This window comes from Haematobia irritans, chromosome 4, assembly GCF_050003625.1.
Source record: "Haematobia irritans isolate KBUSLIRL chromosome 4, ASM5000362v1, whole genome shotgun sequence".
Taxonomy (NCBI): domain Eukaryota; kingdom Metazoa; phylum Arthropoda; class Insecta; order Diptera; family Muscidae; genus Haematobia; species Haematobia irritans.
Genome location: NC_134400.1, coordinates 35,357,980 through 35,430,068, shown reverse-complemented (window position 1 = coordinate 35,430,068; position 72,089 = coordinate 35,357,980). Strand labels below are relative to the sequence as shown.

Here is a 72,089-nt window from a genome sequence, read left to right as displayed (position 1 = left end):
ATTTTCATCATTTTCAAAATTTTATTTCTATAGAAAATTTTGTCAAAATTTTATTTCTAGAGAAAATTTTGTTCAAATTTTATTCGGTTCATAATCATGGTTGCCACTCGAGCCACAAATAATCTACCAAGATTTTATTTCTATACAAAATTTTATCAAAAGTTTATTTCTATAGAAAATTTTGTTAAAATTTTATTTCTGTAGAAAATTTTGTCAAAATTTTATGTCTACTTTGTCAAACTGAATTATATACGTATTGGATCGATCTTTTTTGATTTAATATATACCACGTATGGACTTACATACAATTTAGAAGAAGGTGTTATGAGGTTTTAAAATACCTTGCCATCGGTAAGCGTTACCGCAACTCACGTAATTCGATTGTGGATCGCAGTGTTTAGAAGAAGTTTCTACGCAATCCATGATGGAGGGTACATAAGCTTCGGCCTGGTCGAACTTACGGCCGTATATACTTGTTTTTTTATGTTTTTAGTTGGAATCGTGTTGTTATGATATACGGAGAGATTGTTAAAAAATATTTAGTGAAATAATATAATAAATAACAAATAAAATATTTGTTATTTTAAATTAGTGAGAAATTTGTTTTTGTTTTTTCAAAATTATTGAACATAAATAACAAACAATAAGTCTAGCAATGTTCGTAGTGGTTTAAAAAGAAAGAAAACACCAACAGAATAACAACCCCTTCATTCGTCTTCATTTGGGAATCTTCAATTATCAGCTAACATTCATACAGTGACGCTAACCTTTTGTGAAAAAATTGGTTTATGTTTTTTTTTTGTATTTGTAGGTATTGAAATTGTAAAAGGAGGACAAAATCGTTATGCAGCATCTTATTAAAGGTGAAAGGAACAAGAAGAAGAAGAGCATTACGTTTCACAGTTGGTAACATTACATGGAAATTGGAAATAGTGGAATAATAAACTAATATTTCGATTCGGTTGAATCTTTAAGAATATATTTAATATATTAATAAAACATGTATTTTCTTGAAGAAAAAATTGCCTATATAAATAAATAAAACTGTATTTAAAAACGAAGGGAAGCAGTTCTAAGTAAAAGGTTTACCACAAATATGTAAGATTTGTCCAAATGAATGAAAAAAGTTCAATAAAATCATTCCATATATGAATTCAATTCAGTTAATTTTTTTCATTCTGTAGTATAGTGGTACATAAATAAAGGAAAATGCTAACTAATATATGGAATGCCTTCTACCTAATTTCTGCAAAAATCACATCGTTCAAACAAATAACAAGTATATACAGCCGTAAGTTCGGCCAGGCCGAAGCTTATGTACCCTCCATCATGGATTGCGTAGAAACTTCTTCTAAACACTGCCACCCACAATCGAATTACTTAAGTTACGGTAACGCTTGCCGATGGCAAGGTATCTTAAAACCTCCTAACACCATCTTCTAAATTGTATGTAAGTCCATACGTGTTATATATTAAATCAAAAAAGATCGATCCAATACGTATATAATTCAGTTTGACAAAGTAGACATAAAATTTTGACAAAATTTTCTACAGAAATAAAATTTTCACAAAATTTTCTATAGAAATAAAATTTTCACAAAATTTTCTATAGAAACAAAACTTTTCACAAAATTTTCTTTAGAAAGAAAATTTTGACAAAAATGTCTACAGAAATAAAATTTGAACAAAATTTTCTATAGAAATAAACTTTTGACAAAATTTTCTATGGAAATAAAATCTTGGTAGATTATTTTTGGCTCGAGTGGCAACCATGATTATAAACCGAATAAAATTTGAACAAAATTTTCTATAGAAATAAAATTTTGACAATGATGGAAATTTTATTATGAATAAAATGTTAACAAAATTTTCTCTAGAAATAAAATTTTGACAAATTTGCCAAATCTGGAGATCGGTTTATATGGGGGCTATATATAATTATGGACCAATGTGGACCAATTTTTGCATGATTGTTAAAGACCATATACCAACACCATGTATGGAATATCGGATGAAATATGCTTCTCTTAGAGGCTCCACAAGCCAAATCTGGGGATCGGTTTATATGGGGGCTATATATAATTATGAACCGATATGGACCAATTTTTGCATGGTTATTAGAGACCATATACCAACACCATGTACCAAATTTCAGCCGGATCGGATGAAATATGCTTCTCTTAGAGGCTCCAAAAACCAAATCTGGGGATCGGTTTATATGGGGGCTATATATAATTATGGACCGATGTCGACCAATTTTTGCATGATTGTTAGAGACCATATACTAACACCATGTACCAAATTTCAGCCGGATCGGATGAAATTTGCTTCTCTTAGAGGCTCCACAAGCCAAATCTGGGGATCGGTTTATATGGGGGCTATATATAATTATGGACCGATATGGACCAATTTTTGCATGGTTATTAGAGATCATATACCAACACCATGTACCAAATTTCAGCCGGTTCGGATGAAATATGCTTCTGTTAGAGGCTCCACAAGCCAAATCTGAGGGTCCCTTTATATGGGGGCTATACGTAAAAGTAGACCGATATGGCCTATTTTCAATACCATCCGACCTACATCGATAACAACAACTTGTGCCAAGTTTCTAGTCGATAGCTTGTTTCGTTCGGAAGTTAGCGTGATTTCAACAGACGGACGGACGGACGGACGGACATGCTTAGATCGACTCAGAATTTCACCACGACCCAAAATATATATACTTTATGGGGTGTTAGAGCAATATTTCGATGTGTTACAAACGGAATGACAAAGTTAATATACCCCCATCCTATGATGGGGGTATATGGGGGTATACTATGTCAGTAATGCTGGTGGCGAATTCCGTCCATCTGGCAAGCCTAGCCCAAGCTAATTATACCCTGCGCCACACTGTGGAACAGGGTATTATAAGTTAGTGCATATGTTTGCAACACCCAGAAGGAGACGAGATAGACACATGGTATCTTTGGCAAAAATGCTCAGGGTGGGCTCCTGAGTCGATATAGCCATGACCGTCTGTCCGTGAACACATTTTTGTAATCAAAATCTAGGTCGCAGTTTTAGTCCAATCGACTTCAAATTTGGTACAAGTATGTGTTTTGGCTCAAAATATAACCCTATTGATTTTGGAAGAAATCGGTTCAGATTTAGATATAGCTCCCATATATATATTTCGCCCGATATGGCCTTATATGGCCTCAGAAGCCAGAGTTTTACCCTAATTTGTTTGAAATTTTGCACTAGGAGTACAATTAGTAGTGTAGTCAAATGTGCCAAATTTTATTAAAATCGGTTCAGATTTAGATATATCTTTCGCCCGATTTACACTCATATGACCACAATGGCCAATCTTTTACTCCGATTTAATTGAAATTTTGCACAGGGAGTAGAATTAGCATTGTAGCTATGCGTGCCAAATTTGGTTGAAATCGGTTCAGATTCACCCAACACATTTGACGGATGTGATATGGTATCAAAAATTTATATCTACAAAGTGGTGCAGGGTATAATATAGTCGGCCCCGCCCGACTTTAGACTTTCCTTACTTGTTTTTCAATATGTTACGCATGTTATGCTAAGTTTACGAGCACGAAGGAAACTTATTGTCGCGTGAATTTCCATACAATAAGGCCTTCAGTTTTCGGATCATTTTTGGTGTTGTCACCATGTTTTTCTTGTACTTTTTGGACGCGATGACACCCTGGCAGTATAATGGTAATGGTAAGAGAAATAAAAATGTATGTATTAAAAGCTGGAGGGCTCTAACGATAACGATAAATTAATCATACTATCACGCTTGCATTCCACTACGAATAACATTATTTCGGCAGTTGGTTGGAATAAATATGACGTACACTGTATTCTTGGTCGTTGCGAAATTTTTAGTCGATCTGGCGAAACAACATATCAACTGGAAACTGGTAATAGTTATTATTGTAGGTCGGAAGGTATTGCAAAGGGGCCATATCAGATCTCCTTTAGGCAAAGGTCCCATATAAAACGAAACCCAAATTTTATTTCTATAGCCTCTTATAGAAGCAAATTTCATCCAGATTCCGGTTTAAATTTGGTTTATATGGGGGCCATAATTATATGTAGCCCCACATAAATCGATCCCCAGATTTGACTTCGAAACCACCTGGAAGAGCAAATTCCATACGATCCGGTAAAAATAGCTGTAACATATACCATATATAACATAAATCGATCAAGAACCAATGTGGTTTATATAGGTGTTTAATCTGTCTCTTTTACTAGCATAGACTTCAGAAGAAGATAATGTTGAGACGTGCTAAGATAGCCTATCATCAGGTACTGTTACCAGAACCCAAGTAATTCCATGATGAATTACAGTCTGCAGTAGATTCAGTAGTAACATAGTACACAATCCATTATTAAGAGTACATAAGATTCAGCTCCGCTGAACTTACGGCCATATATAATTGTTTTTAATAACACCTGGTTGCTAACATGACACAAAGAATCGTTTATTTATAACAATTAAATACATTTAAGAGTCGTTTCATTGCTAAATGATGACAAATGGACAATTTCGCAGAACCTCCTCCCAACAATTAAATATAAAATGCCAGAGTCCATTGATTTTTTAACACAAATGAAAGACCTACAACAAAAGAACAGTCCTGTGAAGGTATATCATAGCTAATAAATGACATTTGTTCAACACTTAAGAACAATTAAGTTTCAATATAAGTTAAACAATAAAATAACAAGAACAATAAATTTACTCATAAGCAAATCCACCATTCTTTAAAAACAGAATCCCTTTCCCTTTGACATAGAGAAAAACGATCAAAATTCAATTTCAACATTTAACCACTTGACAAAGGACTTTTAAAAATTATAGAAATTATACCAAATATGAAACGACTATTGTCCTCTTTATGATCCTTTTAGCCAGGCCTGAACATATGTGTATTGAATGGCTAAAAAGTGACAATGACTTTCTATGACTGACTCGTTCACATTGTCCATTGTGAATGAGGTATGTAGGGCCATTGTCTCATCAAGATCACGGCACTCCATTGTCGAGTGTAGCGAATAGTTTCATTTTTGTAGTTTCTATGGTTAATGGTATTTTTGTTGCTTAATGGTTGCTGTTAAATGCCTTTTGAATTTTCAACTTGAAGGACTGGAATTCTATTCAAAATTCGAAATTTTATGGATTTGCTATAACAATTTCACAGCGTGCCTAAGTTGGAATGGGTCTTCTAATGTCATTTAGATTCACTTAGACATGAAATTCTATTTCAATGGAAGGAATAATCTTAAATGTCATGTTTTTTATGATATTTTAAAAATTCGTTGTTTTCGATATTTGAGTGAAATTAAAAGACCGCCCATGACAAAATAGACCAATATTGTTAAGCATGTACTATAGCCTAAGCGTGCAACTCGTTGAAGCTGCTTTGCACCTTAAATAATTTTTTTTTTCACACTGACAAAAAAAATTGTCATGAGCCAAAGATTTCATTTCATTAAAATACGAATGCGAATTTTGCTGAGACTAGCGCCATATGAATTTCATGATGGTTGTATTTTTGCTAAAATTTACTCATTTTGGGATATTGTAAACTATTTTGTGGGAAATACGAATTTAGTAAAATTTTTTGGTGATCGGTTTATATGTGGATCAATTTTTAATGGTTATTATAGGACATATTTGATAATATTTGCTCTTCACAGGAGGCTGAAGAAATCAAATCTGCACTCAAATAAAAGTTTACTTGGATCCAAAGATGTTGACCTTCGTTCAAGGATTTTGGTGTAGACCAAGGACTTTTTCAAATGAATACATTTTTTAGGATACATATCTCATTTATCGAAATTTAATTATCTTTTTCCGTTCACGTACCAATAATGCCAGTTTAAAAAATAGTTCCTTAAAAAAAAAAAAAAACTTTAAACCAAACAAACAAACTCCTCGACATAAATCCTAGCCTATATTTGTTTTTTTATCTTAAAACTAAATGTTCAATATATATATATATATTTTTTTTTTGTTAGTTCAAATACAAGCAACTGCAGCGGAAGGACGCAAAATTCGTGTCCTAAATTCATAAAAAATTAACGACAACATTATAAACTTTCTTTTAATTAAAATTTTATTATTATACCCTAAACCACATAGTGGTCAGGGTATAATAAGTTTGATCGGCCAAAAAATGTGCCTACCAGAAATATTGATTTTAGACCCCATAAAATATATACCGATTGACTCACCTCCTGAGTCGATCTAGCGCTTGGTGTCCGTCTGTCCGTCCGTCCGTCCGTCCGTCTGTCCATGTATTTGTTGTTCACAGGATTCCGGTCGCAATTATTAACCGATTTTGATGAAATTTGGTACAGGGAGTTTTTTGGGAACAAGGACGAACGCTATTGGAATTTGGAAGAAATCGAATCAAATTTAGATATAGCTCCCATATATATGTATCGCCCGATTTCGACAAATGGGGTCACGTTGCGTTTGTTTTCAAACGGATCGTCACCAAATTTGGCAAAAAGTAATCTTTTTCATTGTTCTTCAAGTCTGCAAAATTTCATCTAAATCGGTTCAGATTTAGATATAGCTCCCATATATATGTATCGCCCGATTTTCCCAAATTTGGCCATAAAAACCTTATTTATTAAGCGATCTTACTCAAACTTGGCTTACTCTAATCTTTTATGGTACTGACAATATGTGCCAAAAATAATCGAAATCGGTTCAGATTTAGATATAGCTCCCATATATATGTATCGCCCGATTTTATTTATCAACCGATAGTGCTCAAAGTGGGCTAAATATAATCTTCTATACCTCTAACTGTATGTGCGCAATTCCATCGAAATCGGTTCAGATTTAGATATAGCTCCCATATATATGTATCGTCCGATTTGGTCAAATTTGGCCGTAAAACCCTTATTTATCAACCGATCGCACTCAAAGTTGGCTAAATGCACTATTCTATAGCTCTAACTGTATGCGCAAAATTCCATCGAAATCGGTTCAGATTTAGATATAGCTCCCATATATATGTATCGCCCGATTTTGCAAATTTGGCCGTAAAACCCTTATTTATCAACCGATCGTAACCAAGGTTGGCTAAATATAATCTTCTATAGCACTAACTGTATGTGCAAAATTTCATCGAAATCGGTTCATAGCTCCCATAGCTCCCATATATATGTATTGCCCGATTTTGAAAAATTTGCCCCTAATAACCTTATTTTTGACCATAGGGGCCTCATTTATTAACTGATCGTATTCAAATTTTACACAAAGTGACCTTCTGTGGTATCAATCATACCTGCAAAATATTATACAAATTGGTTCAGATTTAGATATAGGTCCCATATATATGCATCGCTCGATTTTGTATTATTTGGCCATAATACTCTTATTTATTAACTTATGTCATTCAAATTTCAAATTTTGATGTACTAGCTGATCGTATTTAGACTTACATGTAGCTCTTACATAAATCTATTGCCCTATTTGAAGAAATTTGGATTTATTACCCATAACTAATTGACCGATTTCCTCTTTTTTAATAATGGACTCAATATTAGTGGCATACTAACTCTTTTGGTGCAAAATAAACTATAGCTCCTAATATTAGACAATTCTGCTCAGATTGTGACAAGACACCCATTAACATGTACCCCTCTTTATGTTCTCCAAAACCTATACCAATGCTTATATTTACTAATTCAGTAGGGGTGGTTTAGAGTATAATATAGTCGGCCCCGCCCGACTTTCTACTTTACTCACTTGTTTCAAAAAAATTTGTACTTAATATTATGTAAATTGCGTATCCTTCAATTAAGGTGCATATTAGGTCAATATTTTTTACAGTATGAGTATCGGTTAAATGAGCCGATATGGACCACTTGTACTACCATCCAACATACATCAATAACAGTTAGAGAAACTAGTGTGGTTTAAAAAGACGGACGGACGGACGAACACCACGAGGTCGACTTATACCTTCACAACAACTAAGAATATATGCTCTATGGGGTCTGAAAGCAATATTTCGATGCTTTAGTTGTGGGATGACAAAGCTAGTATAGTCACCATCATATGGTGGGGGATATAAAAAAAATTAATTAAAAACAAGTATATAAGGCCGTAAGTTCGGCCAGGCCGAATATTATGTACCCTCCACCATGGATTGCATAGAAACTTGTACTAAAGGCTGTCATCCACAATCGAATTACTAGGGTTGGGGTAGCAGGTATCTTAAAACTTCTTAACACCGTCTTCTCAATTGTAAGTTAGTCCATACGGGGTATATATTAAACAAAAAAGGCCGATTAAATACGTATATAATTCAGTTTGAAGAAAAAAATTCTATAGAAATAAAATTTTGACAAAATTTTCTGTAAAAATAAAATTTTGACAAAATTTTCTATAGAAATAAAATTTTGACAAATTTTTCTATAGTAATAAAATTTTGACAAAATTTTCTATAGTTATAAAATGTTGGTAGCTTATTTTTCGGGATCGGCTATATATAACTATGATCCTCCAAAAGCTCCGGAAGTCAAATCTGGGGATCGGTTTATATGGGAGCTATATATAATTATGGACCGATGTGGACCAATTTTTGCATGGTTGTTAGAGTATATACCATTTACCACATTGCAGCCGGATTGGATGAAATTTGTTTCTCTGGGGATCGCTTTATATGGGAGCTATATATAATTGTGGACCGATGTGCACCAATTTTTGCATGTTTTTAGAGACCATATACTAAAACCACGTATCAAATTTTAACCGGATCGGATGAATTTTGCTCCTCCAAAAGGCTCCGCAAACCAAATCTGAGCGTCGGTTTATATGGAAGCTATAAGTAAAAGTGGTCCGATTGCAATACCATCCGACCTACATCGACAACAACTACTTGTGCCAAATTTCAAGCCGATTTTGTACGTGTCGTTAGTATATGGTCTTTAACAACCATGCAAAAATTGGTCCACATCGGTCCATAATTATATATAGCCCCCATATAAACCGATCCCCCGATTTGGCTTGCGGAGCCTCTAAGAGAAGCAAAGTTCATCCGATCCTGCTGAAATTGGGTACATGGTCTCTAACAACCACGCAAAAATTGGTCCACATCGATCCATAATTATATATAGCCCCCATATAAACCGATCCCCAGATTTGATTTGCGGAGCCTCTAAGAGAAGCAAATTTCATCCGATCCGATTGAAATTTGGTACATGGTGTCAGCATATGATCTCTAACAACCATGCAAAAATTGGTCCACATTGGTCCATAAATATATACAGCCCCCATATAAACCCATCACCAGATTTGACCTCCGAAGCCTCTTAGGTTAGGTTAGGTTATGTGGCAGCCCGATGTATCAGGCTCACTTAGACTATTCAGTCCATTGTGATACCACAGTGGTGAACTTCTCTCTTATCACTGAGTGCTGCCCGATTCCATGTTAACCTCAATGACAAGGGAACTCCTTTTTATAGCCGAGTCCGAACGGCGTTCCACATTCCAGTGAAACCACTTAGAGAAGCTTTGAAACCCTCAGAAATGTCACCAGCATAACTGAGGTGGGATAATCCACCGCTGAAAAACTTTTTGGTGTTCGGTCGTAGCAGGAAGCGAACCCACGACCTTGTGTATGCAAGGCGGGCATGCTAACCATTGCACCACGGTGGCTCCCCCCGAAGCCTCTTGGAAGAATCATCTGATTCAGTTGAAATTTGGAACGTGGTATTAATATATGGCCTCAAACACCCATGTAAAAATTGGTCCAAATCGGTCCATAATTATATATAGCCCCCATATAAACCAATCCCCAGATTTGACCTCCGGAGCCCCTTGGAAGAGCAAAATTCATCCGTTTCGGTTGAAATTTGGTACGTGATGTTAGTATATGGTATCCAACAACCATGCAGGAATTGATTCATATCAGTCCATAATCATATATAGCCCCCATATAAACCGATCCCGAGATTTGGTTTTGGAGCCTCTTGGAGGAGCAAATTTCATCCGAGTCAGTTGAAATTTGGTACATTGTGCTAGTATATGGCCGTTAACAACTATGCCTAACTAGGTCCATATCGGTCTATAGTTATATATATTCAATATTTCAGTTTTTTTAAACGATTTTTTAATTCAAGAATGCATTTCTTTGCATTAAGGAAATTTTGCCTTATTTCAAAAACATACGACTTTAATACAGGGATGCAAAATTCCAAGATTTGTTTACTAAATATAATGATGAAAATTTGAAACTTTCTTTAAAATAAAAGATTTGAAACTTTCTTCAAAATAAAATTTCATTATTTTAAAGAAATTTGTCCTTAATATTGTGTAAATTGCGCATTCTAAAATTTTCGTTTTGTAATTTTTCATATCACGTAAAATTTTTTTTCAGTGTATGTTCCATTGAAAATCAATTTGCAAGTGAATGCGAATAACATAAGACCTCCAGCCAAATCTCCAATACGATGTAAAAATCTTAAGATAAATCCATATACAATATTGAATAGAATTCAAAGCCCTTAAGCAACAATCAGAGTTCCAAAAAAAAAAATTGGATGACAAAAACAAAAATGAGAGAAAAATTCAAAAGCGTTAAGGAACAAAAAGACCATTAACCATAGAAATTAGAAAAACGAAATTACTCGATATACTCGACACTGGAGTGAAATGATCCAAGAGACAATGGACTTAAATTCCTCTTTATGGCAAATGTGAACGAGTCAGAGACATAAAAGTCATGGTCTATATTGTCATTCATACGTACATATGTTCTAGCCTGGCTAAAAGGATCATAAAAGGGACAATAATCAATTCATATTTGTATATTTTTTTTTAAATTTCTATGTCCTTTGTCAAGTGGTTAAATGTTCAAATTGATTTTTGATCGTTTTTCTGTTTATCAGAAAAAAAATATTTTCGGGTTTTGCGTCAATGATACGAGATTTTAAAGTCTTTTTGTTTCTTTTCTTTCTTGTTTCATACTCTCATATTGAAACTTAATTGTCCTTAAGTGTTGAACAAATGTCATTTATTGGCCATTGAATTGGCCTTTTGAAAAATGTTCCTTTGTGTTTTAAGTCTCAATGGTGTTGTGTTGTTTATTTGCCAATGGTATAGAGCATGTTTATCGTAGCTGTTCATTTGTCACCATTTGGCTGTGAAATTACTCTTAAATGTCCTTTAATTGTAACAATTAACCGAGGCATTATTCCATGTTAGCCTACAGATGTTTTTTATTTAATTAATGGAATTTTTACAATTCAAAGAAATCAAAACTGTAACCTCAATAGAAAAAAATTACGAAAATTCTACTAAAGACTGCCATCTACAATCGAATTACTTGGTTTGTGGTAACAGTTTCTGATGACAAGGTATATTAACTGCCTGTTCGTGGAGATTTCTTTCGCCTCGTGACGAACGATCTGTCAAAAATCACATATTGATATCTCGAAAATCAGAGTCTGTGGAATCGTGTGTTCGATAGGTAATCATAAATAATGAGTTCATGACAAATTTAAGGATTTTCCAGCAACTATATCTAAAGTTATTTTAGTTTTAATCTAGACGATTAGTCTCGAGTCAATTTTGTGTTTCATGAACAGGCAGTAAAACTTCTTAACATTGTTTTCCATGTTGTAAGTTAGTCCATATCGACACTATGTTAGATAAAAGGGAAGTTTAAATGCCTATATAAGTCACTTTCCTTCCTTTTCATTCCATAAAATTTTGAAAAAAAATTTCTATAGAAATAAAATTTTGACAAAGTTTTCTACAGAAATAAAAATTTTGCCAAAACTTTCTACAGAAATAAAATTTTGGCAAAATTTTCTATGGAAATAAAATTTTGACAAAATTTTCTACTAAAAATTTGACAAATTTTTCTATAGAAATAAAATTTTGACAAAATTTTCTATAGAAATAAAATTTTAACAAATTTCTCTATAGAACTAAAATTTGGCTAAATTTTCTATAAAAATAAAATGTTGACAAAGTTTTCTACAGAAATAAAATTTTGCCAAAATTATCTACAGAAATAAAATTTTGTCAAATTTTCTATAGAAATAAAATTTTGACAAAATTTTCTATAGAAAAAAAATTTTTAAAAATTTTTCTATAGAACTAAAATTTGGCAAAATTTTCTTAGAAATAAAATGTTGGCAAAATTTTCTATAGAAATAAAATTTTGACAAGTTTTTCTATAGAAATATAATTTTGACCAAGTTTTCTACAGAAATAAAATTTTGTCAAAATTTTCTATAGAAATAAAATTTTGACAAAATTTCCTATAGAAATACAATTTTTATAAATTTTTCTATAGAACTAAAACTTGGCAAAATTTTCTTAGAAACAACATGTTGGCAAAATTTTCTATAGAAATAAAACTTTGACAAATTTTTTTTATAGAAATAACATTTTTCTTTAAAACTAAAATTTTGACAAAATTTTCTGTAGAAATAAACTTTTGACAAAATTTTCTATAGCAATAAAATTTTGACAAAATTTTCGGCAGAAATAAAGTTTTGACAAAAATTTCTATAGAAATAAAATTTTGACAAAATTTTCTATACAAATAAAATTTTGACAAAATTTTCTATAGAAAAAAAAATTGTACAAATTTTTCTAAATAACTAAAATTTGGCAAAATTTTCTTAGAAATAAAATATTGGCAAAATATTTTATAGAAATAAAACTTTGCCAAATTTTTTTTATAGAAATAACATTTTTCTTTAAAACTAAAATTTTGACAAAATTTTCTGTAGAAATAAACTTTTGACAAAATTTTCTATAGCAATAAAATTTTGACAAAATTTTCTGCAGAAATAAAGTTTTGACAAAATTTTCTATAGAAATAAAATTTTGACAAAATTTTCAATAGAAATAAAATTTTCGCAAAATTTTCTGTAGAAATAAACTTTTGACAAAATTTTCTATATCAATAAAATGTTGGCAAAATTTTCTGCAGAAATAAAATTTGACAAAATTTTCTATATAAATAAAATTTTGACAAAATTTTCTATAGAAATAAAATGTTTACAAATTTTTCTATAGAACTAAAAGTGGGCAAAATTTTCTTAGAAATAAAATGTTGGCAAAATTTTCTATAGAAATAAAATTTTGACAAATTTTTTATGGAAATAATATTTTTCTTTATAAATAAAATTTTGACAAAATTTTCTGTAGAAATAAACTTTTGACAAAATTTTCTATAGCAATAAAATTTTGACAAAATTTTCTGCAGAAATAAAGTTTTGACAAAATTTTCTATAGAAATAAAATTTTGACAAAATTTTCTATAGAAATAAAATTTTCGCAAAATTTTCTATATCAATAAAATGTTGACAAAATTTTCTGCAGAAATAAAATTTGACAAAATTTTCTATAGAAATAAAATTTTGACAAAATTTTCTATAGAAATAAAATTTTTACAAATTTTTCTATAGAACTAAAAGTGGGCAAAATTTTCTTAGAAATGAAATGTTGGCAAAATTTTCTATAGAAATAAAATTTTGACAAAATTTTTTATAGAAATAATATTTTTCTTTATAAATAAAATTTTGACAAAATATTCTGTAGAAATAAACTTTTGACAAAATTTTTGACAAATGTTGCCAAAATTTTCTATAGTAATAAAATTTTGACAAAATTTTCTATAGATATAAAATGTTTACAAATTTTTCTATAGAACTAAAATTTGGCAAAATTTTCTATAAAAATAAAATGTTGACAAATAAAATTTTGACAAGTTTATCTATAGAAATAAAATTGAGGCAAAGTTTTGTACAGAAAAAATGTTTTGCCAAAATTTCCTACAGAAATAAAATTTTGGCAAAATTTTCTATAGAAATAAAATTTTTACAAATTTTTCTATTGAACATAAATTTGGCAAAATTTTCTTAGAAACAAAATGTTGACAAAATTTTATATAGAAATAAAATTTTTGCAAAATTTTCTATAGAAATAAAATTTTGACAAAAATTTTTATAGAAATAATATTTTTTTATAAATAAAATTTTGAAACAATTATCCATAGAATAAAATTTTGACAAGTTTTTCTATAGAAATAAAATTTTGACAAAGTTTTGTACAGAAATAAAATTTTGCCAAAATGTTCTACAGAAATAAAATTTTGCCAAAATTTTCTATAGAATTAAAATTTTGACAAAATTTTCTATAGATATAAAATTTTGACAAAATTTTCTAAGAAAAATACTTTTACAAATGTTTCTATAGAACTTAAATTTGGCAAAATTTTCTTAGAAACAAAATGTTGACAAAATTTTCTATAGAAATAAAATTATGACAAAATTTTTTATAGAAATAATATTTTTCTTTATAAATAAAATTTTGACAAAATTTTCTTTAGAAATAAAATTATGACAAAATTTCCTGTAGATATAAAATGTTGACAAAAGTTTTCTGTGGAAATAAAATTATGACAAAATTTTTTATAGAAATAAAATTTTGACAAAATTTGTTAATAAAAATTAAAGGTTGACAAAATTTTCTAAAGAATTAAAATTTTGACAAATTTTTCTATAGAAATAAATTTTGAAAAAGTTTTCCGTAGAAATAAAATTTGACATAATTCTCTATAGAAATAATATTTACTATAGAAATAAATCTTTGACAAAATAATGTTTTCCAAATTTTGGTAGATTATTTTTGGCTCGAGTGGCAACCGTGGTGTGAACCCTGGAAAATGGAAATGATACTCTTCACCAAAAGAACAAAAATGATCGTTCGATACAAAGCTCTTGAATTCAAGGGACGGAGTTGAATTTCTGGAAATCAACAAGATACTGGGAATTCTCTGGGACTCCAAACTGAAGTGGATGGACAATGCCACTGCGTCATTGAGGACCACAGCCACTGTTGCTGTGGCGGTGCTTATGGGAGTATGCCCGCTCTATGGGAGCCGCCGTGGTGCAATGGTTAGCATGCCCGCCTTGCATACACAAGGTCGTGTGTTCGATTCCTGCTTCGACCGACCACCAAAAAGTTTTCCAGCGGTGGATTATCCCACCTCAGTAATGCTGGTGACATTTCTGAGGGTTTCAAAGCTTCTCTAAGTGGTTTCACTGCAATGTGGAACGCTGTTCGCACTGGGCTATAAAAAGGAGGTCCCTTGTCATTGAGCTTAATATGGAATCGGGCAGCACTCAGTGATAAGAGAGAAGTTCACCAATGTGGTATCACAATGGACTGAATTGTCTAAGTGAGCCTGATACATCGGGCTGCCACCTAACCTAACCATGCCCGCTCGATTTGCCCAAAAAAAAAACAGTATATGGGACGCTCATGAGATTTAAGCTTGGATACACTGGAGACAATATACACTGTTTGCAGACATACTGAACTTCTTGCCGAGCGTCTGGTTAGGTTATCTGCATATACCGATATACATTATACCAAGTATGGAAGAGCAAAGGGAAGGAGGATACCTTTTGGAACTCTGAATATGTATAAAGACGGATCTTAAATGCTCAAAGCAACCAGTAGCGGCCTTCATTGCACAGAACTAGGAATACGGAATAGCGATTGCAGTTTCACTCAGGTGGAAATTCCTGCGATCACAAAAGCTACTGAGTCACTGATGATGAGGCCGTTATTCAGGAGCAAGATCAGCTTATTCATCGACAGTCAAGCCGCTATAAAAACCCCTGGACAATGCAAACATTTTTGGTCTAAGGTAGTAAGCCACTGTCATCGAAAACTTAGGGTTCTCACTAACTCTGTGCTGGGTAGATGCGCATTGTGGAATAATGGGAAATGAAGAAGCAGGGGGCTAATCATGGCTTTCGATATCGAGAACTTTTGATCGAAATCAAAATTTTTCGGATCACGGGAGTCGATATCGAGTTTTTTGGATCGACAATTTTTTCGATTGGTAAATTGCAATCGTAAAACATGTTTCACTTGTTTTTACATTGTTTTCGCCATATAGGAATAGTAAAAATATTAGTTTTAGTTCGAATTGTTGCTAATTTGTAGTAAATTTGCATATGATGAACATATTTTGAATATTTAGGACTAATGCAACTCCAATAAAAGTTAATCAAAAATTGGTTATAGTCGAGTCCGGGAGCGAGCATCCTAGCTTGGCAAAGAACCATATATAAAGTGCACATGCTAGATCGATATCCAAGAAAGTGTGATCAACCAAATACCGTACCATTCCGTGACAACATAACGCTTCTGGACCACCTTGTAAGAATAGTGAATTATGAAGGTTTCCACTCGCAACAAATTGTAAGACGGCAGGCAATTGTAAAGTGATAGAATTGACGTTGACATGCCACCAAAAATTATTTCCCATTTGAACGCCAGCCGAAATCGTCCATTGAGCCTGCAAAAGGTGACTTTCTAACAGTGCACACCATTTCAAACCCATGTACTTACACCAATAACAATGTGCACTTTTATTCCTTATTTGTCGCTGAATTATTTTATATTCATCTCATCCTCCAATTTGGAAGGAATTCGGAGGAATGTATGGGTCCATAAGATATAATGCAATACAATTTACTTTTTACTTTGAAACCTCCAAAAACATGTTTTTTCTACATTCTATTTTGTGACGCTAGCTTAATTTTGTCATATCATTTTGTTTTGCTTCGTTTTTTGCTGTTGGCAACGCTTAAGAAATTGCATCAAATTTCGATCGAATCCCGTGATCCAAACTTTTAATCGTATCGACAATTTTTTCGATACGATTATGAATTCGATATCGAATGCCGTGATTAGCCCCCAGATGTGTTTTATATCTCATCGGAAGATGCAAGAAAACCAATTTCATATGGTGACGAAAAGAACCGTAGGAATTGTGAAATTCTGATGGTGATGATCAGACAGGAATTATGAACTTTAAAAGGCTTTATAACAGGACATAGGTTAGGTTTAATGGCAGTGGTTAGGTTAGGTTTAGTGGTTGGTGACCAATGGTCACCAGCATTACTGAGGTTCTCTAAGTGGTTTCACTGCAATGTGGGGATTATCCACAGCTGGAAAATTTTTTGGTGTTCCGTCGAAGTAGGGATAAAAGATATTATAAAACTTTTGGTCGTTTGATTAAAATTGCTTTATTTATTATAAGTCTAGCCTTAGTGTTGTGTAAATATAGTATCCAAAAATTGCTGTAGCCTAATCTTTCATATTAAATTAATATATTTTTTCAGTATAAGTGCAGAAGTTTTAAAATCCGAAAATTTGGTGTATGTTCAAAACTTATTTTTATATAACTTATTTGTCACAACCATGCTATTTCGAGAAAATTGCATATCAGATTTCTACAAGCGTGTTTATATAAGGCGAGAAAACAATATTTTTGCGACAAATATATTTTTTAATCCCTGTGAAAAATTAACATTATGCTCGTGAGACATATTTAGGTTGATCACATTCCTTCTCTGGTTACATAGTCGAGGCTAATGTCTCCCAATTAGAGCAATAATAGTCCCTTCGAATTGTGATTGATGTATTTACTCGGTAAAATTCAACAACATCATGGCAATCGAATAAACTGTCTTGGTCACTTGCAATCCAGTGTTCATTGACAATGGCATTACAGAGCCAATAGTGAGACCTCCAGTATTTTGGGTCATTATCATCATGATGAGCAACATTTTCTTTTCGCTAATGGACATTTTATACCAATTCACATCATTATAGCAAGCCTCAATGAACTCATCATTCTGGAATGGTTTTAAAAATAAAAATTAATTTTCTTTGGATTACTTAGAAAAGTATTGCAAAAAAAAAAGAAATACTTACGGCAATTTCCACCATTGTTCCCATGCCACAGTAAACGTACATCATTACAAAACAATAGAGTAAATAGACATATCCGCTGGGCCAAGCACCAACCATTATACAAAACATGGTACAAACAATGCCCAAGGCATAAGTGGAGATTTTGACCAGAATTACCCAGTAAAATGTAAATTGGCTTGTTTGCAGAAAACTAAGGGAGAGATTATTTACTATAGTGGGACTGATATGTAATACAATCAATTGCAGGTTGCTACAGTTTCTAAACAGCTCGTCTAACAGCTAATAGATTTATACCAGTGACAGTTCATTTTATTGTCTACACGCGTTCAAAAGCCTTTTTGATATTTTAAATTTAGAAATAAACCTATTCGTGATGAAACTTAAGTTGGTTTGTAATTGGCTGAAAAAACCACACGCAAAAAAATAATTCTTTCCTCCCAAACGAAATTTTAGACAAACAAAGTTCGTTTCTCATTTGCTTTTCGCTGTAAGGAAGTGTATTTGGAAGAAAAGTATATACTTTTTGTGACAAACGTTTATTCTTTTCCAGGATGTAAAAACAATTTCATAAAGACTAACTCAAAAAAAAAAAAACAAGTATATACGGCCGTAAGTTCGGCCAGGCCGAAGCTTATGTACCCTCCATCATGGATTGCGTAGAAACTTCATCTAAACACTGCCATCCACAATCGAATTACTTAAGTTGCGGTAACGCTTGCCGATGGCAAGGTATCTTAAAACCTCTTAACACCATCTTCTAAATTGTATGTAAGTCCATACGTGGTATATATTAAATCAAAAAAAAAAAATCGATCCAATACGTATATAATTCTGTTTGACCGATATGGGCCAATTTTTGTGTGATTGGACCAATTTTGGTATGGTTGTTAGCGACCATATACTAACAACACGTGCCTAATTTGAACCGGATCGGATGAATTTTGCTCCTCCAAGAGGCTCCGGAGGTCAAATCTGGAGAATGTTTTATATGGGGGCTATATATAATTATGGACAGATATGGACCAATTCCGGCACGGTTGTTAAAGATCATATACTAACACCATGTTCCAAATTACAACCGGATTGGATGAAATTTGCTTCTCTTGGAGGCTTCGCAAGCCAACTCTGGAGATCGGTATATAGGGGGTCTATATATAAATATGGACCGATGTGGACCAATTTTTGCGTGGTTGTTAGAGACCATATACCAACATCACGTACCAAATTTCAGCCGGATCGGATGAAATTTACTTTTCTTTGAGGCTCCGCAAGCCAAATCTGGGGATCGGTTTATATGGGGGCTATATATAATTATGGACCGATGTGGACCAATTTTTGCATGATTGTTAGAGACCATATACCAACACCATGTACCAAATTTCAGCCGGATCGGATGAAATATGCTTCTCTTAGAGGCTCCACAAGCCAATTCTGGGGATCGGTTTATATGGGGGCTATATATAATTAAGGACCGATATGGACCAATTTGTCCATGGTTGTTAGAGACCATATACCAACATCATGTACCAAATTTCAGCCGGACCGGATGAAATTTTCTTCTGTTTGAGGCTCTGCAAGCCAAATCTGGGGATCGGTTTATATGGGGGCTATATATAATTATTGACCGATGTGAACCAATTTTTGCATGGTTGTTAGAGACCATATACCAACACCATGTAATTTGCTTCTCTTTTTGGCTCCGCAAGCCAAATAAAGGGATCGGTTTATATGGGGGCTATATATAATTATGGACCGATGTGGACCAATTTTTGCATGGTTGTTAGAGACCATATACCAACACCATATACTAAATTTCAGCCGGATCGGATGAAATATGCTTCTGTTAGAGGCTCCTCAAGCTAAATCTGAGGGTCCCTTTATATGGGGGCTATACGTAAAAGTGGACCGATATGGCCCATTTTCAATACCATCCGACCTACATCGATAACAACTACTTGTGCCAAGTTTCAAGTCGATAGCTTGTTTCGTTCGGAAGTTAGCGTGATTTCAACAGACGGACGGACGGACGGACATGCTTAGATCGACTCAGAATTTCACCACGACCCAGAATATATATACTTTATGGGGTCTTAGAGCAATATTTTGATGTGTTACAAACGGAATGACAAAGTTAATATACCCCCATCCTATGATGGAGGGTATAAAAAAACATTGTTTTCTTGCTAATTGCATTTTCCCTCACATCTTTCTCACATCCACGAGGTTTTTTAGCTCCTAACACCTTTTCCTGTAATACCAACAATGTAGAAGAAATTATACCATTTTATAAATTTTTAAATTTTTTTTACATTTCACCTGGACGGAAAATCGAACCGCGGACCATGCACTTTGTAAGCCAACACACTAACCACTGAGCTATGTACCTGTTATGGTCATCAATAGATAATTATCCATATAAGTTATATTTATATAGCATAGCTTGCGGCGCCCACGAACCCAATAAACAAAGTTTATTTAACAGAAACAAACATTTAGTTTGGCACCGTGAAGCAGTGGTTGCTACGTCAGACTTGCTTGCCAAGGGTCGTGGGTTCGATCCCTGCTTCGATCAAAGTTTTTTTTTTTGTTTTTTTACATATATTCCAGATATGTTCGGAAGATTCCGAAAAAATGTTCAACATTACATATTAAATTTTGAACTGTAAAATGTGTCTTATTAAAGACCTAAAGTCAGAAAAGAACAGTGTTTGATATACAGTAATCCCTCGATTTACGTCGTCTCGGTTTACGTTGTTTCGATTTACGTCGTCAAATTTTTTGTTCCATTAAACTTCGATTTACGTCGCAATTCGATTTACGTCATCGATTTTTTTGCCAACTTTATCAGAAACGCCTTCCATACGTAAAATATGTATCAACGATGATGACATCGAAAATTTTTTTTCTGAAATTCTTACCGAAATTACTGAATTACCTTTATTTTTCAAGTTTTTTATTATGTACACGCATATACATACATAAGTGGAGTTAGGAGTAAGTAAGAGTAATTGTTAATTAGGTTTACGTCGTTTCGGCTAACGTCGTCAAATTCCGGAACCAATCACGACGTAAATCGAGGGATTACTGTAAACGAAATGGACTGTGTTTTTGTTTCAAAAATAACTTTTTTTATTGAAAAAATAAAAATTTTGTAACAAACGAATTTTTTAAAAATTTTTTTAAAAAAGTTTAAAATTTTCGAAGCAATTCAAAAATCTCTAACAAAAGAAAAACGTTTTCGGTACACGTTTTCCAAACGTTGTTTTTCTTTGCGTGCACAAGTGGCTATCGTTAGAACCTTCCACAATTAAACTGTGAAAATATTTTTTGTACGATTACTCATTCCTGTGTTGTCTTTTTTTTTCAAAGAAATGTTTTATTATTTTATTTTAGAAGTTTATTTCAGTATTTGCAATATTATAAGTTTATTATAACCTCTCTTATTAGCGGCTATTTTTGGGTGCTAAAATATCCCTATATGTGAAATTGTAAGTGTTTTAACGATTTTATCTTGAACCATCAAGGGATATTTACTACTTCTACAAAAGGGGAGAACTTACTCACAATGGTATTTGATAGGATAACCTTAAACGAATCTTAAGTACCCACCACCATGAATCAAATATTATAGTTTACTTTGAAAACTCTTCGTCGTAGCGGGTTACTTGATAATATATAGAATTCCCGAAGAATAATGTAAAGATTCTACCTATGAAGACTAGATCAGATTCTGGATTTATGAGAACCAATTTTGTTTGAGTTTTAGAGAAATCATAAACATATCGTGTATATGATGAAATAACGCCTTGATTTAAAATCTTAAATCTCTAGATTTTTTTTCCGCCATTATTTAAATGAATACGATGAGTAAAATCTGGAAATTTTACTTTCAGTTTCAAGCAATTTTCATGATCAGTGCGCCTGCTACACCCTGAAAGAAGTGTTTTCTTTTCTGAGGAACGACAAGCAAAGTTTTCTTTTGACACCAATTTTAGAGACAATCGTTGAATCGCTTATCAAAAATTCGGATTAGTTTGCTCTAAACGAAAATCTATATATATATAAAATTCAATCTATGTTTGTTTGTTTGTATGTTCCGAGTTGGCTCTGAAACGGCTGAACCGATTTACTTGAAACTTTCAGAGATCGTAGGGGGCGTTCATGTGGTGAAAATAGGATACCTCATTTTTTGACACCTGGTCGCGGAGGGGGACCTCCCCTTTGTCGGACTTTTTGAAAATTTGACCAAAGTTGACCGATTTGCTTGAAATTTTCATTGATGGTTGGGTTTGGTATCTAGACAAAGATCCGCTACTTCATATTTCGATATTTAGTGGCGGAGGGGGACCTCCCCTTTGTTCGACTTTTTTTAAAGTACAGTGAAAAAACTAAAATTCTCTAAATTATCTGAGATTTACAGAGAACATGCGGTGAGGTTATGGAATTAATATGGGGTACCTGATGGTTTCATATGTGGAAGGGGAGGGGAGGACCTCCCCCTTGCCATACATTTTTAAACTTGGAACAAAATTATGCGATTTGCTTGAAATTTTCATTGAATGTTGGGGTTGGCATCTAGACAAAAATCCGCTACATTATTTTTCGATATTTGGCCGGGGAGGGGGACCACCCCTTTGCCCGACTTTTTTTTTAAAGTACAGTGAAAACAAAACTAAACTCCCCCGCCTGAAATTTTACGGAAAAATGAGTGAGGTTATGATATTTATATCAGGTTCCTAATTTTTTAATAAAAATAAAAGGACATAGGGAGACATCCGCTTCTCTTAAGTAACTACATACAGAGAAACAATTAAACTTTACCGAGTTACTTGAAATTACAGAGGACTGGGGAGAGGTTACGATATTAATAGTTGATACCTGATTTTGTGATATTTGGACGGAAGAGAGACCGCCCCTTTAGGCCTATAATTTGCTTGACATTTTCTGGGACGTTTACAAAAGATACGCTACATCACTTTTCGATATTTGGTCGGGGAGTAAGTCCTCCTCTAAAACTGCAAAAAAAAAAAAAAAATTCTTAAGTTTTCTTGAAATTTACAAAGGCAGTTGAGGAAGGTTATGAACGAAGGGAAGTTTCAAGAATTTTCAGGGAAAGTTGGGGGTGCTTTTCACTACGGTGTTTGTCGATATTGTATCGGGGAAAGTGACGTCCCTTTAAAACAATAAGCAAAATTTAAACATCTCCGATCTACTTGAAATTTACAGGGAACGTGGGAGGAGGTGATTAAATTTATACATGATTTTTAAATTAGTATATGATTTTTCGATATCTGGTTGGAGAAGGGGAAAATTGAAATAAACTTTGTCGATTTACTTCGATTGAATTTATAGGGACCATTGAGTAGTTATGAAATTATGTTAATATATTGTACGTGATAGTCCGATATCAGGTCAGAGTGGAGCGAAGGTGGGGAGAGGGTTCACTTTTGTCCGTTTTTTTTTTTTTTTTCTTAAATTGAAAGTAGAGGGTTGTCCGTAAATGGGAATTTTATGACTTTTGCACAGGCTTCTGCCAGACTTCTTTTTAGTAAAGAACTTAAATTTACATGAAATTGGCAGAGGGTGCATCATTTTCCAACATTTTAGCAAATGTTAATGTGGTAAAATTGTTCACTACTTTTGCTTTTTCCGATTTGTTAGATGGGAAACAGTAATTCTTTGTATGTTATTATAATATAGTGCTTAATTTTCAGATATGTTGAGGAGAAGGATACCTTTCATTGACAAACCACACTTAAAATTCACAAGAAATATAGAAGATTTTCCAACTACTTGAATACAGAACATTATTTAATAAATTTGGAGGAAAGGGTACACCCTCTCCCCGACATTTTTTAAGACGAACCGTTTTACATATGCATATCCGCCGTATTTGTACCTATAAACGAAAGAGCAAGTAGTCCGATTTGTTTGAAAGAATTCAAATCTTTTCGAATTTGTTTTCAGCACGAAGAACATGGTTGACTAAGTTAACGCAAAATGTTCCTACAAATACGCTTCGGAAGGCGCAGCGAAGCGGGCCGGGTTACGCTAGTTTTCTATAAAAATAAAATTTTGATAGATTATTTTTGGCTCGAGTGGCAACCATGATTATGAACCGATATGGACCAATTTTTGTGTGATTGGGGATCGGCTATATATAACTATAGACCGTTATGGACCAATTTTGGCATGATTATTAGCGGCCTTATACTAACACCACGTTGCAAATTTCAATCGGATCAGATGGATTTTACTCCTCCAAGAGGCTTCGGAGATCAAATCTGGGGAACGGTTTATATAGGGGCTATATATAATTATGGACCGATATGGACCAATTCTTGCGTGTTTGTTAGAGACCACATTCTAACACCACGTTCCAAATTTCAACCGGATCGGATGCATTTTGCTCCTCCAAGAGGCTCCGGAGGACAAATCTGGGGATCGATTTATATGGGGGCTATATATAAATATGGACCGATATGGACTAATTTTTACATGGTTGTTAGAGACCATATACTTACACCATGTACCAAATTTCATCCAGATAGGATGAAATATGCTACTTTTATAGCCTTCGCAAGCCAAATCTGACGGTCCTTTTATAAGGGGGCTATACCTAAAAGTGGTCCGATATGGCCCATTTGCAGTACCATCCAACCTACAACAATAACAACTACTTGTGCCAAGTTTCAAGTCGATAGCTTCTTTCGTTCGGAAGTTAGCGTGATTTCAACAGACGGACGGACGGACATGCTTAGATCGACTCAGAATTTCACCACGACCCATAATATATATACTTTATGGGGTCTTAGAGCAATATTTCGATGTGTTACAAATGTAATGACATCCTATGGTGGAGGGTATAAAAATTTACCTGTTTTTTGTTCTGCTTTTTGATATATGGTATAATTTATTTTTATTTGCAGTTACATGATGTCTGCGTTGGTACATTTGATGGGCACGAAGTAAATATGGAATGATTACTTATTGTTGAAATTGAACCAAAATAGAGTGTTTAAAAAAATATGTGATGTTTGCTTGCACGACATTATAAATACAAATAAACAATGTTTTAATTTACAAATAAATAAATAAAGTTAATTTTGTGTCTTAATTTTACAAGTGGCGTCCTTTTCTCGACGACGAAAAAAGTTTTTTTCATAAAAATCAAAACATTTTAGGTTGTGACCATGTTCTTTTAACTGGAAGAAAAACATTTTTGACGAATACCATAACATTTTAGATCCTGACCATTGTCTTTTAATGGAAACAACATTTTTTATAAATATAAAAACATTTTAGATGAGGACAATTTTATTTTTCTTAGAACCATGTTCACTGAGCCAACATGCTTGCAGGTGAAAATGTTACATGGTCGCGGCAAAAATAGCTCCTATCATATTATTTTGCTCTTCGAATATGATTGTGACAATCATGTTTCTTCTCTGCGTGCTTATATCGTCTTAGAATTTCTCCCTGATCAAGAATATATGTTATATACTTTATATAGTCGGAAATCGATATTTCGATGTGTTACACACGGAATGACAAACTTATTACACCCCAACACCATTCTATGGTGGTGGGTATAATTAAATTGAATTAAAAATTGAGTTTTGTCAAAAATTTATTTCTATAGGAAATTTTCTTCAAATATAACTTGTATAGAAAATTTTCTGAAAATTTTATTTCTATAGAAAATTCAAGTATTCTACCAATCAGTAAAAAAATTTACCATTTTTTGGAAAATCCTACCAACTATGGCAACCGTGGTAGTATCGCGTCCAAAAAGTGGACGATAAACAACCGGTAACTATACCACAAAAGGTTTCGAAAATGGTACCTTGCTATTATTTCGTCTGCTGGCTGACTTATTCCAGCAACAGTTCATTTTATAGTCTACTAGCGTAACCCGGCCCGCTTCGGTGCGCCTTCCGAAGCATATTTGGAGGAATGTTTTGCGTTAACTTAGCCAACTATATCCTTCGTGCTGAAAACAAATTCGAAAAGATTTGAATTCTTTTAAACAAATCGGACTACTTGATTTTTCGTTTATAGGTACAAATACGGCGGGAGACGGTGTACCTTCTTCTATATTTCTTGTGAATTTTAAGTGTGGTTTGTCAACGAAAGCTATCCTTCTCCTCAACTTATCTGAAAATGTATAATAACATACAAAGAATTACTGTTTCCCATCCAATAAATTGGAAAAAGCAAAAATAGTAAACAATTTTACCACATTAACATTTGCTAAAATGTTGGAAAATGATGCACCCTCTACGTTGGCTGCCAATTTCATGTACATTTAAGTTCTTTACTAAAAAGAAGTCTGGCAGAAGCCTGTGAAAAATCATAAAATTATGTACCGAGTTCCCATTTACGGACAACCCTCTACTTTCAATTTAAGAAAAAAAAAAACGGACAAAGGGGAACCCTCCCCCCACCATCGCTCCACTCCAACCTGATATCGGACTATCACGTACCCTATATTAATTTCGCAACTACTGAATGGTCCTTATAAATTCTATCGAAGTAAATCGACAAAGTTTATTTCAATTTTCCCCTTCCCCAACCAGATATCGAAAGATCATATACTAATTTAAAAATTATGTATAAATTTAATCACCTCCTCCCACGTTCCCTGTAAATTTCAAGTAGATCGGCGATGTTTAAATTTTGCTCTATTGTTTTAAAGGGACGTCACTTTCCCCGATACAATATCGACAAACACCGTAGTGAATAGCACCCCTAACTTTCCCTGAAAATTCTTGAAACTTTCCTTCAAGTGTGGGGCAAGGAAGGTTGCCTCTTCGTTCATAACCTTCCCCCACTGCCTATGTAAATTTCAAGAAAACTTAAGAATTTTTGTTTGTTTTTTTTTGCAGTTTTAGAGGAGGACCTCCTCCCCGACTAAATATCGAAAAGTGATGTAGCGTATCTTTTGTAAACGTCCCAGAAAATGTCAAGCAAATTATAAGCCTAAAAGGGCGGCCTCTCTTCCGTCCAAATATCACAAAATCAGGTATCAACTATTAATATCGTAACCTCTCCCCAGTCCTCTGTAAATTTCAAGGGGTGGTCCCCCTCCCCGACCAAGTATCGAAAAATAATGTAGCGGATTTTTGTCTAGATGCCAACTCCAACATTCAATGAAAATTTCGAGCAAATCGCATAATTTTGTTCCAAGTTTCAAAAAGTAGGGCAAGGGGGAGGTCCCCCTCCCCATCCACATATGAAATCATCGGGTACCCCATATTAATTCCATAACCTCACCACATGTTCTCTGTACATCTCAGATAATTTAGAGAATTTTAGTTTTTTCACTGTACTTAAAAAAAAGTCGAAGAAAGGGGAGGCCCCCCTCCGCCACCAAATATCGAAATAAAAAGTAGCGGATCTTTGTCTAGATGCCAACCCCAATCTTCAATGAAAATTTCAAGCAAATCGGTCAACTTTGGTCCAATTTTCAAAAAGTCCGACGAAGGGGAGGTCCCCCTCCGCGACCAGGTGTCAAAAAATGAGGTACCCTATTTTCACCACATGAACGCCCCCTACGATCCAACCAACTCGGTACATACAAACAAACAAACAAACAAATAAACAAACATAGATTGAATTTTATATATATAGATTGCATTTCGAAATAAAGCTATTAATGATAAAATTCAAGCGTGATAGTGTGATTATTTGCAGCAGAACCGAAGTACCTATCGTTAGAGAGTTCCACAATTAACTGTAAAAAATCCATGCTCGTAACCATGTTGCATTGCGTCCAGGAAGTGGAAAAACGCTAACTGCATCAGAAATTATTAGAAAATTAAGGGCCAGATTTGATCGAAATCCATGCAATGGTAAAGAACTCCCGAAAACGAATTCAACACATATTCAAAACGTGAAAGAGCTCACCGATGCCCAAAAAAATTAGCCATGAAAGGGCAAGGAGTTACTTCGCTTGCACGAACGTGGCCAGTTACCGAATGGAGCAGTTTATGAGCAAAAATTGGCAAAACTTGCCAAAGAGGTCAGATAAACATTTACACCTTCGATTGCCCCCCAGAACTCGAAGGTATATATCATCGGCAGCTGTAACGGCTGAGCGTCGCTGCTCGCTCGTATTCATCGTCCGTGGGGTCAAAATAAATACCAAATAATACCAAATGGGGAAATATCCTTACAACACTATTGAAGACCTAGTCAGACAAAAATTGCGGCCACAGACCTCGAACATTCCACCAGACCTCTACCCCACAATGGCCACCAAAATCTCCAGATCTTAAGCCGTTGGACTATTTTGCCTGTTGCATTATGGAAAGTGAGGTTGGCACTACAAACTATCAAAGTTGTGATTATCTCACGATAGCGCTTCGCTTGAAATGGGGAAATATATTGCAGTGGCATTTTTGTGAAGCGTATGATAGATTTGTTGGTCCTCATTAAAGCCATAATTCGTGCCAAAGGACGAAAAAACCCGTAACAATGCCAGAGTTGATCCTAAAAGTGAACGCTCGAAAATTTAACGAAATCCACGCCGCAGTGACAGACAAGTTGCTCGTGAGCTGAGCACATCGCAAGAACTGATGCAACACATATTGAAGAATGAGCTCGGACTAAAGCCATTTAAATTCCAAAAAGTAAAAGAGCTCGCCGATGTTAGATTGGAAATAAACAAGAAATTGTTTCGCTTGAACTAAAGTGCCCAGTTACCGAATTTGGTTGTCTCCGATGAGAAGCAATTTGTGAATAAATAAAATGATCGGGTTTACTTGCCATAGAAGTCATCTGAAAACAAGTAAGGAAAGTCTAAAGTCGGGCGGTGCCGACTATGTTATACCCTGCACCACTTTGTAGATCTAAATTTTCGATACCAAATCACATCCGTCAAATATGTTGGGGGCTATATATAAAGGTTTGTCCCAAATACAAACATTTAAATATCACTCGATCTGGAAGAATTTGATAGACTTCTACAAAATCTAAAGACTCAAAATTTAAGTCGGCTAATGCACTAGGGTGGAAAAAACAAAATATGGGAAACGTTTAAATCTGAAGCAATTTTAAGGAGACCTCGAAAAAGTTTATTTATGGTTTATCGCTCGATATATATGTATTAGAAGTTTAGGAAAATTAGAGTCATTTTTACAACATTTCGACTAAGCAGTGGCGATTTTACAAGGAAAATGTTGGTATTTTGACCATTTTTGTCGAAATCAGAACCGATTTCAACCAAATTTGGCAGCCATATGCTAATTCTACTCCCTGTGCAAAATTTCAACTAAATCGGAGTTAAAAATTGGCCTCTGTGGTCATATGAGTGTAAATCGGGCGAAAGCTATATATGGGAGATATATCTAAATCTGAACCGATTTCAACCAAATTTGGCAGACATAGCTACAATGCTAATTCTACTCCCTGTGCAAAAATTCAATTAAATCGGAGTAAAAGATTGGCCTCTGTGGTCATATGAGTGTAAATCGGGCGAAAGCTATATATGGGAGCTATATCTAAATCTGAACCGATTTCAACCAAATTTGGCACACATAGCTACAATGCTAATTCTACACCCTGTGCAAAATTTCAACTAAATCAGAGCAAAAACTTGGCCTCTGTGGTCATTTGAGTGTAAATCGGGCGAAATCTATATATGGGAGCTATTTCTAAATCTGAACCGATTTCCACCAAATTTGACACGCATAGCTATAATGCTAATTCTACTCCCTGTGCAAAATTTCAACTAAATCGGAGCAAAAACTTGGCCTCTGTGGGCAAATGAGTGTAAATCGGACGAAACCTATATATGGGAGCTATATCTAAATCTGAACCGATTTGGATGATATTTTGCAAGTTTTTCGAGACTCATAAAATATTCGGATGTACGGAATTTGAGGAAGATCGGTTGATATACACGCCAATTATGACCAGATCGGTGAAAAATATATATGGCAGCTATATCTAAATCTGAACCGATTTTTTCCAAAATCAATAGGGATCGTCTTTGGGCCGAAACAGGACCCTATACCAAATTTTAGGACAATCGGACTAAAACTGCGAGCTGTACTTTGCACACAAAAATACATCAACAGACAGACAGACGGACAGACAGACAGACAGACAGACGGACATCGCTAATTCGACTCAGAATTTAATTCTAAGACGATCGGTATGCTAAATGGGTCTCAGACTTTTCCTTCTTGGCGTTACATACAAATGCACAAACTTATTATACCCTGTACCACAGTAGTGGTGAAGGGTATACAAATTTCTGTGTAATTTTTTGGCGATACTTTCTTTGGTGGGTTTTTATGGGCCGATGGGAACCAATTTTTGCATGTCTCTTAAAAAATCGGATTATATAGGGAGCAATAACTAAAAGCACTGCGATAATACCCATTTTCAAAATCATTCGACCGATATTAATAACAACTACTCGAGTCAATTTTCAAGACATTAACTTGTTTCGTTTGGATGTTGTCAGACAAACGGACATTCCCTAAATCGATTTGGAATCATCATCACGACCAAAAATATATACACCATGCTTCATAGGGTCTGAGACCGGTATTCATTTTTAAGTTTTTTTATGCCAATCTATGATCCATGCTTTAGAGGTTCTGAGGCCGGTATTAATTTTTAAGTTTTCTATGCCAATCTATGATGGAGATAGAAGTGTGCGCTACTTTTACAGACTCACGCACGATCCACGACAATTTACGTAACTCACGACAAATTCACGAGACTCACGACATTTTCCAACCGGGGATGAGCATAGGTAACACAATTCATAAATAAAATATAGTTCGACAGCTAAATCAATTTCAGTTAACATACGATTAAGAATTAAGCCTCTAATGCCCAATTTATATTTAATAAGGAAGCTTTTAGTAAAACACACCTTAAGACGACAAAAATGGGCAAAATAAAGAGAAAACTTATTTGAAACTATTCAAGCGTCTTTGCAGCATATGCTGAATTTTACCGTATAAATTTTTCTTGCTTAGTTCTCTTGCTTTTGTGTCGTTAATATTGAAAATTTAATCAGCTGGCAAAAAATCGGGGCATTAGAGGGTTAAATCTTGAATTTTTTCGTGAGCCTGATTTTGTAGAAATTTTATTCACTCACATTCACGAACCGATTTTATTACTCACGTACCCTCACGCACGACATATTTATTTTAGTCCCATTCACGCACATTCACGAGAGTTGCTTCAGATTTTATTCACGACTCACGTGATTCACGCGTGTCACGACAATTTCGTGTCACACGCACACCATTTATACTTACATCAAATATTTTTGATGAAATTTGATGATATCTTTTAATACATCCAGAGATGTCTTGTGCCGCCCATTATCATCGTCTTCTTCATCTAATATCTCGTTAAGATTATGAAATTTACAACGCATTATACCCTTGAATGTTACAATTTGGGAGATGGGTGTTAAAAAGCCCATATCGACAGCATACAAACCAAATCCTCCAACTCCTATAAATATGAATTGTACCAGACTGGTGAAATAGTATCCAAATGTTGTATTTGGATCTATACCAGGACCAATACCTTGGACAATCAGATGGTTGGTGCCGTAAATATAATTATACAAAAATGTAAACGAGGCCATACCCACGACTAGCATAGCATTAATGAAAGCACACACTTTCATTAGATATGAAAGAAGTCGAATGCCTTTGTTTAGATATACTCGAAAATCGGAACTGATTGCTTCGTATTGCTCATAGAGCGAATACGTTTCATTCAAAAGAAAGCGTGTATTGATTTGTTGATTTAAAAAATTAGCCAAACCAACGGAACCCTAAAATTTTGAATAAAAATAAAAACAAAAAGTTTCAAAAGAAATTTAATTATATTATTTCTATAGTCATTACCTGAAGCAAAGTTCCTCCACCTAGACACAGGACCTGTACAATAATGGTCCAATCATTTTGTACCATATATCCATCATAAATGGTATAGGAGAAAAAAGCAAAACTGAATATAATCACCAAAATCACAAATACAGTTCGAAAATTAATTTTGTAATGGCTATTGAAAACATCAGCCCCACATAGATTTGCACAAAATCTTGTCACACGAACTATGGCCTGAAAGCCCGCCAAAGGACCTTTAGTGGTGAACATAACTTTTAGCTTTGAACAAAGATCTAGCAGGGATGGACTAAATATTATTTCATACCTTACAATTTGCTCTCCATTGAATTTTTAATAATTAATGGTAGTCACTGTAATTTGAAATAGTTTACAATGGGGACTAAAAAGATTTAATTGTAGCAAATTATAACACCGTATAAATTACTTGAGCAATCTCTTCACACCTTGGCTCTATTAAGTCCATGCAATTGGTGTACCCTACAGTATGAGGTAAGCGAAAATGTCATTGAAATTGAGCCGAATAAAATTTGTCATGTTAATGAATGAAGTATTTCTGAAGGCACAACTTTAAAAGCACTTCCATAAGTGTCCTCCCACAGATGACATTTATTTTAACTGCTCAGGAAGTTCTTTTGATTAAATTTTTTATAGCTCGCTTTTTTGCTATTTTTTAAGGGTAACTTAATTTTTTTTTTTCAAATAGGTTAAAAATATATAATTAAAATTTTGTCAAAGAAATACTAAATCCATTCTAGAAACAAGTATACACGCAGAGAAGAAACATGATTGTCACAATCATATTCGAAGAGCAAAATAATATGATAGGAGCTATTTTTGCGGCGACCATGTAACACTTTAACCTGCAACCATGTTGGATCAGTGAACATGATTCTGAGAAAAATATAATTGTCCTCATCTAAAATGTCATTATATTATAAATAAACAAGTAAGGAAAGTCTAAAGTCGGGCGGGGCCGACTATATTATACCCTGCACCACTTTGTAGATCCAAATTTTCGATACCATATCACATCCGTCAAATGTGTTGGGGGCTATATATAAAGGTTTGTCCCAAATACATACATTTAAATATCACTCGATCTTGACAGAATTTGATAGACTTCTACAAAATCTACAGACTCAAAATTTAAGTCGGCTAATGCACTAGGGTGGAACACAATGTTAGTAAAAACAAGTATATAAAGCAGTAAATTCGGCCGGGCCGAATTTTAAATACCCACCACCATGAATCAAGTATAATAGTTTACTATGAAAACTCTTCGTCGTAGTGGGTTACTTGATAATATATAGAATTGTAGGGGGTTTGATGACAAATATTCTCCCAAACGAGCCAGCTCCCGAAGACATACTTTAAAGATTCTACCTATGAAGGCCAGATAAGATTCTGGATTTATGAGAACCAATTTTGTTTGAGTTTTAGAGAAAATATAAACAAATCGTGTATATGTTGAAATTACGCCTTGACTTAAAATCTTAAATCTGTAGATTTTTCCGCATTTATTTAAATACGATGAGTAAAATCTGGAACTTTTACTTTCAGTTTGAAGCAATTTTCATGATCAGTGCGCCTGCTATACCCTGAAAGAGGTGTTTTCTTTTTTGAGAAAGCAAAGTTTTCTTTTGACACAAATTTTAGAGACAATCGTTGAATAAACGAAAACACTTTATAAGAAAAAGACATTTCGTTTGTCTAAAATTTTATTATAAATTACTAATTTCCAGCAAATCGGATAAAAACTAAGGATTCTAGAAGCCCAAGAAATAAAGCCGGGAGATCGGTGTATATGGGGGCTATACCAAAACATGGACCGATAGGCACCATTTGCTACTCACATATTTGTGATCTTAAAATACCTCCAGATTTTCAATTTCAAATAAATCGGCCAGAAAATATAGTCTCTAGACGCCCAAGAAGTAAAAATCGAGAGATCAGTCTATATAGGGGTTATACCAAAAAATGGACCGATATACCTCAATTTCGGCACTCTTATTTGTGGTCTAAAAATCCCTCTAGATTTCGAATTTCAGGCAAATCATGTAATAAATACAGTTTATTGTAGCTCAAGAATTTCAGGCAAAGCGGATGTTAAATATAGTTTCTAGAAGCCCAAGAAGCAAAATGGGAGATCGGTCTATATGGGGGCTATACCAAAAATGGACCGATGGGCACCATTTTCGGCACACCTTTTTATGGTCCCAAAATAACTCTACATTTTCAATTTCAGAAAAATCGGAAAGAAAATATAGTTTCTAGAATCCCAAGATCAGTCCCTATGGGGGCTATATCAAAACATGGACCGATGAGCACCATTTTCGGCATACCTTTTTATGGTCCTCAAATACCTCTAGATTTCCAATTTCAGGCTAATCGGATGGTAAATATAGTTTCTAGAAGCCCTAAAAGCAAAATCGGGATATCGGTCTATATGGGGGCTATACAAAAACATGGACCGATGAGAACCATTTTCGGCACACCTTTTTATGGTCCTCAAATACCTCTATATTTTCAATTTCAGGCAAATTGGATAAAAACTACGGGTTTTGTAGGCCCAAGACTCCAAATCGGGAGGTTGGTTTATATGGGGGCTATATCAAAACATGGACCTATGCGGACCATTTTCGACACACCTCTTTATGGTCCCAAAACACCTTTAGATTTTCAATTTCATACAAATCGGATAGAAAATACTGTTTCTAGACGCGTAAGAAGAAAAATCGGGAGATCGGTCTATATGGGGGCTATACCAAAACATGGACCGATATGGACCATTTTCGACACACCTCTTTATAGTCCCATAATACCTCTAGATTTCCAATTTCAGGCAAATCGGATTGTAAATATAGTTTCTAGACGCCCAAGAAGCAAAATCGGGAGATCGGTCTATATGGGGGCTGTATCAAAACATTGACCGATGAGAACCATTTTCGGCACACCTTTTTATGGTCCTCAAATACCTCTATATTTTCAATTTCAGGCAAATTGGATAAAAACTACGGGTTTTATAGGCCCAAGACTCCAAATCGGGAGGTTGGTTTATATGGGGTCTATATCAAAACATGGACCTATGCGGACCATTTTCGACACACCTCTTTATGGTCCTAAAATACCTCTAGATTTTCAATTTCAGACAAATCGGATAGAAAATACTGTTTCTAGACGCCTAAGAAGTAAAATCGGGAGATCGGTCTATATGGGGGCTATACTAAAACATGGACCGATACGGACCATTTTCGACACACCTTTTTATGGTCCCAAAATACCTCTAGATTTCCAATTTGAGGCAAATCTGGTAAAAACTACGGTTTTTATAGGCCCAAGACCCCAAATCGGGAGGTCGGTTTATATGGGGACTATATCAAAACTTGGACCGATATAGCCCATCTTCGAACTTGGCCTGCCTGCAAACAAAAAACTAATCTGTGCCAAATTTCGGGACGATAGCGCCATTATTGAAGGCTGTAGAGTGATTACAACAGACAGACAGACAGACAGACAGACAGACAGACAGACAGACAGACGGACAGACGGACATGCTTATATCGTCTTAGAATTTCTCCCTGATCAAGAATATATATACTTTATATAGTCGGAAATCGATATTTCGATGTGTTACAAACGGAATGACAAACTTATTATACCCCCGTCACCATTTTATGGTGGTGGGTATAAAAATATGGGAAACATTTAAATCTAAAGCAATTTTAAGGAAACTTCGCAAAAATTTATTTATGATTTATCACTCAATATATATGTATTAGAAGTTTAGGAAAATTAGAGTCATTTTTACACCTTTTCGACTAAGAAGTGGCGATTTTACAAGGAAAATATTGGTATTTTGACCATTTTTGTCGAAATCAGAAAAACATATATATGGGAGCTATATCTAAATCTGAACCGATTTCAACCATAGCACGCATAGCAACAATGCTAATTCTACTCCCTGTGCAAAATTTCAACAAAATCGGAGTTAAAAATTGGCCTCTGTGGTCATATTAGTGTAAATCGGGCAAAAGCTATATATGGGAGATATATCTAAATCTGAACCGATTTCAACCAAATTTGGCACGCATAGCAACAATGCTAATTCTACTCCCTGTGCAAAATTTCAACTAAATCGGAGTTAAAAATTGGCCTCTGTGGTCATATGAGTGTAAATCGGGCGAAAGCTATATATGGGAGCTATATCTAAATCTGAACCGATTTCAACCAAATTTGGCACACATAGCAACAATGCTAATTCTACTCTCTGTGCAAAATTTCAATTAAATCGGAGTTAAAAATTGGCCTCTGTGGTCATATGAGTGTAAATCGGGCGAAAACTATATATGGGAGCTATATCTAAATCTGAACCGATTTCAACCCAATTTGGCACGCATAACTACAATGCTAATTCTACTCCCTGTGCAAAATTTCAACCCAATTGGGGTAAAACTCTGGCTTCTGGGACCGTATTAGTCCATATCGGGCGAAAGATATATATGGGAGCTATATCTAAATCTGAACCGATTTCAATCAAATTTGGCACACATGACTATACTACTAATTGTACTCCTAGTGCAAAATTTCAGCCAAATTGGGCCAAAACTCTGGCTTCTGGGGCCATATAAGTCCATATCGGGCGAAATATATATATGGGAGCTATATCTAAATCTGAACCGATTTCTTCCAAAATCAATAGGTATCTATTCTGAGCCAAAACACATACTTGTGCCAAATTTGAAGTCGATTGGACTAAAACTGCGACCTAGACTTTGATTACAAAAATGTGTTCACGGACAGACGGACAGACGGACAGACGGACAGACGGACATCGCTATATCGACTCATGAGCCCACCCTGAGCATTTTTGCCAAAGACACCATGTGTCTATCTCGTCTCCTTCTGGGTGTTGCAAACATATGCACTAACTTATAATACCCTGTTCCACAGTGTGGAGCAGGGTATAAAAATATGGGAAACATTTAAATCTAAAGCAATTTTAAGGAAACTTCGCAAAAATTTATTTATGATTTATCACTCAATATATATGTATTAGAAGTTTAGGAAAATTAGAGTCATTTTTACACCTTTTCGACTAAGAAGTGGCGATTTTACAAGGAAAATATTGGTATTTTGACCATTTTTGTCGAAATCAGAAAAACATATATATGGGAGCTATATCTAAATCTGAACCGATTTCAACCATAGCACGCATAGCAACAATGCTAATTCTACTCCCTGTGCAAAATTTCAACAAAATCGGAGTTAAAAATTGGCCCCTGTGGTCATATTAGTGTAAATCGGGCAAAAGCTATATATGGGAGATATATCTAAATCTGAACCGATTTCAACCAAATTTGGCACGCATAGCAACAATGCTAATTCTACTCCCTGTGCAAAATTTCAACTAAATCGGAGTTAAAAATTGGCCTCTGTGGTCATATGAGTGTAAATCGGGCGAAAGCTATATATGGGAGCTATATCTAAATCTGAACCGATTTCAACCAAATTTGGCACACATAGCGACAATGCTAATTCTACTCTCTGTGCAAAATTTCAATTAAATCGGAGTTAAAAATTGGCCTCTGTGGTCATATGAGTGTAAATCGGGCGAAAACTATATATGGGAGCTATATCTAAATCTGAACCGATTTCAACCCAATTTGGCACGCATAACTACAATGCTAATTCTACTCCCTGTGCAAAATTTCAACCCAATTGGGGTAAAACTCTGGCTTCTGGGACCGTATTAGTCCATATCGGGCGAAAGATATATATGGGAGCTATATCTAAATCTGAACCGATTTCAATCAAATTTGGCACACATGACTATACTACTAATTGTACTCCTAGTGCAAAATTTCAGCCAAATTGGGCCAAAACTCTGGCTTCTGGGGCCATATAAGTCCATATCGGGCGAAATATATATATGGGAGCTATATCTAAATCTGAACCGATTTCTTCCAAAATCAATAGGTATCTATTCTGAGCCAAAACACATACTTGTGCCAAATTTGAAGTCGATTGGACTAAAACTGCGACCTAGACTTTGATTACAAAAATGTGTTCACGGACAGACGGACAGACGGACAGACGGACAGACGGACAGACGGACAGACGGACAGACGGACATCGCTATATCGACTCATGAGCCCACCCTGAGCATTTTTGCCAAAGACACCATGTGTCTATCTCGTCTCCTTCTGGGTGTTGCAAACATATGCACTAACTTATAATACCCTGTTCCACAGTGTGGAGCAGGGTATAAAAAATAATAAAAATAATTTTGTTTGAATGAAAAGACAATGGTCACGATTTAAAATGTTATGGTATTCATTCAAAATGTTTTTCTTCTAGTTAAAAGAACATGGTCACAACCTAAAATGTTTTCGTCTTTATGAAAAAACTTTTTTCATCGTAGAAAAAAGGACGCCACTTGAGAAAAGAAAACACAAAATTAACTTTATTTATTTGTTTTTATTTATTTATAAACTAATTCATTGTTTGTTTGTATTTATAATGTCGTGCAAGCAAACATCACATATTTTTACACACACTATTTTATTTCAATTTCAACAATAAGTAATAATTCCATTTTTACATCGTGTGCCCATCAAATGTACAAACGCAGACATCAGTAACTGCAAATAAAAATAAATGATCCATATAGCAAAATGCAGAACACAAAATAGGTATATTTATACCCTTCACCACTACTGTGGTACAGGGTATAATAAGTTTGTGCATTTGTATGTAACGCCAAGAAGGAAAAGTCTGAGACCCATCGTTTAGTATACCGATCGTCTTAGAATTAAATTCTGAGTCGATTTAGCGATGTCCGTCTGTCTGTCTGTCTCTCCGTCTGTCTGTCTGTCTGTTGATGTATTTTTGTGTGCAAAGTACAGCTCGCAGTTTTAGTCCGATTGTCCTAAAATTTAGTACAGGGTCCTGTTTCGGCTCAAAGACGATCCCTATTGATTTTGGAAAAAATCGGTTCAAATTTAGATATAGCTGCCATATATATTTTTCACCGATCTGGTCATAATTAGCGTGTATATCAACCGATCTTCCTAAAATTCCGTACATCCGAATATTTTATGAGTCTCGAAAAACTTGCAAAATATCAGCCAAATCGGTTCAGATTTAGATATAGCTCCCATATATAGTTTTTCGCCCGATTTACACTCATTTGCCTACAGAGGCCAATTTTTTGCTCCGATTTAGTTGAAATTTTGCACAGGGAGTAGAATTGGCATTGTAGCTATGCGTGTCAAATTTGGTTGAAATCGGTTCAGATTTAGATATAGCTCCCATATATAGCTTTCGCCCGATTTACACTCATTTGCCCACAGAGGCCAATTTTTTGCTCCGATTTAGTTGAAATTTTGCACAGGGAGTAGAATTGGTATTGTAGCTATGCGTGTCAAATTTGGTTGAAATCGGTTCAGATTTAGATATAGCTCCCATATATAGCTTTCGCCCGATTTACACTCAAATGACCACAGAGGCCAATTTTTTGATCCAATTTTGCACAGGGAGTATAATTAGCATTGTAGCTATGTGTCCCAAATTTGGTTGAAATCGGTTCATATTTAGATATATCTCCCATATATAGCTTTCGCCCGATTTACACTCGTATGACCACAGAGGACAATTTTTAACTCCGATTTAGTTGAAATATCGCACAGGGAGTAGAATTAGCATTGTAGATATGCGTGCCAAATTTGGTTGAAATCGGTTCAGATTTAGATTTAGCTCCCATATATATGTTTTTCTGATTTCGACCAACATTTTCCTTGTAAAATCGCCACTGCTTAGTCGAAAAGTTGTAAAAATGACTCTAATTTTCCTAAACTTCTAATACATATATATCGAGCGATAAATCATAAATAAACTTTTGCGAAGTTTCCTTAAAATTGCTTCAGATTTAAATGTTTCCCATATTTTTTATACCCTGCTCCACACTGTGGAACAGGGTATTATAAGTTAGTGCATATGTTTGCAACACCCAGAAGGAGACGAGATAGACACATGGTGTCTTTGGCAAAAATGCTCAGGGTGGGCTCATGAGTCGATATAGCGATGTCCGTCTGTCCGTCTGTCCGTCTGTCCGTCTGTCCGTGAACACATTTTTGTAATCAAAGTCTAGGTCGCAGTTTTAGTCCAATCGACTTCAAATTTGGCACAAGTATGTGTTTTGGCTCAGAATAGATACCTATTGATTTTGGAAGAAATCGGTTCAGATTTAGATATAGCTCCCATATATATATTTCGCCCGATATGGACTTATATGGCCCCAGAAGCCAGAGTTTTGGCCCAATTTGGCTGAAATTTTGCACTAGGAGTACAATTAGTAGTATAGTCATGTGTGCCAAATTTGATTGAAATCGGTTCAGATTTAGATATAGCTCCCATATATATCTTTCGCCCGATATGGACTAATACGGTCCCAGAAGCCAGAGTTTTACCCCAATTGGGTTGAAATTTTGCACAGGGAGTAGAATTAGCATTGTAGTTATGCGTGCCAAATTGGGTTGAAATCGGTTCAGATTTAGATATAGCTCCCATATATAGTTTTCGCCCGATTTACACTCATATGACCACAGAGGCCAATTTTTAACTCCGATTTAATTGAAATTTTGCACAGAGAGTAGAATTAGCATTGTCGCTATGTGTGCCAAATTTGGTTGAAATCGGTTCAGATTTAGATATAGCTCCCATATATAGCTTTCGCCCGATTTACACTCATATGACCACAGAGGCCAATTTTTAACTCCGATTTAGTTGAAATTTTGCACAGGGAGTAGAATTAGCATTGTTGCTATGCGTGCCAAATTTGGTTGAAATCGGTTCAGATTTAGATATATCTCCCATATATAGCTTTTGCCCGATTTACACTAATATGACCACAGAGGCCAATTTTTAACTCCGATTTTGTTGAAATTTTGCACAGGGAGTAGAATTAGCATTGTTGCTATGCGTGCTATGGTTGAAATCGGTTCAGATTTAGATATAGCTCCCATATATATGTTTTTCTGATTTCGACAAAAATGGTCAAAATACCAATATTTTCCTTGTAAAATCGCCACTTCTTAGTCGAAAAGGTGTAAAAATGACTCTAATTTTCCTAAACTTCTAATACATATATATTGAGTGATAAATCATAAATAAATTTTTGCGAAGTTTCCTTAAAATTGCTTTAGATTTAAATGTTTCCCATATTTTTTTTACTAACATTGTGTTCCACCCTAGTGCATTAGCCGACTTAAATTTTGAGTCTGTAGATTTTGTAGAAGTCTATCAAATTCTGTCAAGATCGAGTGATATTTAAATGTATGTATTTGGGACAAACCTTTATATATAGCCCCCAACACATTTGACGGATGTGATATGGTATCGAAAATTTGGATCTACAAAGTGGTGCAGGGTATAATATAGTCGGCCCCGCCCGACTTTAGACTTTCCTTACTTGTTTTTTACTAAAATTGTGTTCCACCCTAGTGCATTAAATTTTGAGTCTATAGATTTTGTAGAAGTCTATCAAATTCTGTCAAAATCGAGTGATATATAAATGTATGTATTTGGGACAAACCTTTATATATAGCCCCCAACACATTTGACGGCTGTGATATAGTATTGAAAATTTAGATCTACAAAGTGGTGCAGGGTATAATATAGTCGGCCCCGCCCGACTTTAGACTTTCCTTACTTGTTTTAACTTAAAGAAGGGGTCACTTTTTTCTGGGTGTAATCATTATAACATTTCTTAAATTTGTAGTCAAATTTTCTTCAAATTTTCTTCAAATTTTGGTAGATTATTTTTGGCACGACTGGCCAGCGTGATCATGAGCTCAATCCTAGTTTCGACCCTACACTAAACAAATGTTCATCAATGGACTATCCTATGTCAGTAATGCTGGTGACATTTCTGAGTGTTTTGAAGCTTCTCCAAATGGCGAATTCCGTCCATCTGGCAAGCCTAGCCCAAGCTAATTATACCCTGCGTCACACTGTGGAACAGGGTATTATAAGTTAGTGCATATGTTTGCAACACCCAGAATGAGACGAGTTAGACACATGGTATCTTTGGCAAAAATGCTCAGGGTGGGCTCCTGAGTCGATATAGCCATGACCGTCTGTCCGTGAACACATTTTTGTAATCAAAATCTAGGTCGCAGTTTTAGTCCAATCGACTTCAAATTTGGCACAAGTATGTGTTTTGGCTCAAAATATAACCCTATTGATTTTGGAAGAAATCGGTTCAGATTTAGATATAGCTCCCATATATATATTTCGCCCGATATGGCCTTATATGGCCTCAGAAGCCAGAGTTTTACCCTAATTTGGTTGAAATTTTGCACTAGGAGTACAATTAGTAGTGTAGTCAAATGTGCCAAATTTTATTGAAATCGGTTCAGATTTAGATATATCTCCCATATATATCTTTCGCCCGATTTACACTCATATGACCACAGTGGCCAATCTTTTACTCCGATTTAATTGAAATTTTGCACAGGGAGTAGAATTAGCATTGTAGCTATGCGTGCCAAATTTGGTTGAAATCGGTTCAGATTCACCCAACACATTTGACGGATGTGATATGGTATCAAAAATTTATATCTACAAAGTGGTGCAGGGTATAATATAGTCGGCCCCGCCCGACTTTAGACTTTCCTTACTTGTTTTCAATTACACTTTCCTTTTTTGTGTTCACATAAAACCACGTGCCACTTCTGAATAAATAAATTAACACAAAACACAGTAAATCCGTATTCTCCGTCCATTCCAAGAAACAATCAACACACGACTGACGCGCAAAATGAAAATCGCGTGTACCTGCTCAATGTTTTTATAAAATTCTTTTCGCTGCAAAAAAGTTAAAAAATTAAATGGTCCCGAAAAAATGTAATGATTCTAGACATATCTATACTTAACCTATAAAAATACTTTTTTCCCTGTAAAAAAATAAAAAAAATTGAATGGTCAGGTACATTATTTTCCCGACCATTTAATGGTCTCAAATTCTATCATTTAAATGATAGAACATGTTTGCGGTATTTGAGAACCATTCAAATGCTTATTGCCACCATACATTTTTCTCTGTTCGAAAACTATTTTTACAAAGACAAAATACATGGTTTTCGCGGCAATTACATTACCATGCAAAAAATTGTCCACATCGGCCAATAATTATATATAGCCTCCATATAAACCGATCCCCAGATTTGACCTCCGAAGCCTCTTAGAGGAGTAAAATTCATCCGATCCGGCTGAAATTTGGTACGTAATGTTAGTATATGGTCTCTAACAACCATGCAAGAATTGGTCCATATCGGTCCTTAATTATATATAGCCCCCATGTAAACCGTTCCCCAGATTTGATCTCCGGAGCCTCTTGGAGGAGCAAAATTCATCCGATCCGGTTTAAATTTGCAACGTGGTGTTAGTATAAGGCCGGTTATAACCATGTCATAATTGGTCCATATCGGTCTATAGTTATACATAGCCGATCCCCAATCACACAAAAATTGGTCCATATCGGCTCATAATCATGGTTGCCACTCGAGCCAAAAATAATCTACCAAAATTTTATTTTTATAGAAAACATTGTCAAAATGTTATTTCTATAGAAAATTTTGTCAAAATTTTATTTCTATAGAAAATTTTTTCAAAATTTTATTTCTATAAAAAATTTTGTCAAAATTTTATTTTTATAGAATATTTTTTCCAAATTTTATTTCTATAGAAAAATTTTTCAAAATTTTACTTCTATAGAAAATTTTGTCAAAATTTTATTTTGTCAAAATTTTATTTCTATAGCAACTTTAAACTTAATTATATAGGTATTTAATCGGCCTTTTTTTATTTTTGTTTAATATATACCACGTATGAACTATGTGGTATATATTACGGTGTTAGGAAGTTTTAAGATACCTTGCCATCGGCAAGTGTTACCGCAACCCAAGTAATTCGATTGTGGATGACAGTCATCAGTAGAAGTTTCTACGCAATCCATGGTGGAGGGTACATAAGCTTCGGCCTGGCCGAACTTAGGGCCGTATATACTTGTTTTACTTTGAAAACTCTTCGTCGTAGAGGATTACTTGATAATATGTAGAATTGCAGGGGGTTTGATGACAGATATTCTCCTAAGCAGATCAGGGCAACCAGTACGCTTACCGAAGATAAATTTAAATATCCTATCTATGAAGACTAGATCAGATTCTGGATTTATAAGAACCAATTTTGTTTGAGTTTTAGAGAACCCATAAATATATCGTATAAATCATGAAATATAGCCTTGATTTGAAATCTTAAATCTGTAGATTTTTACAGCCATTATTTAAATAAATACGAGGAGTAAAATCTGGAAATTTTATTTTCCGTTTCAAGCAATTGATCAGTGCGCCTGCTATACCCTCAAGAAGTGACATCGGTCTATATGCCTTACCAAATGGACCGGTAAAAATAAATACGATACAGATTTTTGAGGGTCTAAAATACCAGTATATTACCATTTTCGGGTAAATCGGATAAAAACTACGGTTTCTAGAAGCCCAAGGCTTTAATCCGGGAGATCGGTCTATAGGGGGGCTATACCAAAACATGGCACGATACACCACAACAAACGGTTGTCACTCGAGCCAAAAATAATCTACTAAAATTTTTAGAAAATTCTACCAAAAAAACTACCAAACAAAAAAACTTCTATAAAAAATTTTGCCAAAATTTTATTTGTATAGAAAATTCTGTCAAAATTTCATTTCTATAGAAAATTCTGTTCAAATTTTATTTCCATAGAAAATTTTGTCAAAATTTTATTTCTTTAGAAAATTCTGCCAAAATTTTATTTGTACCGAGAATTTTGTCGAAATTTTATTTCTATAGAAACTTTCGTTGAAATTTTATTTTTATAGAAAATTTTTAGAGAGGAATATGTTGCAAAATCTACGAAAACGTCAAGAATTATACCAATCTACCAAACAGTAAAAAATCTACCTTTTTTGGTAGAATTCTACCAACTGTGGTAACAGTGGTTAGAATGCATTAAAAATCATAAAAGATTTTAAAAATTATGTATTTATCACACTATCACAACATTTTTTAATTCACATGCAAAACACTGAATTCGGATTCATCGCTTCTACGCCAATTTTGCGGATTCAAAAAGAACGTTTTCGCTTCCGGATTCAAAACGAACATTTTCGTTACTTTTATGGCGACGCTGTTTTTGCGTGTACCTATATAAGAGAATTCAGTTCTTGATTGGTTCCCAGCAAAAAAAAAAACGCGTCGCCAACATGTAGTGAACATGTTCTTTTTGGATCCGGAAGTGATGCAAAATTGGCTCAAAATCGATTAACTCATTTCAGCAGTCGTTGCACTGAATTTACACCACTTACACCCAGAGAAGGAATATGATCACCTCAAACATGTTTTAAGAGCAAAATGTTATTTTTGGGTGGTGACCATGTAACATGGTTTTCGCAACCATGTTATTTTCTCGGAAATCATGTATCTGATTTCGGCAAGCAGGTTATATTTGACGAGAAAATAGCATTTTAGTGACAAACATGTTACATGGTCACCATACAAAAATAACATTTTGCTCTTGAAACATGTTTGAGGTGATCATATTCCTTCTCTGCGTGTATTAAGGATGTGGATTAAAAATGTTTGTGATATTTTCCCAAATATATAAATTTCTTGTCTGAAATTATTGACCTCAAATATTTTCAAAAATTTCAAAATTTTCTACAAAGGATTTTGCATTTATTTCGACACAATCTTACTCTTTTTAAGCTATTTGAAACAAAAACGTTAAAATTACCCATTAACATATGGAAAAAGCGAAATATAAAAAAAAATAAACAAGTACCTATATATGGCCGCAAGTTCGGCCAGGACGAATCTTATGTACCCTCCACCATGGATTGCGTACAAACTTCTACGAAAGACTGTTATCCATAATCGAATTACTTGGGTTGTGGTATCTTAAAACTTCTTAACATCATTTTCCTCCAAGCTCCTCCAAGAGGCTCCAAAACCAAATCTCGGGATCGATTTATATGGGGCTATATATGGTTATGGACTGATATGGACCACTTTTGGCATGGTTGTTAAATATCATATACGATCACCACGTACCAAATTTCAAGCAGATCGGATGAATTTTGCTTCTCCAAAAGGCACCGGAGGTCAAATCTGGGGATCGGTTTATATGGGAGCTATATATAATTATTGGCTGATAGGAACCAATTCCTGCATGGTTGCTGGATACCATATACTTACATCACGTACCAAATTTCAACCGAATGGGAAGAATTTTGCTCTTCCAAGGGGCTCTGGAGGTCAAATCTGGGGATCGGTTTATATGGGGCCTATATATAATTATGGACCGATACCGACCAATTTTTGCATGGGAGTTTGAGGCCATATATTAACACCACGTACCAAATTTCAACTAAATCAGATGAATTTTGGCCTTCCAAGAGGCTCCGGAGGTCAAATCTGGTAATCGGTCTATATGGGGGCTATATATAATTATGGACCGATGTGGACCAATTTTTGCACTATTGTTAGAGACCATATAATAACACCATGTACCAAATTTCCGCCGGATCGGATGAAATTTGCTTCTCTTAGAGCCTCGAAAGCCAAATCGGAGGATCGGTTTATATGGGGGCTATATATAATTATGAACCGATGTGGACCAATTTTTGCATGGTTGTTAGAGACCATATACTAACACCAAATTTGGGGGTCCGTTTATATGGGGGCTATAGGTAAAAGTGGACCGATATGGCCCATTTGCAATACCATCCGACCTACATCAATAACAACTACTTGTGCCAAGTTTCAAGTCGATAGCTTGTTTCGTTCGGAAGTTAGCGTGATTTCAACAGACGGACGGACGGACATGCTCAGATCGACTCTGAATTTCACCACGTCCCAGAATATATATACTTTGTGGGGTCTTAGAGCAATATTTCGATGTGTTACAAACGGAATGACAAAGTATGGTGGAGGGTATAAAAAGTTCCTGTGCAGTTAAAATAAAGAACACCTCTGGGAGGACACTTTTGGAAGTGAGTTTAAAGATGTGCCTTTAAAAAAACTACCAAATTTTTTTTGTACTGTAGAAGAGTCCATAAATAAATATGAACCTACAAGAACCAATTTTCGAACGGTAATGACCAGGGTTGTGGAGTCGGATTCGGAGTCTGAAGATTTTGCTAGAGTCGGAATCGTAAAATTATTGCTCGACACCGAGTAGGGCCAAACCAAATTTTTAAAATACTTCATATTTTTATACCCACCACCATAGAATGGTGACGGGGGTATAACAAGATTGTCATTCCGTTTGTAACACGTCGAAATATCGATTTCCGACTCTATAAAGTATATATATTCTTGATCAGGGAGAAATTCTAAGACGATATAATGATGTCCATCTGTCTGTCTGTTGTAATCACGCTACAGTCTTCAATAATGAAGCAATCGAGCTGAAATTTTGCACAAACTCGTCTTTTGTCTGCAGACAGGTCAAGTTCGAAGATGGGCTATATCGGTCCAGGTTTTGATATAGTCCCCATATAGACCGATCTCCCGATTTTACTTCTTGGGCTTATAGAAACCGCAGTTTTTATTCAATTTACCTGAAATTGGAAATCTAGAGGTATTGTAGGACCACAAATACGTGTGCCAAAAAATTGTGAGTATCGGTCCATGTTTTGGTATGGTCCCCATATAAAACGACCTCCCGAGTTGGGGTCTTGGGCTTATAGAAACCGTAGTTTTCATCCAATTTGTCTGAAATTGGAAATCTAGAGGTACTTTAGAACCATAAAGAGGTGTGCCGAAAATGGTGAGTATCGGTCCATATTTTGGTATAGCCCCCATATAGACCGGTCTCCCGATTTTACTTCTTGGGCTTATAGAAACCGCAGTTTTTATTCAATTTACGTGAAATTGGAAATCTAGAGGTATTGTCGGACCACAAATACGTGTGCCAAAAATTGTGAGTATCGGTCCATATTTTGGTATAGCCCCCATATAGACCGATCTCCCGATTTTACTTCTTGGGCTTATAGAAACCGCAGTTTTTATTCAATTTACCTGAAATTGGAAATCTAGAGGTATTGTAGGACCACAAATACGTGTGGCAAAGATTGTGAGTATCGGTCCATGTTTTGGTATTGTAGGACCACAAATACATGTGCCAAAAATTGTGAGTATCGGTCCATGTTTTGGTATGGTCCCCATATAAACCGACCTCCCGATTTGGGGTCTTGGGCTTATAGAAACCGAAGTTTTTATCCAATTTGTCTGAAATTGGAAATCTAGAGGTACTTTAGAACCATAAAGAGGTGTGCCGAAAATGGTGAGTATCGGTCCATATTTTGGTATAGCCCCCATATAGACCGATCTCCCGATTTTACTTCTTGGGCTTATAGAAACCGCAGTTTTTATTCAATTTACCTGAAATTAGAAATCTAGAGGTATTGTAGGACCACAAATACGTGTGCCAAAAATTGTGAGTATCGGTCCATGTTTTGGTATGGTCCCCATATAAAACGACCTCCCGAGTTGGGGTCTTGGGCTTATAGAAACCGTAGTTTTTATCCAATTTGTCTGAAATTGGAAATCTAGAGGTATTTTCGGGTCATAAAGAGGTGTGCCGAAAACGGTGGGTATCGGTCCATATTTTAGTATAGCCCCCATAGGAACGATCTCCCGATTTAACTCCTTGGGTTTCTAGAAACCGTAATTTTTATCTGATTTGCCTGAAATTGTAAATATTCTGGTATTTTAGGCTCACAAAAACGTGTATCGGATTAAGTTTATATCGGTCCATTTGGTAATGCCTCCATATAGACCGACTTCACTTCTTGAGGGTGTAAAAGGCGCACTGATCATGAAAATTGCTTGAAACTCAATGTAATATTTCCAGATTTTACTTCTACAGATTTAAGATTTCAAATCAAGACGTTATTTTATAATTTTCTTGCACACTTACAAGAGATGTTAATGATTCCTTTAAAACTCAAACAAAAATGGTTCTTATAAATACAGAATCTGATATAGTCCTCATAGGTGAAATTTTTAAATTTATCTTCGGGAAGTGTCCTCAAGACCTCAAGCCCTCCTGAAATTTCAAAGGAAACCCTAATATTTGGTTCATGGTTGTGGGTATTTAAGATTCGGCCCGGCCGAACTTAGTGCTGTATATACTTGTTTTAATTAAATATATATTTAAGAAAATTTGAATTGATTGAGTTCTTCAATCTAAAAGGTTGTACCAAAGGCTTCCCCATTTTTTGCAGTCTGAAATGTTCATTCCATTTACCAGAATTAGGGATCCCTTTCGAAATATGAATCCTTAGGGTCCCGATTTTGATATAGCCTTACATAAACCTATTCTTGAGCGCATAGAAGCCTCCACATTCATTCGATATGACTAAAATGTGGATTGTAGATTTACATTGGGGCTACAAAATCAAATTTGTACATTTTTACAGAAAACGTCTGTTTATACCCTGTGGAACAGTGTATTATAAGTTAGTGCTTATGTTTTCAGCACCGGCTTTTAAGTACGGTTGTCACTCGTGCCAAAAATTGTTTATCAAATTTTTGTGATTATAGGAGAACTGACTTACAATCGACTTTAACGAAGTGGACCGACATGAAAATTAAAAAATTTGTATATATAGACAATTTTGGCAAAATTTTGTTTCTGTAGAAAATTTTGTCAAAATTTTAGTTCCATAGATAATTTTACCAAAATTTTATTTCTATAGAAAATTTTGTCAGAATTTTAGTTCTATAAAAATTTAGAAATTTTAATTCTTATTCCTATAGAAAATTTTGCCAAATCTAAAATCTTGTTTATTGTTTTTTCTATAGAAAATTTTGTCAAAAATCTTATTTCTATAGAATCAAGAATTCTACCAATCGACCATTTTCGGTAGAATTCTACCAACTGTGGCAACCATGCATCTGAGTCGATCTAGCAATGTCCGTCGGTCTGTGAACACATTTTTTGATCAAAATATAACCCTATTGAGTTTGGAAGAAATAGGTTGAGATTTAGATGTAGCTCCCATATACAGTCAGCAAAGAAAAAAGTTGTACACCAATATGAGATATATTGTGAAACTATATTGAAAATATGAGGTAAATTTATACCCAGCAAACAAATCGTCGCCAAAACAGTAATGAAAAATGTTCTTTTTGGATCCGGAAGTAGTGCAAAATTGACGCAGAAGCGATGGGCTTGTCATAGGACGGAAGTCCTCCATTTCAACAGCCATTGTACTGAATTTGCATCACTTTTTTAGGTGTGATCCGAACTCAATGTTTTGGAAGTAAACAAGTAAGTAAAGTAGAAAGTCGGGCGGGGCCGACTATATCATACCCTAAACCACCATTACAAAATTAGTAATCATAAGCATTTGTGGGGTAGCATATAGGTCTGGGAGATAAACCGCAGTTGCATATTTAAGAAAATTAAGGGGTACATGTCTATGGGTGCTTTGTGTCAATCTGACTATAGCTCATAGTCAATGTTGCCACGGAAAATGTTCGGTTTACCCTACAAGGAGAAAAAAAGTTCCCTACTTTCCCATACATTCCCAAACAATTTCCTCTACTATATTTTTCGTTAAATTTAAAAAATTTTTCAAAACAAAAATGGTTCTAAGTACTTTATTATCTTAAAACATGAATATGCAACGTATATAACTTAGAATATAAATTTGTATTACCACCACGGTTGCCACAGTTGGTAGAATTCTACCCAAATTAGTAATCTTTTTTGTTAAATCTCTATAAAAATAAAATTTTGGAAAAACAAATTTTTGTGAGAAATTTTTCTATAGAAATAAAATTTTGACAATAAATTCTATAGAAATAAAATTTTGAAAAAAAAATCCACAGAAATAAAATTTTGAGAAAAATTTTTATAGAAATAATATTTTGAAAAAAAATGTCTATAGAAATACAATTTTGACAAAATGTTCTATAGAAATAAAATGTTGACAAAATTTTCTACAGAAATAAAGTTTACCACACATTGTTAAAGATCAAGCCTTGCCGGCTTCTAATTTCCTCCTCTAGAGGCACCAAAATGTAAAAATTATTACAAATTGTGTTGAGTGAAAATGTCCTACATTGTGGCCCTACGTCCCTACAAGACGCTAAATATTAGAAAAACCATACATATAGGGAATTTCCCCTACTTCTAGCAACACTGGCTGTGTTGATATTGCACCTACGGAGTTAGTATGCCACTAATATTGAGCCCATTATTAAAAAAGAGAAAATCGTTAAATTAGTGTGGGTAATAAATACAAATTTGTAAAACTCGAGCAATATTCTTATGTAAGAGCTACAAGTACGTATAAGTACGATCGGCTAATGCATTAAAATTTGAAATTTGAGTAACATTGGTCAATAAATAAGAGTACTATGGCCAAGTTTGGGAAAATCGAGCGATGCATATATATGGAAGCTATATCTAAATCTTAACCAATTTGCATAATATTTTGCGGGTTTGATTAATACCACAAAAGGTTACCTTGTGCAAGATTTGAGTAAGATCAGTTAGGAAACGAGTCCTGTATGGTCAAACATAAGGTTATAAGGGCGAATTTTTCAAAATCGGGCGATACATATATGGGAGCTATATCTAAATTTGAACCGATTTCGATGAAATTTTGCACATATAGTTAGTACTATAGAGGACTGGATCTAGCCAACGTTTAGTAATATCGGTTAATAAATAAGGGTTCTATGGCCAAATTTGGGAAAATCGGGCTATACATATATTTGGGAGCTATATCTAAATCTGAACCGATTTCGATGATTTTTTGCACATATAGTTAGTGCTATAGAAGATTATATTTAGCCAACTTTGAGTAAGATCGGTTGATAAATAAAGGTTTTGTGGCCAAATTTGGGAAAATCGGGCGATACATATATATGAGAGCTATATCTAAATCTGAACCGATTTGGATGAAATTTTGCAGACTTGAAGGGCGATGGAAAAGATTACCTTTTGCCAAATTTGGTGACGATCCGTTTGAAATAACGCGCAACGTGACCCCATTTGTCGAAATCGGGCGATACATATATATGGGAGCTATATCTAAATTTGATCCGATTTCTTCCAAATTCAATAGCATTCGTCCTTGTGCCCAAAAAACTCCCTGTACCAAATTTCATCAAAATCGGTTAATAATTGCGACCGGAATCCTGTGAACAACAAACACATGGACAGACGGACGGACGGACGGACACCAAGCGCTAGATCGACTCAGGAGGTGATTCTGAGTCGATCGGTATATATTTTATGGGGTCTAAAATCAATATTTCTGGTAGGCACATTTTTTGGCCGATCAAACTTATTATACCCTGACCACTATGTGGTTTAGGGTATAAAAATTCTGTGATATTTTGTCAAATAAATATTTTTGATATTTTTAATGGATTCTAACGCTTGTCGGAAACGTTTGACCTCAAATATTTTCAAAATGCACAATTTTTTCAGATTGGATTTAGCATTTTTTTTCGACAAAATTTAAATAATTTGTACCATTTTATGAATTCTTACTCTGTTTTATTTTAATTACCCATTAAAAGTATGAAAAAACCAAGTTATAAAAAATTGAATTAAAATAGCTTCCTGGGTAGTTAAAATGAAGAACATCATTGGGAGTGAATCTTCTGGAAGTGCTTTTAAAGTTGTGCCCTTGGAAGAACTTCCAAATTTTTTTTGCTGGGATATTTGTTATACCTTAAATTAAAACTTGAGCTCCGAATTTTAATTTAAGTTATAATAAATATATATGTACTTCATATTTTTCATATCCTTCCACAATTTATTTAAAATTGGTGTACAACTTTTTTTGCTCACTGTATATATTTCGTCCAATTTACATTCATATGGCTCCAAAGTTTTACTCCAATTATGTACAGGGAGCAGAATTAACATTCCTACTACGCATGCACAATTTTGTCAAAATCGGTTCAGATTTATTTAAATTTTAGCTGATATAGACCCAGGTTAAAATTTCTCTCCGATTAACTTGAAAATGAATAATTAACATTTGAGCAATGTGGTTCAAAGTATAAAATGTGTTGTCTATTTATATTATGACGGACGGATTTATGTCATAATTTAATTTGTTGACAATAGTAGGCCATTGGTCTAAATTTCTTTTAGACTTCTAAAATTCGGTATGCAACTGGCGTCAAATCTGAAATTTAGACCCAGAAATAAGATAATTTATATCGGTCCTTATAATTACAAATGAAAGTTATTAAAATGCGATTTAGTAATATTACCCGGAGTCGGAGTCGAGGGTGAAGCAAAATGCTGGAGTCGGAGCCGAGCAAAATTGGCTCGACTTTACAGCCCTGGTAATGACAAAAGAGGGCCATATTTCAATGGGACCTACTAAAATCTGTTTTTCCATGAGACTTCAAAAGTCAAATTTGGGGGGTCGGTTTATATGGGGGCTAGATATAATTATGGACCAATTTCTGCATGGTTGTTAGAGACTCATTTCAATGACAGATACTCTCCCAAGTAGATTGGTTTAGGTTGTTTGAGTTTTAAAGGAATCTCGAACATCTTGTCTAAGCGTACAAGAAAATCTAATGAAATAAAGCCTTTCATACGATTTGAAATTGATGGTCAGTGCACCTTCTATCCCCTGAATCGGGTAACTGGTGTATACAAGAATTATATGAAGTGTTTTCCGATATAAACCAAATACGACATATTTCTTACAATTTCAGTGCAATCGTATAAAAATTGCAGTGTCTAGATAACCAAGAATTCAAAACGGGAGAACGGTCGGTAGGGGGACTTATCAATATGTGGGCCGATGTAAACTCAATTCGACACATGTGTTTGTTGACATAAAATACGTTTGAATTTCGAATTTAAGGCAAATTGGAGAAGCCCATGAAATGAAATGGGGAGATCAATCTTTATGAGGGTTTTACTAAAACGTGGATCGATAAAATCCAAAAGCATCTGTATTACCTCTATATTTCCAATTTCAGGCAAATCGAATGAAAATTTGTGTCTAGATTTTCAAGACTCTAAATCGTAGGGTCAGCTATATCAAAACCTGGACCTATATAAGCCATTTGAGCATACTTCCTTGTGAACCCAAAATACCTCTACACTTCGAGTTTCAGTCATATCGATTAAAAATTGCGCACAAGAATTCAACTCAGGAAATCGTTCGATACGAGGGCTATACCAAAACATGGACCAATATACACCATATTCGGCACACCTCTTTATGGACCTGAATTAGCTCTAAATTTCGAATGTCCGGAAAATTTGATGAATATTGCGGTGTCTATATGCTCAAGACCCCAGCCGATATAGCCCATCTTCGTGCACCCAAAAACACAAATCTATGCCAAATTTAAGGATCAGGATATCGCTATTATTGGAGGCTGTAGCGTGATTACAACAGCCAGACATATGGTTATATCGTGGGAGCCACCGTGGTGCAATGGTTAGCATGCCCGCCTTGCATATACAAGGTCGTGGGTTCGATTTCTGCTTCAACCGAACACCAAAAAGTTTTTCAGCGGTGGATTATCCCATCTCAGTAATGCTGGTGACATTTCTGAGGGTTTCAAAGCTTCTCTAAGCGGTTTCCCTGCAATGTGGAACGCCGTTCGGTCTCGTCTATAAAAAGGAGGTCCCTTGTCATTGAGCTTAACATGGAATCGGGCAGCACTCAGTGATAAGATAGAAGTTCACCAATGTGGTACCACAATGGACTGAATAGTCTAAGTGAGCCTGATACATCGGGCTGCCACCTAACCTAACCTAACCTATTTTTATATCGTCTTAGAACTTCTTCCTAATCAAGAGCATATACTTTATATAGTATCTATGTGTTACAGACTTAATGGAAAACTTATTTACCATTCTATTGTGGTGGGTATAAGAATTGAAAAACAAGTATATACGGCCGTAAGTTCTGCCAGGCCGAAGCTTATGTACCCTCCACCATGGATTGCATAGAAACTTCTACTGAAGACTGTCATCCACAATCGAATTACTCGGGTTGCGGTAACTTTTGCTGATGACAAGGTATCTTAAAACTTCCTAATACCGTAATATATACCACGTAGTCCATACGTGGTATATATTAAACTTAAAATGGCCCATTAAATACGTATATAATTAAGTTTGGCAAACTTTTCTATAGCAATAAAATGTTGACAACATAAATCTTTGACAACATTTTCTATAGAAGTAAAATTTGGACAAAATTTTCTATAGAAATACGATTTTAACAAAATTTTCTATAGAAATAACAATTTGACAAAATTTTCTATAGAAATAAAATTTTTAAAAAATTTTCAAAAGATTTAAAATTTTGACAACATTCTCTGTAGAATTAAAATTTTGACAACATTTTCCATAGAAATAAAATTTTGCCAACATTTTCTATAGAAATAAAATTTTGCAGGATTAATTTTGCTCGAGTGGCAAACATGATTATGAACCGATATGGACCAATTTTTGTGTGATTGAGGATCGGCTATATATAACTATAGACCGATATGGACCAATTTCGGCATGGTTATTAGCGGTCATATATTAACACCACGTTGCAAATTTCGAGCGGATCGGATGAATTTTGCTCGTCCAAGTGGCTCCGGAGTTCAAATCTGGGGATCGGTTTATATAGGGGCTATATATAATTATGGACTGATATGGACCAATTTCTGAATGGTTCCTAGAGACTATATACTAATACCATGTACCAAATTTCTGCCGGATCGGATGAAATTTGCTTCTCTTAGAGGATCCGCAAACCAAATCTGGGAATCGGTTTATATGGACCAATTTTTCCATGGTTGTTAGAGACCATATACTAACACCACGTACCAAACCGGATCGTATGAATTTTGCTCCTCTAAGAGGCTCCGGAGTTCAAATCTGGAGATCGGTTTATATGGGGACTATATATAATTATGGACCGATATGGACCAATTTTTGCATGGTTGTTAGAGACCATATACTAATACCATGTACCAAATTTCAGTCGTATCGGATGAAATTTGCTTCTCTTTGAGGCTCCGCAAGCCAAATCTGGGGATTGGTTTATATGGGGGCTATATATAATTATGGACCGATGTCGACCAATTTTTGCATGGTTGTTAGAGACCATATACTAAGACCATGTACCAAATTTCAGCCGGATCGGATGAAATTTGCTTCTCTTAGAGCAATCGCTAGCCAAATTTGGGGGTCCGTTTATATGGGGGCTATACGTAAAAGTGGACCGATATGGACCAATTTTTGCATTGTTGTTAAAGAGCATATACTAACACCACGTACCAAATTTCAGCCTAATCGGATGAAATTTGCTTCTTTTAGAGCAATCACAAGCCAAATTTGGGGGTCCGTTTATATGGGGGCTATACGTAAAAGCGGACCGATATGGACCAATTTTTGCATGGTTGTTAGAGACTATATACTAACACCATTTACCAAATTTCAGCCGGATCGGATGAAATTTGCTTCTCTTAGGGCAATCGCAAGCCAAATTTGGGGGTCCGTTTATATGCACTGTTAGAAAAATATGTTTTTCATATGTTCCGATATAAACAAAATGTGTTTCGGGCACAATTTTTAAACACAATATATTTAATTGCCAACATGTAATGTTCCTAAACTAACACTAAATGTTTGGGACACATGTGTTAGTATGTTAAAATATATTATGTTTGGGGTATGAATGTTTCATAAAAATAATATGTGTGAATGTAAACATATATAAATTTACAAATTTCGAGCAAACATATATATGTTTACAATTTCTGTGAAATGGTTGTATGTTGTTTCGGAAAACTGCTTTATGATAAGGCCAAAAATGTTATATGCTTAAGTCTAAATATTATTTAATTTGAATATTAGAATGAGTATTCGGAGTAAAGAGAATAGACATTCGGAACCAAGAGCATAGAGATTTGAAAAAAAAACAGCATGTGTTTTCGCCTTGAGAGGAGAATTTTATGTATGTCGGGACTGTAAATTTTTAATAACCCACATTTCGAAGTTTCATTATAAAAATTTAATATAGTATAAATGTCTAAATTGCAAAAAAAAAGTTGGTTCGGTCGGAGCAGGAATTGAACCCACGACCCTTTGCATGCAAGGCAGGCATGCTAACCACTGCTCCACGTGGCCAACAAATGTATGTTTCTTTTAAATAATGTTATGTTTGCATGGGCTCGTGGGCGCTGCAAAGTATGCTATATAAATGTAACTTGTAACGATAATTGTCTACTGGTGACTATAAATACTACATAGCCCAGTGGATAGTGTGTTGGCTTACAAACTGTATGGGTCTCGGTTCGATTCTCCGCCCAGGCGAAAGGTAAAATTAAAAAAAAAATTATAAAATTGAATAATTTCTTCAACATTATTTGTATTACAGAAAAAGGTGCCAAGAACTAAAAATTTCGTGGAAGTGAAAATTATGTGAGGGAATGCATATAATATTTTTGGGCTCAAAATGCTTCCAAACATATAATATGTCCATATAAAACAAACATATTAATATTTCGGCAGTATCCAATAATATATGTGCTTCCTGCAAAATATGTTTGGAACATATGGTAAAGAAGCGATTTTTTTTGAGGGTGTGGGGGCTATACGTAAAAGTGAACCGATATGGCCCATTTGCAATACCATCCGGCCTATATCAATAACAACTACTTGTGTCAAGTTTCAAGTCGATAGCTTGTTTCGTTCGGAAGTTAGCGTGATTTCAACAGACGGACGGACGGGCGGACGGACATGCTCAGATCGACTCAGAATTTCACCACGACCCAGAATATACTTAGGGGTCTTAGAGCAATATTTCGATGTGTTACAAACGGAATGACAAAGTTAATATACCCCCATCCTATGATGGAGGGTATAAAAAGACAGTAATATCCAGCAAAATATTTAGGATCCATGTGGGCTGCTTACTATAGTAGGTCATCTGCAAATTAAAGCACCTTTGTACTATTGTTAAACATCGCATTTCTCAACGAAAACGAAATGCATGAATTTTGACAATCAACAAATATTCTGCCAATGAAAAGATAGATCTTATGATTTTATTCAAAATCTCTGAGAATGCATAGAAAAACTTAAGAAACTGCTAAAATTCTTTAAACAAAACGGACATTGTCGTTTATTACCTACAAAAAGGAAGTACTGTACTTAGACCCAAACTAGCAATATTAACTAAAATTAAATGAAATGGATTTTCAATGAAAATGCAAAGCATGATTTGGGATAATTTATAAACAAATACCTTTGAGAACTAGTTTGTATGACTTATTCCAATAAAAACAAAAGATTTAAGACACGAACGCATTAACTAAAATAAAATCAAAAGAACAAAACAACCAAAAAACACGACCAAATATCAACATGAAATTTCATGGAGAGAGAAATTCATAAAAGAACCATAAAACTGCCTTAAGGACATTGATGCTATAAAGCGTAAATTTAAAGTCCTCTTTGATCACTAACAGCCAGCTGCAAAGTGTGAATTGTTAGTGCAAAACTTGAGAGTTGATAACACCAGGAGAGGTACTTTACCTGAAGCACTAAACACTTGTGCCAAAGAATTGTTCCCCGATGACCAGCTCTCTTCATTCAAGAGTGTAAGAAAGATCACCCACAATGAATTGAACAATGAAACTCAATTCATTCAATGGCCATTGAAAGGACATTCGGTTACATTGCAACAATGAACTATCCTTGCCTATGAATGGCATTGCATTCCGTCATACACATTCGTTCTACACGCACAATAATAGCCCACCAATTTTATGGCACAATTGAAAAACAACTTGAATGAAGTAGATGCATACTCGAAACAAATTTAATCCCCATGGAAATGTTACGATAACTCTGAGTTAAGGAGAATGAAAGAAATTTTTATTGAATACAAAAATTCCATTCAAAAGCATTGAAGTGAATCTCCTCAGCAGGATCGGAATTTATCTTCTGTGGATCAATTGTTTGCCTAACTGATATTTCAAAGGCAATTTTTCAATAGTTTTCCATTACCTTACAATTCATTTCAAAAAAGAATTTTAAATTAGAAAAACCTTTACATTTTTCACCTAAATGAATTGCTTTTGAATAACTATGCAGGATATTTTATAACCATTCAATAGTAGGCTGTTTCGGAAGAATAGCCTTTTTAATAGAAAAAAATTGCTTGAATGGACTTGACCCAGACTATGGATGAGGGCAATGCAAACCATTGAACAAATCTTTTTTCGTTTTAACGAATCGTTGACTATTGTTATAGCATGTCCTAAAACGGGCTTGATTAGAACAAAAGAGACTTTTATTTCTTGGTATCCTAACTATGGTTCTGCATAATCAATTACATCAATTGATGTTCATTTTTATCCTTGAATTAAGCCTCCGTAGCAAATTTCTATGGAAAAAAACGACAACAAAGAAAATTGCCTTGTAATGTTATGATTGTCTTAGAAGTTCTCAAGGAAACAGGAAATTCATTCAAATAAAATTTTCCACTTACCATCTATGGTCATTTCAAGTGACACTTCTCTCTGAAGTGTATCAAATAGTGTTATATGTTCCTTTTAATAGTGGATCTGAAACAACAACAAAAAAAACAAACTTCAAATAGTAGACAGGATATGCGAATTGATTTTATACGAAAATAAGTGAGAAGAAATAAAATGTGGAAAAGCCGACATTAAATCACCTAACGACCGAGACAAAATATATAAAAAGTATATACGGCCATCCAAAAATAACATTTTGTCCATGAAATATTTTTGGGGTGATTATATTCCTTTTCTATAGAAATTTTTCTATAGAAATAAAATTTTGACAAAATTTTCTATAGAAATAAAATTTTGACAAAATTTTCTACAGAAACAAAATTTTGGCAAAATTTTCTATAGAAACAAAATGTTGACAAAATTTTCTATAGAAATAAAATTGTGAGAAAAGTTTCTATAGAAATAAAATGTTGAGAAAATTTCTTTAGAAATTAAATTTTGACAAAATTTCCTATAGAAATAAAATTTTGACAAAATTTTCTATAGTAATTAAAGTTTGACAAAATCTTCTATAGAAATAAAATTTTGACAAAATTTTCTCTTTAAAAATTTTCTATTAAAACTTTTGATAAAATAGGAAAAAAAATTGAAATAATTTTCTTTAGAAACAAAATTTTCTATAAAAATAAAATTTTGAAATTTCTATAGAAATACAATTTTGAAAAATTGTCTATAAAAATAAAATTTTGAAATTTCTATAGAAATAAAATTTTAACAAAATATTCTATAGAAATAATATTTTGACAATATTTTCTATTGAAATAAAATTTCGAAATAAATATTTGACAAAAATTTTCCATAGAAATAAAATTTTGACAAAATTGTCTATGGAAATAAAATTTCGACAAAATTGTCTATGGAAATAAAAGTTTGACAAAATTTTCCATAGAAATAAAATGTTGACAAAATTTTCTACAGAAATAAAGTTTTGACAAAATTTTCTACAGAAATAAAATTTTGACAAAACTTTCTATAGAAATAAAATTTTGACAAAGTTTTCTACAGAAACAAAAATTTTAACAAAATTTTCTATGGAAATAAAATTTTGACCAAATTTTTTATAAATCAATATCTTTAAAATTTTGATTTTTTTTTTAATAATACTACCAAAGTCATTTGTAAATTCTCCCCTTTTGTAGAAGTAGTAATTTTCTCTAATCGTTAAAACATATCTAATTCGAACATTTCTTTTAAAGAAAAAACATTTTTTTTCATGCTAACCAAATCAATTTGATAAAATATTTCAAAATAAGACTTTTTTTAATTGTGAAATTTTTTTTAAAATTTTGGTAAATTATTTTTGGTACGTGTGGAAACCGTGTTCGCAAGCCAAATCTAACGACATATTTTATGGGAGCTTTATATAGCAGTTTCTCTTCAAATGAAACCTTTTTCATTTCAAATGAAGCTTCTTTTAAATCAAATTAATCTTTTGAAGTTTTAGTGAAATGTTGACCCAGATTTTTATTCAATTCATATTTAGACAATTGATGAATGGGGTATAATTACGGTGTACAGTAAGGAAACCTATGACATTGCTAAAAAATTCATACTTTAAGACTGAAAAAAGACCACCGAACAACATATCCGAAAACGCAATGATAATGTTCTTTTTTCGCTCAGAAGCGATATATTTTACATGGGCCTGTCATAGGGCGCAAGTCATCTTTATAAGATCCGCAGCATTGATTTCGCATTAGTTCTTCAAGTGTAATGATAGTTCAGTATTCCAGATTTCATTTAAAATATAAGAAAAATTATAAAAAAAAAATATTAACATTTTCTAATTATATTTTTACGTAAAGCGTTTTAAATATTACTGGGAAATATTTGATCGCAAATTCCACGTCTGCCGAGAAATGGATCAGAACACTTTTTTTCAGTTACACTTTTTTTTTGCGAAAACTTAGTAAAACAAAGAAGAACATCTTGTGAAGGCCCATTTCTAGAAAAACATTCTTCGATGTACATTACTGGTAATGGCGTAGGAAGAACTTCAAAATTTTGTACTGGGATATAATTTCCAAAAAAGTGCGGATTTGGATACACGTTCCGTACACAAAAAATTATTTTTAAGTTATAATGTCATCAAACCCTTAGTTTACAACTGACTTCAGAGAAATTTGTTTTAGTTTCTAAATTTCCTATATAAAACAAGTAAGGAAAGTCTAAAGTCGGGCAGGGCCGACTATATTATACCCTGCACCACTTTGTAGATTTAAATTTTCGATACCATACCACATCCGTCAATTGTGTTGGGTGCTATATATTGAAGGTTTGTCCCAAATACATACATATTAATATCTCTCGATCTGGACAGAATTTGATAGACTTCTACAAATTCTATAGATTCAAAATTTAAGTCGGCTAATGCACTATGGTGAAACGCAATGTTAGTAAAAAACAAGTATATACGGATGTAAGTTCGGTCAGGCCGAATCTTATGTACCCTCCACCATGGATTGCGTACACTGTTAGAAAAATATGTTTTTCATATGTTCCGATATAAACACAATTTGTTTCGGGACCAATTTTAAAACACAATATATTTAAGTGCAAACATGTAATGTTTCTAAACTAACACTAAATGTTTGGTACATCTATGTTAATATGTTAGAATATATTATGTTTGGGGCACGAATGCTTCATAAAAATCATATGTGTGAATGCAAACATATATAAATTTACAAATTTCGACTAAACATACATATGTTGTGATATTTTATTCAAAGCGACAGAGAGACTATAGAGAAAGAAATAGAGATGGAAACCGGGAGAGTTGACGAAAGATATCAACATAACACAGCGAAAGAATCAAAAATTTGATATGCTTAAATCTAAATATTATTTAATTTGAATAAAGAGAATAGACATTCGGAACCAAGAGAATAGACACTTGATAAACAAACAGCATATGTTTTCGCCTTGAGAGCAGCATTTTATGTATATGTGGACATGTGTTTTGTTTATCATTTGGCATTATGGGCACTATACTCTTTTTAGAGTTGGGACAGTAAAATGAAAAAAGGAGGAAATAGTGAAAAATTACAGAGTAAAATGTATAAAAACAAAGTTTAGTTTCTCTTTATTAATAAGTAGTCCACGAGGAGTTGACGGACACCTTCAAATATAAAAGCGGGCATTAAGTTCGAGTTTTGCAGCTAAAACAATTTAAAAAGTTTATTTTCTTTAAAATGAATTATTAATGAAAAATAAAAGGCATTTTAGAGCGATGGTGTTAAATGCTAGTAAAAAACTGTTCACGCCTAACTAAATTTATGTTTATATTATAAAATTATTTATGTATGTTTATACTCGACTCCTCGTTCTTCTTTTGTTAGAGTTTTTGAATTCCTTCCATATTTTAAAGTTTTGTACCAAAAACAGTTTTTTGTTAGAAAATTGTTATTTTTGCAATAAAAAATAATATTTTATCCAAAAATCAGTCAATTTCGTTTATATCAAGCACTGTTACTGACCATAAATCATTAATAACCCACATTTCGAAGTTTCATTATAAAAATTTAATATAGTATAAATATAATTGTGTAAATTAAAAACAAGTATATACAGCACTAAGTTCGGCCGGGCCGAATCTTAAATACCCACCACCATAAACCAAATATTAGGGTTTCCTTTGAAATTTCAGGAGGGCTCGAGGACTTGAGGACACTTCCCGAAGATAAATTTAAAGATTTCACCCATGAGGACTATATCAGATTCTGGATTTATAAGAACCATTTTTGTTTAGATTTTAGAGGAATCATTAACATCTCTTGTAAGTGTGCAAGAAAATTATAAAATAAAGTCTTGATTTGAAATCTTAAATCGGTAGAAGTAAAATCTGGAAATTTTACATTGAGTTTCAAGCAATTTTCATGATCAGTGCGCCTTCTACACCCTCAAGAAGTGAAGTCGGTCTATATGGTGGCATTGCCAAATGGACCGATAAAAACTTAATCCGATACACGTTTTTGTGAGCCTAAAATACGAGAATATTTACAATTTCAGGCAAATCGGATAAAACTACGGTTTCTAGAAACCCAAGGAGTTAAATAGGGAGATCGTTCTTATGGGGCCTATACTAAAATATGGACCCATACTCACCGTTTTCGGCACACCTCTTTATGACCCGAAAATACCTCTAGATTTCCAATTTCAGGCAAATAGGATAAAACTGCGGTTTCTATAAGCCCAAGAAGTAATATCGGGAGATCGGTCTATATAGGGCCTATACCAAAACATGGACCGATACTCACCATTTTTGGCACACCTCTTTATGTTCATAAAATACCTCTAGATTTCAAATTTCAGACAAGTTGGATAAAAACTACGGTTTCCATAGGCCCAAGACCCAAATCGGGAGGTCGTTTTATATGGGGACCATACCAAAACATGGACCGATACTCACACTTTTTGGGACACGTATTTGTGGTCCTACAATACCTCTATATTTCCAATTGCTGGTAAATTGAATAAAAACTGCGGTTTCTATAAGCCCAAGAAGTAAAATCGGGAGATCGGTCTATATGGGGGCTATACCAAAACATGGACCGATACTCACCATTTTCGGCACACCACTTTATGGTCCTAAAATACCTCTAGATTTCCAATTTCAGACAAATTGGATAAAAACTACGGTTTCTATAAGCCCAAGACCCCAAATCGGGAGGTCGTTTTATATGGGGACTATACCAAAACATGGACCGATACTCACAATTTTTGGCACACGTATTTGTGGTCCTACAGTACCTCTAGGTTTCCAATTTCAGGTAAATTGAATAAAAACTGCGGTTTATATAAGCCCAAGAAGTAAAATCCGGAGATCGGTCTATATGGGGGCTATACCAAAACATGGACCGACACTCACCAATTTTTGCACACCTCTTTATGGTCATAGAATACCTCTAGATTTCAAATTTCGGGCAAATTGGATAAAAACTTCGATTTCTATAAGCCCAAGACCCCAAATCGGGAGGTCGGTTTATATGGGGACTATATCAAAACCTGGACCGATATAGCCCATCTTCGAACTTGACCTGCCTGCAGACAAAGGACGAGTTTGTGCAAAATTTCAGCACGATTGCTTCATTATTGAAGACTGTAGCGTGATTACAACAGACAGACAGACAGACAGACAGACGGACAGACGGACATCGATATATCGTCTTAGAATTTCTCCCTGATCAAGAATATATATACTTTATATAGTCGGAAATCGATATTTCGATGTGTTACAAACGGAATGACAAACTTATTATACCCCCGTCACCATTCTATGGTGGTGGGTATAAAAAAGTGTTCGGTCGGAGCAGGGATTGAACCCACGACCCTTTGCATGCAAGGCAGACATGCTAACCACTGCTCCACGTTGCAAAAAAATGTATGTTTCTGTTAAATAATGTTATGTTTGCATGGGCTCGTGGGCGTTGCAAACTATGCAATATAAATGTAACTTATAACGATAATTATCTACTGGTGACTATAACAGCTACGTAGTCCAGAGGATAGTGTGTTGGCTTACAAACTGTATCCCGAGGACCATACAGTTCTTTTCTCCGTGCGGGCGAAAGGTAAAATTTAAAAAATTTATACAAGTGAATAATTTCTTCAACATTATTTGTATTACAGAAAAAGGTGCCAAGAACTAAAATATTTCGTGGATGTGAAAATTACGAGTATGTTAGGCAATGAGCACAATCGTCTTTGGGAAAAATTCTTCCAAGCATATAATATTTTTGGGCTCAAAATGCTTCCAAACATATAATATGTTCACATAAAACAAACATATAAAGGTTTCGGCAGTATCCAATATATAAATAAATAAATAAATATATATATATATATATATATATATATATATATATATATATATATATATATATATATATATATATATATATATATATATATATATATATATATATATATATATATATATATATATATATATATATATATATATATATATATATATATATATATATATATATATATATATATATATATATATATATATATATATATATATATATATATATATATATATATATATATGAATTTGTGTATTTGAAGTTAAGGAAAATTACAGTCAGTTTTACAACTTTTCGACTACGCTGAGGCGATTTTACAAGGAAAACGTTGGTATTTTGACCAGTTTTATATGGGAGCTATATCTAAATCTGAACCGATTCCAACCAAATTTGGCACGCACAGATACCGTGCTAATTATACTCCCTGTGCAAAATTTCAATTAAATCGGAGTAAAAAATTTGCCTCTGAGGCCATATGAGTGTAAATCGGGCGAAACCTAAATATGGGAGCTATATCTAAATCTGAACCGATTTCAATCAAATTTGGCACACTTGACTATACTGCTAATTGTACTCCTAGTGCAAAATTTCAACCAAATTGGGCAAAAAAACTGGCTTCTAGGACCACATTAGTCCATATCGGGCGAAAGATATATATGGGAGCTATATCTAAATCTGAACCGATTTCAATCAAATTGAGTACAATTAACTACACTACTAATGGTGCTCCTAGTGCAAAATTTCAACCAAATTGGGCCAAAAAAATGGCTTCTAGGAACATATTAGTCCATATCGGGCGAAAGATATATATGGGAGCTATATCTAAATCTGAACCGATTTCAATCAAATTTGGAAACACATGACTATACTACGAATTGTACTTCGTGTGCAAAGTTTGAACCAAATCTCTGGCTTCTAGGACCATAATAGTCCATATCGGGCGAAAGATATATATGGGAGCTATATCTAAATCTGAACCGATTTCAATCAAATTGAGTACAATTAACTACACTACTAATGGTGCTCCTAGTGCAAAATTTCAACCAAATTGGGCCAAAAAAATGGCTTCTAGGAACATATTAGTCCATATCGGGCGAAAGATATATATGGGAGCTATATCTAAATTTGAACCGATTTCAATCAAATTTTGCACACTTGACTATACGACTAAGTGTTATGTTTGTACAAAATTTCAAGCAAATCGGTATAAAACTCTGGCTGCTGGGTCCATATTAGTGCATATCGGGCGAAAGATATATATGGGAGCTATATCTAAATCAGAACCGATTTCTTCCAAAATCAATAGGATTCTATTCTGACCCAAAAAAGGAACACATGCCAAATTTGAAGGCGATTGGACTTGTATTGCGACCTAGACTTTGATCGCAAAAATGTGTTCACAGACAGACGGACATGGTTATATCGACTCAGGGAACCACCCTGAGCATTATTGCCAAGGACACCATATGTCTACCTCGTCTCCTTCTGGGTGTTACAAACATATGTACTAACTTATAATACCGTGTTCCACACTGTGGCGCAGGGTATAAAAATTACAATAGTTACTATAACTCATTGTAGAATTTCGATTGTATGAAATTTCCTATGAGAATATTAGACTCCAATTAGTAATAGTGATTTTAATTTAAATAAAAGTCATAATACATTTTTGAATAACATTTACGTATATTTTATAGTTAGGAGGGTGAGCAATCCTAAATTAAGTCTTGGATAATCGATAATTTTTGCAGTGGCTGAGTGTACAAATAAGGAAGTAACACATATTTTTTCAAAAAAGTGTATTTTTGCTTTTAGCGATATAAAAACTCCTTCGAGAATATTTTTGCGTGCTAATTATAAATGCATCCATTAACAAGAATTCCTTTGATTTTAGAGATTCATTTGATTTGGAAAAGGTTTCATTTGATCTGAAAAAGGATTCATTTGATTTGAAAAAGGTTTCATTTGATCTGAAAAAGCTTTCATTTGAAGTGAAAATGCTATATAATTATGAACCGATATAGCATATACTAATATCGCGTACCAAATATTAATCGGATGAAATGTGCTCCTCCGAGAGGCTCCGAATTCCACTCTTCCGACAGGGGCAGATTTATTCCAGTGACAGTTTATTGCATTGTTTACAAGCTTACAAAAGCATTTGGATCTAATGCATTTAGAAATAAAGGTATTCGTAACGAAATTTAACCGAGATAGTATGATAGCTTTATATTTGGCGGAAAACCGCAAGTGGCTATCTTTAGGGCCCCCTAGCATTAAAATATGAAAAAAAAAATCTTTTAATTCTCGTACCTTCTCACCTTTACAAACGCGCTATTGGCAGTGTTGCATCACGCCCAAAAAGTGGGCGGAAAAATCTGGTATAACTCCAGGAATCATCCGAACTGTAAAGGCCGGAGTAGTAGAAAACTTACTCGTTAGCTGAACATATTGTGAGAACGGATGTTACACATATTGAAAAAATAAGCGTAGACTAAAGCCATTGAAGTTCCAAAAAGTGCAAGAACTCTCCAATACAAAAAATTAGTTTCGTCGTAACTATGAATGGTAAAAATATGATATCCAACTTTTTTTGTCCAAAATACAACTGCTTCATTTATTTCGATGAACACTTTATATCACGTTCCGGACTGGTTGGTCAATAGTGCGATTTAACGCCTTTTTCTAGTTTTTTTGGGACTATGTTAAAGCTCACTTCTGTACAGAGAACCCCGCTTCAATTGAGGTATTGGAAGTCAACATAGAAGCATTTTTTGTTGAGATATTGGTCGAAATGTTGGAAAGAGTATGCCAAAATTGGACTAAGCGGATGGACCATTTGAGGGGCAGTCGGCATTTGCATGAAATGATCTTCAATCATTAAATTAGATGGGCTGTACTATCGATTACTGCAAAATGCCGTTTTCGATTTAAGGACAAAAACCCCTCAGAACCCCTCAACCTACTTTAAACCTTTGAACCCATTTAAAATTAAAAACATTCCACGGGATTTTCTTGTTTATTAAGTTTCTCTTTTTTTCATTCAACACTTAGCTACAATGCTTTTCAAAATTTGAAATACTACATTCAAGACGAGAAGTTATAATTAGAAACTGAACTCTTAAAATTTAATTATTAAATTATTGTATAAATTCAATAAACAGTAAAAAACCAAGATGATTAGCCACATGTATATTTTAATTATATTTTCTTAAACAAAAAATTAAAGAAATATTTTAAAGCCATAAATTATTTTCATTAAGAGACAAACTCGTATCCTATAACTATTTTCTAAATCTAGAAAATAACAATAGTACTTGTTGTGTTACTCACGATTTTCTCTACCGTTTTGTATAAAACATGACATTGAAGATTCCAACCCAAGATATTATTAAACAGAGCAATTTTGTGTTGAAGCAAGTTTTAAAATCAATGCTTACAATCAAGGCAAGTCGGATTTTTTAAATAATTTTCTATTTATTTATTTATTTTTAACACAGATTAATATTTGGCCTCTATTGGCTATGCTAATTGCGGCAGCCTCACCATTTCTTCCCTATAATCCTTTCTTTCCAAACCCTTTTAGTAATCCTATGGATGATGCCGCAGTCGCCGCGCACGATGCCCTTGATGGATTTATACAGGGTTTGGAGTCATAGATAGTTTCATGTGAAAGAATAAACATGGAGTTTTATGGAATAAATGGATAATAAACATTGGCTATAAATATTAATGTTGTTTAGTTAAAACAAGTGTATCGGCCAGTCTGCGTACAACATTCTACTAATGACTGACATCCACAATCGAATTACTTGGGCTGTGGTAACAAACTTTTTTACAGAAATAAAAATTTGACAAAATTTTCTACAGGAAACAATTTCGACAAAATTTTTTACAGAAAAAAATTGACAAAATTTTCTATAGACATGAAACTTTGACAAAATTTTCTATAGAAATAAAACTTGGACAAAATTTTCCATAGAAATAAAATTTTGACAAAATTTTCTATAAAAACAAAATTTTGAGAAAATTTTCTACAAAAATTAAATTTTGACAAAATTTCTATCAAAATAAAATTTTGACAAAATTTTTCATAAAAATAAAACATTGACAAAATTTTTCATAAAAATAAAACTTTGATAAAATTTTCTATAGAAATAAAATATTGACAAAATTTTCTATAACAATGACAAATTTTTCTATAGATATAAATTTTAGACAAATTTTTCTATAGAAATAAAATTTTGACAAAATTTTCTATAGAAATAAAATTTTGACAAAATTTCCTGTAGAAATAAAATTTTACCAAAATTTCCTGTACAACTAAAATTTGAACAACATTCCTATAGAAATAAAATTTTGACAAAATTTTCTACAAAAACAAAATTTTGACAAAATTTTCAATAGAAATAAAATTTTGTTAAAATTTCCTATAGAAACAAAATTTTCTATAAAAATTAAATTTTTACAAGAATTTCTATAGATAAACTTTTCACAACATTTTCTATAGAAACTAAATTTTGACAAAATTTTCTATAGAAACAAAAAATATCAAAATTTTTTTTTATAGAAAATTTTCTATAGAAATAAAATGTTGACACAAATTTTATATAAAAACAAAATTTGGCCAAAATAAAATTTTGTAAAAATTTTCCATAGAGATAAAGTTTTGACGAAATTTTCTTTAGAAATAACATTTTGACAAAATTTTCTAGAGAAATAAAATTTTGACGAAATTTTCTACAGAAATAAAATTTTAATAAAATTTAATATAGAAATAATATTTTAACAATATTTTCTAAAGAAATAAAATTTTAACAAAATTTTCTATAGAAATAAAATTTTGACAAAATTTTCGTTGAAATAAAATTTTGACATAATTCTCTATGGCAATAAAATTTTGATAAAATTTTCTACAAAAAAAAAAAAAAAACAAGTATATACAGCAGTAAGTTCGGCCGGGCCGAATCTTAAATACCCACCAGCATGAATCAAATATTAGGGTTTCCTTTGAAATTTCAGGGGGATTTGATGACAGATATTCTCCCAAGCAGAGCAGATCAACTAGTACACTTCCCCAAAATAAATTTCAAGATTTTACCAAGAAGACCATATCAGATACTGGATTTATAAGAACAATTTTTGTTTGAGTTTTAGAGGAATCATTAACATCTCTTGTAAGTGTGCAAGAAAATTATAAAATAACGTCTTGATTTGAAATCTTAAATCTGTAGATTTTCACCCGAGAAGTAAAATCTGGAAATTGTACATTTAAAAACTACGGTTTCTATAAGCCCAAGATCCCAAATCGGGAGGTCGGTTTATATGGGGACCATACCGAAACATGGACCGATACTCACCATTTTAGGCACACGTATTTGTGGTCCTACAATACCTCTAGATTTCCAATTTCATGCAAAGTGGATAAAAACTACGATTTCTATAAGCCCAAGACCCCAAATCGGGAGGTCGGTTTATATGGGGACTATATCCAAACCTGGACCGACCATCTTCGAACTAGACCTGCCTGCAGACAAAAGACGAGTTTGTGCAAAATTTCAGCACGATTGCTTCATTATTGAAGACGTGATTACCACAGACAGACAGACAGACAGACGGCATCGTTATATCGTCTTAGAATTTCTCCCTAATCAAGAATATATATACCTTATATAGTCACCATTCTATTATGGTGGGTATAAAAAAATTTATGAAAATAAAATTTGGACAAAATATTCTATAGAAATAAAATTTTGACAAAATTTTCTATAGAAATAAAATTTTGACAAAATTTTTATAGAAATAAAATTTTGAGAAAATTTTTATAGAAATAAAATTTTGACAAAATTTTCTATAGAAAAAAAATGTTGACAAAAGTTTTCTATCGAAAAATAAATTTTGACAAAAAATTGTATAGAAATAAAATTTTGACAAAATTTTCTATAGAAATAAAATTTTCCATAGAAATAAAATTTTCTATCGAAATAATATTTTGACAAAATTTTCTATAGAAATAAAATTTTCTATAGAAATAAAATTTTGACAAAATTTTCTATAGAAATAAAATTTTGACAAAAATTTTCTATAGAAATAAAATTTTGACAAAATTTTCAATAGAAATAAAATTTTGACAAAATTTTCTATAGAAATAAAATTTTGACAAAATTTTCTATATAAATAAAATTTTGACAAAATTTTCTATATAAATAAAATTTTGACAAAATTTTCTATATAAATAAAATTTTGACAAAATTTTTATAGAAATAAAATTTTGAGAAAATTTTCTATAGAAATAAAATTTTTAAAAAAGATTTTCTATCGAAAAATAAATTTTGACAAAATTTTTTTTAGAAATAAAATTTTGACAAAATTTTTTATAGAAATAAAATTTTTACAAAATTTTCCATAGAAATAAAATGTTGACAAAATTTTCTATAGAAATAAAATTTTTGACAAAATTTTCTATCGAAAAAAAAATTTTGACAAAATTTTCTATCGAAATAATATTTTTACAAAAATTTACTATCGAAATAAAATTTTGACAAAATTTTCTATCGAAAAAAATGTTGACAAAATTTTCTATCGAAATAATATTTTGACAAAATTTTCTATAGAAATAAAATTTTGACAAAATTTTCTATCGAAATAATATTTTGACAAAATTTTCTATAGAAATAAAATTTTGACAAAATTTTCTATAGAAATAAAATTTTGACAAAATTTTCTATAGAAATAACATTTTGACAAAATTTTCTATAGAAATAAAATTTTGACAAAATTTTCTATAGGAATAAAATTTTGACAAAATTTTCTATAGTAATAAAATTTTGACAAAATCTTATATGGAAATAACATTTTGACAAAATTTTCTATAGAAATAAAAGTTTGACAAAATCTTCTATAGAAATAAAATTTTTGATAAAATTTTATATAGAAATA

General features: G+C 33.6%; 1 protein-coding gene across 2 annotated transcripts; it reads right to left on the bottom strand.

Annotated features, from left to right (window-relative positions):
* Positions 1-17,092: 17,092 nt before the first annotated feature.
* LOC142236506 (odorant receptor 67d-like) lies at positions 17,093-31,893 on the bottom strand. 2 transcript variants are annotated; one of them, XM_075307718.1, is made up of 5 exons: positions 31,681-31,893; positions 31,355-31,607; positions 31,078-31,279; positions 17,795-17,984; positions 17,093-17,715 (listed from the first exon to the last, which is right to left on the bottom strand). In XM_075307718.1, the coding sequence occupies exons 1-5, from the start codon at positions 31,744-31,746 to the stop codon at positions 17,503-17,505; spliced, it is 924 nt and encodes a 307-aa protein (XP_075163833.1). In that variant the 5' UTR covers positions 31,747-31,893; the 3' UTR covers positions 17,093-17,502. The 2 variants fall into 2 exon arrangements, with proteins under 2 accessions (XP_075163833.1, XP_075163832.1); XM_075307717.1 differs by having other exon boundaries at positions 31,078-31,607.
* Positions 31,894-72,089: the final 40,196 nt, after the last annotated feature.

Excerpts from the sequence above, each read along its gene's own strand:
- LOC142236506 (XM_075307717.1), bottom strand. The coding sequence starts at position 31,746 with ATGGTACAAAATGATTGGACCATTATTGTACAGGTCCTGTGTCTAGGT. Across the intron at positions 31,608-31,680 it reads GTGGAGGAACTTTGCTTCAG|GGTTCCGTTGGTTTGGCTAA; the intron begins GTAATGACTATA and ends TCAAAATTTTAG. Across the intron at positions 17,985-31,077 it reads TTTCATCAAAAATATTTGAT|TTTTCTGCAAACAAGCCAAT; the intron begins GTAAGTATAAAT and ends TCTCTCCCTTAG.